General features: G+C 41.5%; 1 long non-coding RNA gene across 1 annotated transcript; it reads left to right on the top strand.

Annotated features, from left to right (window-relative positions):
* The first annotated feature begins 40565 nt into the window (after positions 1-40565).
* LOC122456049 lies at positions 40566-64298 on the top strand. Its single transcript, XR_006274672.1, has 5 exons — positions 40566-40785; positions 41118-41368; positions 60419-60494; positions 63815-63963; positions 64179-64298. It is a non-coding gene; the product is annotated as an uncharacterized LOC122456049 (long non-coding RNA).
* The last annotated feature ends 7791 nt before the right edge of the window (positions 64299-72089 follow it).

The raw sequence follows: 72089 nt of genomic DNA, 5'->3' as shown, positions 1-72089 counted from the left end.
AAGGGAAGGATTTTATAGTATTGGTCTATAAGGCAACCATCACAGGGAGGGATACAGATGCCAATTATTTAACTGCTGTGTCTTTTAATTTTTAAAAGAAAATTAACTCTTTCATGGAAGAGTATGAGCTAGGTACTGCTTGTCCAAGAAACCAGGAAGGCACCTTCTGCTGCTTTCATCTGATAGGTTCGTGCCTGTAGTTTTTAACCACTTGAGGTTACAGCTGAATTTCTGTAGTGACTAAAACACTGACAGCAATTTAAAAGACCACATTCTTGAGAGATGCTTGTAGGGCCGCGCTGATCATTGTGTGGCAGGCGCACCATGGTAGGGCACGTCTAAACTCTCCTGTGTTTACCTGCAGCTCAGAGGGCCTATACGCCTGGTGCAGAGTCAGCTCACCCAGCTTTGTGCTGTCTCTGCAGGAGACCCCATGCCTGTGGCCAGGGTAGGCATGTACCCTGGCAATTCCTCACTGGCACTATGAGTCCCATAGGAGCTATAGCAAAAAGGAGCACAGGTTGGGCTGCTGCAGCCTGCACCAGGGGCTAAATCAGCCCCCACAGCTAGGGATCAGAGAGGAACAAAGCTGCTTATCCTCAGTCCCTATGTCAGCCCTATAGTGCCTGATTCTTCTCTTGCCTACACCAGTGTAGATCAGGAGTGACTCCTCAGCTGAAATCAGTGGAGTTACACTAGTGTAAAAGCAGTGTAAGGAGAGGAATGCAGCCCATTCTGTGTTATTAAGTGGGCAGAGCAGAATGGCATGCCTATAGAGCAGGCACAGAGCCAAGCTGTACCGGAAACCAGCCCAGATCTCGCACATGTCAGTGCTGAACACAACCGGGCACATCCAAGAAAGAAGAAAAACTGAAATTAACTACACCCATTAGAGAAACAGGCACACTGAGTGAGGCGTGTAAAATAAAGGCTTTGTACTTCTCCCATTAAAGTCGATGGGAAAGACTCCCTTTGACTGCAGTATGGCCCCAAATTGTCTTCTACTTCAGTAAAGTCATTGATGAAAGTTAGTCTAATCCATAATTTAAAAACCAACCAACCAACCTCCCTCCCCATAACACTGAGGATACAGTTCTCCACAGTTCCGAGCCCAGCTGGACTAAGTATAGTTTTAGTTTGGTAATTTAATGATATGTGGGGCCAGATATGTTGGAGCCTCTGGAACAGCTGAACACTTTCACGTGTGTTGTACAGAGTGCAAAGCAAAATGCATTGGAATTTTAGGCTTTTGCCATGGGATTCAAAGTAAAGGTGGAAAGAAAAACATCAGCATCTTCATCCCCCCATTGGGAATGAGCTAGCTGTGGTACAAGCTCTAATATAGTCCAAGCACAGGAGTTTACACAACAGTCCCTAGCTCTGCTAGGCAGCCACACCAACGTTGAAGAAATGGATTGCAATTGTCCTGAATAGGTGAGACTTATTAGACCATTGAACAGTTTCCAAGGGAAGCGGTGAAATCATCACTGCTTTACTTGTTTTCAACTGGACTGGACCAGAGAAGAGTCTATGGAACAATCCTGCATTAACATCAAGATGAATGGAAAAAGGTTTTCTAGCTCTGATCTCTAGGAGCCTAGGAAAATCATTTGAAAGGAATGGGCACAGGAGCTGCAAAGTTCAGATCTGGACCTAGATTTGATTATTAATCATGTTTGTTACATTAGTACCTAGGAACTAACCAAGATTTGGGCCCCATTGTGCTAGGACTGTATGAACACAGAGTAGCAGATGGTCTCTGCACTGAAGAATTTGAAATAGTCACGACAGACAGAGGGCATGGGAAAGGGATAAAACACTCAAGGGGAGTGAACAAAGTGAAGGTGGCAAATGTCATGCCAATTCCACTTTTTTTGGGGGGCTGGGGGAGGAGGGAGGGGAGAGCGGTTGGGGTTTGGATCCTGGATCCAATCTTCCCCAGAGGCTTTAGGCTGTTCTGATCTGGGGTTTTGCATCAGGCCTGTCTCTGATTGACCTATTGCAAAATGATGGTGCATTTGTGGAACCAGATGATCATTATATGGGTTTACAATCCCTAAACACAATGAGGCTCAAATCCCTGATATGGTAGCGTGCAGAGTCCCCTAATACAAATATTACATAATAATGACAAATATTCATGAAATGATTCATCAGGGACAAGAAAATTGGAAACTTCACCCAACCCTGCTCTCTTCCCTCGCCATCAGAAGCCCTCTCGAACCAGAACAAAGCAAGCGTTTTCTTTGCTTCTGCCAGCTGAAATGTGGATGAATAGGCTGGCAGGTGAAGAATCAGGCTCTACAGATTTGTTCTGGTTTCCATGTGCCTTGGGTCTAGCCTGAGCATACAAGAAACCTACTGCTGATACAATCTCATCTCTTGCCAATTACAATGCGGAGAAAATGCTTTTAGGCAAAGACCAGCAACAACCCTTTCTAGTTCTGAGCTTCTCTTTGGAGTGGGGATTTCCCCCCCCCCCCTTGTAGATTTTTATTGTCCCTGAAGTTTTTAAAAAAATCCTGTTTTGTGGAGCAATTGCTCCTGATTGGAATATGACATTCTGCACCATACTCCTCCAGTGTGGAAATCTGTCAGGTAAATAGAAATCACCTCATAAAAGCCCCTAAACAGCTCTGTTTTATATTTTAATTGAGGAACAGAACATTTTAAGTACTTTTATTGGGTGGCGCCTACTGAATGACAGATGTCTGCTGTGGAATAATGCTGTGCACACTTCCATAAAACAGGGCAATTCCTTGCTTAAACCATTTACAATTAAAGGCTTGATTGAATAACAATGAGTTCTATGCATGCATCTCATTTCTGCACTTGTTTGTGCACCTGAATCGGGCTGTAGCCTTTCAAAGGACTGCATGCATGGGTTGCTTTGTTCAAGAACCGAATGATGCCTGGGACACAGCTGGAAATTTCCCTTTGATTTTTCACTAATCAGAGATAAGCTTTTGGATTTGCTAACACCATCAGGAGGCTGGGTTTTTAAAATTTCATTAGTAAGTCTCCTAATTTGAAGAGAGCCAGAGATTTTAACATGAACACTAGTGCTTAGCATCTGAGAAAGTTTCTCACCAGCTTCCAGGCTATTTATCGATCTACTGCTAGGGCCCTTGTTACTGTAATATCTGAGTACTTCACATACTTTGATGCATTTATCCTCATAACAGCCCCATGAAGCTGGGAAGCACTATTATTTCCATTTTACACAAGGGGAACTGAGGCACGGAAAGAACAACGGAATTCTGGGACAGACCTGGGAAGAGAATCCAGATCTGCTGTGTCCCAGTCCAGTGATCCAAATGGGCACACAGACACCAGACTATATCAGCAGGTGGGACGTATCAATGGAAAGATCTCAGCATTTCCCTAAACCAGTGGCTCATCCGGCTGCTGTGAGTAAGGCACATCAGTTTCATAGCCAATGGTAAAGGAGGGTGTGATGTGGCCAGCATCAGATCTGATTGCCCTAACCCAATGGATCAGGTACCCATGTTGCAAGTGGGTGAACTGGAGGCAGCCGTTCGATGTGAAATCAAGCAAGGCTCAAGCCCAAGACCTTCAGGATCACCGTCAAGTACCTTAATCATCCAGCCATTGCACCTCACAATGAGAGACCTGCTTATTTTAAAACAAAAACAAAACACAAAAAAAACCCGAAACCCCCCAAACAAAAATCCTGATGGCACCACATGGGCCTAACTTTTTATTCTGCGATTGATTGGGCAAAACTCTCAGTGAAGTCAATGGGAGTTCTGCCTGAGTAAGGGCCTTCAGAACTTGGCCCTACAGAATTAAACAAGAGCTAATCTAAAACAATGCTCAGATATACAATTATGAAAACTAAACAAACACAGCAGAGAGAACCGGAGGTGTGGAAAAATAAACCCTTTTCACTCAGAGGAGTTTAAACCATAGCAGAGAAACATACAAACATAGGATAGCAGAGGACAAAATGTGCCACAGGAAAATCTCCAAGGATTCACCCCAGCATGCAAGAAGTGTAAATCAATGCAAGATTAAATGAGACTGAACAAGACAACACACGTCCCAGCCAAGAAGAAATGCACCAAATATTCACAAACAAGATGGAGTCTAATTCCAGTGTGTTACATGGAATCTAATAAATCCCCAATGACTGAATCTTGTTAGGAGTAGCAAGAATTCCTGAGAGAGGAAGTGATGAACAGATACAGAAATGAAACAAGAGGCAAATGAAAAGTAAAGGTCAGTTAAAGAACTAAATCAAGTGAAAAGAATAAGCAAAAGGCAATTAAATGGAAAATGTGTACATTCCTCACCCCTCCACAGAAAGGAATCTGGTACTAACTGATAATCAGAATATCTACTACCAAAAACTATCACTGCAGTTACAACAGGATACAGTATTCGTTGCCTCCTTTCATAATCTGTTGTTCAGTGTGTTAAACAGCTGCCATGTTCCATCCCAGAAGTGGCTGCATTTCAGCACTGAGAGGAGTGATTCAAAAATAGCTCATTTGTACAGCAAGTGGGGAAGAGAAGCTGTAAGGAAAGTAAATGTCAGGAGCGGTTACCAAAGTGTAAGGGACTATTATTATTTAAGGCAGTCTTTGTATCCAGGGTGTTTTTCATGGGTCTTAAGTGGTTCATGCTAAAAAGGTAATATTGTATTTCATTAAGTTAAAACAGCTAAGGGGCAGAACACTTCCTGCCATAGAAAAAGCAGTGGGATGGGAAGCAAACTTCCCAGTATTCTCCAATTTGTTCCACGGAGGGGGCAGGGATTCCCTCTTGCAGAACAGGCAGAAGAACAATTAGTGCTAACCATCAGAGTGTAATTTAATTACTGTAGGCTCTTCAGAATTCTTTTAGTCTTCAGAGCAAACTCTGAGCATCTTTCTTTGTTGAAGTAGCCAAGAGAGATGAGACCCCACCCAAAGTCTAGTGTTCATATCCAGCAGAAGTCAGAGAAGGAAGGGAGATCCCTTTGAGTAATAACATAGATTGACTACAACCACAGTAATTGCATACATGTCAAGACAGCCAACCATCCTCCTAGATGCAGCTTGAGTCCCACTGCTAACACCCACTGTGGTCTCATTCACAGCTACTTCAATTTTGTCAAAGCAATTTATAGCAGCTGGGAGGATAACCCCCTCCCTCCATACCAGGTACAACTAGACTGGTTAATCTATGCTTATTATTAATTACTTGTATGTTGTCATAGCCCAATAGCAGCCCCATGGCACTCTCAGACACCTGGAATAAAGTCAACAGTATGCCCATAGACATTCAGTGCTACGGACCTCCATTGCTTAAGCATATTTGTTGTTGTCATAGATGCGCATGGTCATTTGCAAATAAATGAAACTGAGTCCCAAAACAAAAAAGCTTGCAGGTCAAATTCATCTGTGGTGACACTCTATTGACTTTATAGTCTTACACCAGGAACATATTTGGCCCCGATTTGAGTCCCTGCCCTAGAAAATTTACAGTCAAAGGGCCATGCAAACACTTGCACTTAGGAGTAACTGAAAATATGTTTGCAGGATTGAACCCTAAGTTAGGACTAGAACAGAGGGAGGAGATGACAAAATAGGGAGCCCCCAAAATCTTTGTGAAGAATTGAGATTTGAGGAGGGCTCTGAAGGCATAGTAGACAGGATCAAGAAGGACGGTGAAGACAGAATGGCCCCGATTCAGGAAAGTCCTTAAACGCACACTTTAACTTTAAGAATGTGTGCAAGTCCCATTGGCCTCTCATAGAAACTGCTTCCATAAGAAAGCAGAAAGAAAAAATGTCAGGGTGCAAACCCTTTCCGTGAGGTACTGACATCAATAGGACTGCTGTGGTAGTCAGCGCTCTGCCTGGCAGAATGCGGTTTACAGGATCTGGCCCTTAAGCTAGATGGCCACTGACTTGCTTCATGAGAGAGGCAGAGCATCATAGACGTGCAGAGGCAGCTCACAAGGCACGCAATGGTTGGCTGCATTAGTCAGCCTGCTGCTGACAAAAGAACAGTTTGGGATAAAAAACTTTCTACTTGTACCGTGACAAATCAAAGAGTCCCAACACATATCTCTGGAGTGCCAGGAAACCCTCCTGCATTGTTCCCAGGCAGCTGGGGTGAGGCAACCTGCTCATTTCTCCATCTGGCAAGAAAGCGACCCTCCCCTTCCCCTACCACCCCTGCTCCCAAAAGAAAAAAGAATTTTTTTTCCCAGCTGGTTGCAAAAGATTTTTGAAAAATAGCAGGGTGGGGAGGGGGGGAGAAGAGGAGGGAGTTTGGGTGTTGCTATTTTCTAAAGGAAACAGCTGAAACACACTGGGTCCGATCCTGATCCTGTAACTCCATGGGCTGCGGTGGATTTACTCCTGATGTGCACTGGTATGAGCGAAATGAGAATCAGGCTCCCAGCATTGCTTTTCCAAAGGGTTAAGACAATCTCCGGGAGGCCACAACTTGGTTAGTGTTGTTCTGTCTTTTTTTTTTTTTTTTTAAAAAGACATTTGCTCTTTTCTGAAAATGGCATTTTCCAATGTGTAAAAAATGAGAATGGAATTGCCTGTGTGAAAACAAGAGAGCCCAGAGTGTGAACAAATCTCAGTGTTTGCAAAATGCTTTGTCCAACTCTGACTTCACCTACATGGAGCCAATCCTGTTGAGTGGGAGTATTTTTTAATACACCTCTTATTCTCATTGCCAAGTATTCTTGATTTAATTCCTTCTACATGTTTAATAATAATGATGGCACCTTAGAGACTAACAAATTTATTAGAGCATAATTTTTTTTTCCCGCTCACCAAATGCATCCGAGGAAGTGAGCTGTAGCTCACGAAAGCTTATGCTCTAATAAATTTGTTAGTCTCCAAAATGCCACAAGTACTCCTTTTCTTTTTGCGAATACAGACTAACAGAGCTGCTACTTTGAAACCTAATAATAATGATGACGTCAGTATATATGGCACCATAAATCTACACGGTCCTTTACAATCATTAGCCAAGATCCTGCACATGCTTAACTTTATGCAGTATGAGTAGTGCTGTCAAAGGGCCCTAGATTGACATGTGGAGAGATAGGGGTCTGATTCCCCATATAGTCATGAATATGAGCATTTGTGCTGTCTCCTGTGGGACTATTCAAGTGTGTTTGCAACAATAGGTGTCCAGGGGCTGATTCAAAGCCCACAGAAGTCAACAAGAGTCTTTCACCTGAGTTTGGATTCTGCTATACCTACATTTCAATAATACAATGAACCTTTAGTGGCATCACAATTACTCTAGTCTTTCTCCCCCTCCTCCCCCTATTCTATTCAAGTTCTTATACAATTATCATCATTGGGATACCTGAGCAGCTGAACGAAAGGATTAGAACCAGCTGAATCCCTTGGTGGGCTCAGACCAACCAACACACTGGCACATTATGCTACAGACATACCTTGGCAAAACTTGTCTCTGGACCAAATCCATGCTTGTGTAATTCCAGTGGAATTAATGGAAGTACCTAGGGATGCATTTGGTCCTATATGTTTCACACAAGGTAACTGGAGCTGGATAAATGTCTGCAATTTTTGGGGGAAGCGAGAGGGAAGAGATGGGAGTGTGTGACCAATGACCTTAATTAGAAGAGAAAAATGTTGAAACATGATGCCTAAGAAAACCAGGACAGGTCTCTATTGTTGAGTGTTTCCACATGGATGGCATTGCGAAGAGGTCAAGTGTTTTCTATATACTTTAAGTAAAGAGCAGACTGCGAGTTCAGAGTCTGGGCTGGATTTGAGCAGCCTCTATGTCCTGCAGGATCATTAATGACTCTTATGTACTTAAGATTTTATACCTGGCCACATAATTATTTGAGATTTGCCAGGAAATAGAGGGGAGATTAAAAGTTAAAAAGTCTGCTCATCCAGCCTAGCTTCTTGTCATATACAGTTGACCTTAACCTGTAATTGTTTTTGATTCACCCTCTAATGTGCCAGCAATAGGACACTCAGTAAAGATTCAGCACGGCTGGTGGTTTTGTAACTTAAGACAGCCCTCCCTCAAGGTAATGGCTGATGAACATTTCCTGCAGAAATTAAATTTGCTAAATGAAGGGAATAGAACATTTGTCAGTTCTAGATACCAGTAAATAGAATGGCTTATTTACATGCTAGTTCGAAGCATATCAAGGCAAGATAAAATATTAGATGTAAAAATGGCTCTTATTCTCATTTGCAACTAAATATTGGGGGACAGGGATACAAGTGACTATGTCTAGGCACTTAGCCTTGTAGCTTTTCTTCCTTGGGATTTAAGAGAGCTTTCAGACATTCCCTGAATTACCCAATTAAAGATCCTCCAGTTCTGCCCTCATTGGAGTCAGGAGCAAAACTGTCATTTCATGGCTTCAGGCTCATTTCCTAAGTAACGATTCTCATAATAAATATTACTGTATTGTACTTAGATCATGTACTCCACTGGAGATGCTCCAATTAATTAATCTTTGCAATGCCCTTCAGAGGCCGGGTCAATCCCTCTTTTACAGATAGGGAAACTGAGGCACAGCAAGATTGTCCATGTTCACACAGGCAGAGTTAGTACCAGAACTCCATCTTCTTATTGAAGCTTTATGGGCATGAGAAGAGAGATGGTTCCTAAGGGCTTAATTGGAAGTTCATTGCAGACACTGGAAAGCATCTCATTGATGTCAATGGGTTTTATATCAGGACCCAACGATTTAGCCTGAGATCTTCAAAGGAGCCTAAGGGAATGATGTATGGGAACTAAGGCAATGTCTACACCATGGGAGCTGCAGCTATGCCATTGTAGTGCTGTAATGTAGACACTTCCTACATTGATGGAAGGGTTTTTTCTGTCACTATAGTTAATCCACTCCCCGAATGGCAGTAGCTAGGTTGACAGAAGCATTCTTCCATTGAGGCAGCTGTATCTACACTGCAGCTTATGTCCCCATAGCTACAGTGCTCAGGAGTATGAATTTTTCCACACCCCTGAATGCCATAGCTATGTTGATCTAAAACTGAAGTGTAGACCAGGCCTTAGACTCCTTTCAAAACCCAGCCTTTGAGCTTTCTTTATAGACCTTACATTATAGTCTGCCTTTCCCAGTCTGCAGCCGACAGCAAAAAGGAAAAAAAAAAAAAAAAAGTCAGCTGATCCCAAACTACTCTGTTGCTATAACTGTGGATTTGAAATCTCTCCTTGATAGAAGGGGAATGCAATTGCACATGCCATTAAATATTACTGTTAAGCCAAAATAGCTATGGATTAAAACAACAAATCTGCTGTGACTACGATAGTACCCTGGAAAAAGAAAGACTTGGAGACTATTTTATTAGGTTAGGGTTTTGTAAAGAACTTGTCTGTATTGTTAGATCTCAAAAATGTGTGTTCTCTCACACACACCTATATTGTGCCATATCAATATATATGGCAAAAGAAGGTTGCAGTTCTCTAACTTATGATCTAGTCCCAATTATGGCTCCTTCTGGATGAGATCAGTATGCAATGGAGGCTCTCACTTTTTTTTTTGCGCTCGAGGCAAATGAATACATTATCTAGCAACCAGGCATGGGGCAAAATGGATCTGTAACTCTGGAGTGATTTGGATTCCACGCTCGCGCAGGGGTGCGAGCCAGCCTCAGAAGTCATTTTCACTGACGCTGACACGAGGTATCCCTCAGAGACCTGTCTATCAAACTGCAACATGCTCTGCAAAAAAAATTAGATTACTCATGCTACAATAAAGGGAGAAGGCGACAAGAAAAAAATAGCACTTTAGAAATCACTGATATTTACAAAACAAATTAAAATCCAAACAATGGGAAAGTGTCCTCTTAGCTTTATATATAAATATTTCCCTCTTAACCTCATTTCAGATGGGAACTCTTGGAAACATCATATTGATACAGATGTGCTAGATAAAGGCACTGTTTCATCATTACTGTACTCATAAGATAAACTCCTAAATATACATTATGGGTCTTATCCTGCTCCCATTGCAGTGAACGGCAAAACTCATTGGCTTTAGCAGGGACAGGATGGAATGCTGTATCTCTGCGAATTGCAAATGGATCGTTCATGTGTCAGACTGGTAGCTAGGCAAAGTTCAGCATGCTCAGTTCAAAGAATGCTGCATGAGGCTAAGGGTATTTCTCTTGCAGTGTTTGCAGAGTTACTCGGGTCTACAAAAAGTGTTAATGTTTGTCTTATGGATTTTGTACAAGATCACTTTATGCAGCTATGCGAGAGCCCTGTCCAATAAAATCTATTTCTTTGAAAAGAAAAAAAAAGATACAAAGTAATAAAACATACTTCGTAAAGAAAAGAAAAGGCTATACAAGGCTTAGCAAAATCCCATAAATCAGAATATAGAATAGCTTTGGGAAGGGAGATTTAAAAGAAATCTGTAGAATCAAAAAACTCCTTGGTTGGAAATAGAGCTGGACAACTACTGGGGTTAGAACATTTCAGATAACACTGCAGGGCTGGTTTTATAAAATCAGATAATGGAAAGGTTTGGATGAGTTCAGATTTTTCTTCTACTAACATGCTTCTATCTGGGCTTCTGCTGGATTCACTCCTTGAGTTACTCCTCAGAAATATTCTGGAATGCTAATTTAGATTTTTAATTTACCTCTACCAGAGTTACTTTATAGCTACATGAATCTCAGTTGCAATTTTTATCTGACCCATTGTTATAATTAATTCATAAAAAAAGTATGAAGGTTACAGTATATTGGCTTTGTTCATGAATGCTTACTATGCAAAAGTTGCAAAAATTTTCCATTGGGTTTACTTTCCCTCCTTAATTCTTGAGTTTCTCTATTCATAATCTTCCTTTTGCCCATGGGACATCTTTTTGGCTTGGATCAGGACCAAAAGTAAGTCCTGAAGACTTTTCTGCAGTTCTGCAAATGTACACGGTCGTACTGAAGTCAGTGCAACTACTGACATGAGCACAGAATATTCATTTAAGAAGAGGTTTGTAAGATTGAGTCCTGTCACAGATTATTCAGAAGTACATTTGGAGTGAGTCCAGGCATATTTTGCCATCAAAAATACATCCTTTAAACCTGTTTATAAATGTGGGTCCAGATTTTCAAAACTGGCTTGTAATTTTGAGTCTGTCAACTTCTGGATGCTTAAATTAAACACCCAAATGTTTAAAAATGCCCTCCTCCCACCAATTGGAGGTACTGACAATTGGCAGCAATTTTTAAAATTTTTCCACCAGGAGTAACAGACCAGAATCCAGTCCTTTATCTCAATAGGGTCTAAAAGATTCAGTCAGTGTTTAGCACATCCCTTTAAATACTAAGATTCTTTATTCAGCTCTCTGTTGTACCAGGGTAACAAAGAGTAGCTCCATTGAAACCACTGGATAATAGGCATTTCTTAGGAGTCTGATTGGAGAATATTTATTACTGCTTGTCTATGAGAGAAAATTAATGCGACTTAAGACGACTTGTTTTAAACTAAGGTTACAGAATGGGAATCAGCAAGAATAACTGCCCAACTACAGAAAATATTTTAAAAGCCCTGTCAGGGTTCCATTTCCTGAAGCCACCTGTCACTTAAATACATCTAATCGATCACAGATGCTGAATACCAACCTGCTAACCTTGTGGCTTTAAGAGAAAATATTTCACTTCTAAATGCATTCTTATGTATTTCCTTAATTTTTCCTAAACTAAAAACTTTCACCACTTATTTTCCACTTAAACTCTATGAGTTAAATCAACTCTAACATTTCTCTTTGCTGACCCAACATTTCTGTTTAGCTGCCTCTCCACCTGCTCCTTAAGCAGTTAGAAGACCTCTGCTTTTTTTTTTAAAGCCATAAGCGCATTTTTGTTCCATGTGTTATGGCTTGTAATTCCCAGCATGAGCAGCTTTCAGGGCTCACTGTTAAATGTGAGATTGAAAATATTTATATTGTTCACTCTAGAGCACTCAAGAGCAAATATTTGGTTTTCTTTTCTTAAAAAATGGGTCCCCCCAAAAAAAGAAAGATTCTGAATATCCAGCTTTTCTAAAAGATTATCTAATCATTTTAAGCTGTCCTTGTTTTGGAATGCATTCTGTTCCAAATTCTCTGGGGTAGAACTACACTGAAGCCAGTGGAGGAGTGAAATATGTGTGTGTGTGTGTGTGAGCTGTTCACATGACACCACTTTGAATTTTTAAAAATGCCATGAAAGTTACTCTATAGAGCCAGTTTATCCAAAGGGCTCAGGACCAGATGCTCAAATGCTCAGCACTAACAACTGGGCCCAAATTGTCAGAAGTGCTCAGTGGGCACCAGTTCCCACAGTGACACAGATTTTCAAAGGCGCTCAAGACCCACTGTGCTAGAATCTCTTGAAAATCTGGCCACTTGTTTCAGTGCTGAAATGGGAGCTGAAGAATCTGGCTCCTATTATGCATGCTGAGAACTTAAATATCTGGCCCATCATGGCTTAAAAAAAAAAAATCTCACTCAATGCTGCTTTTACTCTGGAATATTTTAAGTTTCAGTTGAATCATTATGATCAGTTCTGATGAGATGCATGCAACTCCCATTGCTACCAAAGGCACTTCCATGCAAAGACAATTTGTGACCCTAAGTACTGAAAGGGACAAATGCCAGAAATCTGACCAGCTAAAAAGCTTAGAATTTGGCAGGGAATTACTAGATATAATCAAAATCTCCATTCGTTTTAAATGGACAATCCCAGAGAAATAAAAGGCACTTTTAGGGCCTGATCCACTACCCACTAATGTCAATGAAAAAGAATCACACTTACTTCAATGGATGCTGGATTAGGGTCTTTATGCACAACTCCAAGGACTGTTAAGGTGCGTTTGTGGGCAGGGCAGAAAACTCTGTACAGCTTATTATACAATATAGAAGCTCATGGATTCAATTAGCATTTGTCGGAGGCATCATTCTACTTTACTTTGTGGGGGCTGACTGGGAGCAGGAATTAGTGGAGGTAGGGAGCAGACTGGATTTTATTAGTCTTCCATCATCTTTAAGAGATCCCTAAACAGATAAGGTTTCAGTTTCTCCCTCCACTTCTGTGTCAACCTTTGGTACTGTTTTTGCAGGAGGATAAGTTTTGTTACATTATTAAGCAGCACAAGTGGTTCCAATTGTGGAAGAGCCAGTATGAACTGCCATGAGTGATTGGACCCAAGTTTCCAAGCTTTCTATGATCACAACCTCTTTCAATACCTCAATTCAGCACTTTTGTGGTGCACTTCACATTTTACCAGCGACAACCATAATGATGTTTTGGAGAGTACAGGCTACTTTATTCTCTGATTGCCATGATATTTAAAGGCTCTGCTTGTCCATCAATACCCAGGAAACTGACACAAATGGGAAAGAAGTGGGACAACATCCGATCCACTAGTTGGGAGACTAGACCCAATAATGTACTTCTATTAGGGTGACCAGACAGCAAGTGTGAAAAATTGGGACGGGGTGGGGGGCAATAGGAGCCTACATAAGAAAAATACCCCAAAATCAGGACTGTCCCTGTAAAATCAGGACATCTGGTCACTAACTTATATGAAGCTATCTATCTGCAGATTAATATGTGAAGGCTCAAATTTCAAACACGGACACCTTAAGATGGGTGCCTAAACCTTTTCCCTGGTGTTCCATTAATAAAGAGGAGTCTGAACCAACAATTTCCATGCAGCACCCTCATATTGTGAAAATATTTGGATCTGGATTCAAAGTAATCCAATAATAAGTAAATTAGTAATAAGGCTTTGCATCTCGACAGTCCCACAGAAGACAGCTGGGCTCCATATGGGTGCAGCCATCTACTACCCAGGGAATTGTAGGATCTTTCATATGAGGAATAGAACTTTCTATAGACTGATTAATAAAATCTTACCCACCTCAGAGGGGATGTTGTGGGGAGTATGGATCAGCATTTACGTTGCACTCCCCATCAATGCCTGGCCTGAGGCAGGGAAGCTAACGATCCAACTAGTGGACCAAATTCGGTGATAAATTTGGGTCATGTGCCACCTGAGACACGTTGCACATATGCTAAGAAGGGGATGTTGTAAGTATTACAATATTGGTTTTTACAGAATGGCACACTGAGGCACAGAAATTTAACTCACCTCAGTCCCAAAATAAGCAAGCAGAGGCGTGAGAATAATGATTTTTCAGTGCGGTGGCTGAACTGAAAAAACCCTACATTTGTGTCAAATTAAGAGTTTTGTTTAGTTTGAGGGCTTCCCCCCCACACTTTTTTTTTTTTTTAAAGTAAAACTCCAAATGAAAAGTTTCAAATAAAAAAGTCAAAATGTTTCATTTCTAAAAGGCTGAACTAAAACTGACTGGGGGGGGGGGGGGTTTCCCTCTTGGTTTTGCTGGAAAAAGTTGGGCAAGCTTGAGGCAAATTTGTGAAACATTTCTGTTGACCTGAGTCTGCATTTTTCAGCTAAAAAAGTTTCTTCCAAAACTCTCACCAAGCTCCACTAGTTAGTAGCAGAGTGGACTTCCATGCCTGTTGCTAGCCACAAAATTCTTTTCAGGCAAAGAGAAATGCCGTGAAAGGGATAGAGTAGGGCGTTCGCTTGTCTGTGGCAGCGACCAGCTTGCCATTGGGCCATATGCAGGGCCTTGCACCTCCACTGACTTCTTTGGGGTTTCACTTGTGTAGGGCAGAATTTGTCCCATAGGCCCTGATCCTGCAACTTCTTGGCCACAGCCAGACTGCTGTGCTTATGAAGAGCCTCACCTGGGCTCCAGACGGGTGCAGCCCCCCCCCCCCCCCCCCACACACACACCCCGCAAGTTTCTGGATCAGCCTGCAGAGTGGAGACTTTTAGTAGTCCTAGTGCAACTGGTGGCAGCAGCAGCAGGATATGAGCAATCAAACTGGACCCAACCCCATTGCCCTTCAGATTTATAAGTTTACCATGAAGTCTACTGAAAATCCAGACTTTTCACTGACAGATCTCCCACTATCCTGGGAGGAACTGAGCAGAGTTTAGTTTATAAATGAGATTCACCTGAGACTAGTCAGTGAAATGTCATCCCTAAGACAGAATGAAGAAAAAAGGGGAAGGGGGGGAAGAAACGTAAAAAGAAATCTTTGTAGCTAGAACTACCTGACTCTCCCACAGTGGGAGACACACGAATATCGTTTCATGTCATGGAGATGTAGTTAAAATGCAGACTGCATGTCCTTGTTCTCAGAATTTGAGAGGTGTGGTTTGTGCATGTGGACAAGCCATCATCTCTGTCTTTGATCTCTCACTTGATAGAGAAAGGCTTTTATGTATTATTCCTATATAAAGGATAATTTAGTCTGTGCTATTACAAAAAAAGTATTTCACTTTTGGGATATATGCTTCAATTCTTGAAATTACATGGAAACATTTTGTCATTCATGTACACTTCAAGTTAAAAAAATACAGGATTTTTGTTTACCATACAGTACCCTGGTTCTTTTTAGGCCAGTTTAAAATGTATTTTAAAAGGAAGACTCTCAGGTTAAAGACATGTATTCAAAAAAAAAAAAGTGTTACCAATACTCATGTTAACATTTGAAAGAACTGCTGGAAGAGTGGATTTACTAGCATTATCAGTAGTGTTTATTTCCCTTTAGCTGCATGCTCAATTTGGACTTCAGCCTGCACTCCATTTATTAAAAAAAACTTTAAAATAATCAGGAAGAAAGGGTTATAAATACATGGGTTAGATTTTCCTAGATGAAATATATTTATAGACAAATTTTCAAGTGAGGATGCCTTTGACAAATTAAATGCATCTTTGTCAGGCAGGAAAGGGTTAAGAGATGTGTTACAATCCTGAGACTGGTGTGTTACAAGGAAAAGCAATCATATGTATGTTTCTGCTATTGCCGAAGGAACAATGAGGCAGAAAAGAAAGGCAGGCCCCAGAGACCTAAGAGGATAAGGAGTCATTGCACACAGGTTCCTGGCCTAACTGAGGCAACGGAAGAGAGAGATGAGAGTCAAAGCTAAGGAACTCTGACGCTTTATACCCAACGATCGATTGTATCATAAAAATATCTTAGGCATTGTGTTCAAAGGAGAATCAGAGCTTACTCTTTATGGGACAGAGATGATTACAGTACTGTAAGGGTCTGAGTGGGTTTGTGAGCAGGCCAGAGAGCAAAATGATGTGAAGGAAAATTGAGTGGTGGTGAGAAGTGTATGGAATGTGTTCCTGCGATAGTAGAGGCTTAGACACTGGAAGGGCAGGGACATAGAAGCAAGACAGCAGGCCCAGCATTAACTTTAGGATTAGCAGTGAAAGGGGGATCCTTTACTGATGCCCCAAATCTTGCTCCTTTTGGTTTACAAATGTATCATTTTCTGGGTAGGTAGTTGTGGGTGTGTGTGTAACCCTATGTCCTTTGCTCTTTGCGGTGGGTAGCAGTATATTACCCTCTGACATTGGCATGGCTACAACACTACATCATAAAAACACAAGGTCTCAACCCCAACAATTCAACATGCTTATATTATCCTAAGCAAAGCAATTGTTTTTTTCTCCAAAATATTGTTGTAAGCAATTTGGAGCCAGGAGCACTGGACTGCTAATCTGAGTGCAGACGGTGAATTTTGCTGTTTCAGTTTTAGAAATTGAATTATCCCCATCAGAGGAATCTTGATGACATAATATTTGCAAAATGCTTTGAACACAACAATCATTTAATCATTTCATTTGATATTTCTCTCCCCCAGCATCAGGGCCGCAGTAATGCATTTCAGACAGCAATTCTGTTCGCTTGCATCATTGAGTAATTACATCGGATTGGTTTTATTTGAGGCATCTCTTTAAAATCACTTTGGTCATAAATGGGACACCCTGTACAATATGACGATGTTATGTTTTGCCCCAGTAACAAGAAATATGTACTTTGTTTAAAAAAATCCCTCAATATTCATAAGGTACCAGACATCTGTTTCTCTGGCCAAAATACTGAAGACAGCAGTAACAGATGTCCAACTGGTCATTTACATACACAGTTCTCATGATAGTGTAATCCACGCTAGCCCAGCGAGTATTGTATTCACCTCTAACGATTGGTCCACAGCAGAGTATGAAAGCCTGCTACAACTCTCAGCTAATGGAATTATTCCTTTAGCTCAAATAGGAGTGACCCATGATTTCAGTGCTGCAGATTCAGATTCAAACCTAATTTATGACTCATTAGCAGAGGGTTGGTACGATTGCACATGCAAAATATGTTCAAACTATACATGCACATTTGTGTGTATGTGCATTTCTAACAATGAGACGTGCTTGGACATCTAGTGCAGTTACTAGCAGGATATCATACAGAGTTGGAAGATACATGCTTTTTTCAACATATTACACAACTAATTGCTTTTCCACACAATGCATGTATTAAGCTCTCTCCTTCACCAGTACCAGGATCGGGCCCACCAGAGTAGTAATGATATTTGACCAAGACTTTACTGTAACCATCCACAGAACTCAAAAAAAAGAGATAAAAGGCAAAAAGACACTATGCACTAGGCTGTGAGCTAGCTGCCAGGATTCCTTCTGCACACATCTGGCTGGTTATATTTAAGGTCGACAGCCTCTAAGTGGCACCTTGCTGAGTGATTGAACACTTGCTAGAATCTGTTCTACCTTTTATTTTAATGAGTTCTTACAGAGCTCCCAGTTTCCAAACTCTTAGCTTTCAATAGTTCTACTTGGATGTCAGACAGCCTTCATCAGAAACATGACAGCATTCTAGATTGATGGCCCAAGTACTGTAGAATCTCCTTTGAAAGCTGCAGTGGTTTGGATTGTCACTGTAGAGAACTGCAGTGTTTATTTAGAAAAAATATATAGAGTTGCCACTTTCTCAGGGATCAAAATGAGCAGAGGGAAAAATGAATTCAATGAGCCCAATCCTCCACTGGTGTAAATCAGCATGGCTTCATTGACTTCAATAGAGCTACAGTGAATTATACCATCTGGTCCATAATATTTTATTTGTCCCAAACATTTAGGGCCAGATCATCCTATATGTAAGTTACTTCTGTTTAGGGAATAGGAATCTGCTTGGGTAAAGTGCTGTCAAGTGGATGGGTATGCTTTGCACACAGACTAGTTACAGTATAAATCCTGAAATTGTCCATGTAAATTAGGTCATTTAAAGTAGCCACCCAATTTAAGAACTATGGCCTTTTCTATGAACAGAAGGAAATAATCCTTCTCAGTGGCTGCTGCATGCAATGCTCACCATCAGGAAATATTCACATATTTGATATCAGATAGTTGATCTATGAAGACTGACTTTGTTTTACCACTTGGTTTTAAGATCCTTACATATTTTTGCAGTGCTCACGACCATTTGTTCTACTTTATAATATATTAACATTGGATTAAAAAAGCCAAACAAAACCCAAGCAAGTTGTTGCCAACATGGAAATTTAAGAGGGCTAAAGAAAAGTCATAACGGGGGAGAGTTCTTCTATTCTTGAAAGTTATTCCTTCACCATGTGACTTGGCTGAAGGTTCATCAGGGTAAGAATACAGATTACCAAGTGGATATTCCAGTGAAGACTGGGAGATTTATGTACTAATTCTGGATACGATTTATTTTGATGAATTGTTCTGTATCAATATGTAAAAATCCAATAAATATAGCTCTCTATACAAAGGGCTTCTGCAGTCTCAGGGTCTGAATGGACAGCTTTGGCAAAAAGTCAGGACGTGCATTAAAAACACTTTTTGAGAAGTCTAATAAATAAAAGCTCTGAAATATGGTTTTCTATGAGAGAGGCATTTTAAATCATGTTGATAAAGAACCTAAATTAGCCCTTAAAAAGAGGGGGAGGGGTCAAAAGCAAGGTTCCTGTAACTAATTATTTATAGGTATTTTGAATATAAAAGTCCAGGTGAGACGACTCCCATCCCCACTGTGCTGCTAAAATAAAGGGGTGGGGTGTGGGGGAGGACCCAAAACATTTGAAAGTTTTAGAAACAGGTGTGGTTAGGAGGAGAATAGGATTAAAGATGGTAGCAGTTGCCTGAAGTAAAAAAAAACCAAGCAGCTTCTGAACCTGGTAATGAATTGTTCAAAGCAAAATATGTATCTACTACCAAAAATAAGTTAAACGGACTTGGGGGGGGGCAGAGAGCACATATTTGAATTCGCCGATTTGTTGTTTAGAAAAGCAGGCTGTATCATGCCTGTCTGTAGCTAGATTACTGCTAGCCCCAGGAAGTGGGAAAACACTGTTGTTGAAGCACCAAGGGAGAAACTGTCACAAGTGCCTAAATCCCTTGAAGTCAATGGGATTTAGGAGCATAAACCCCTTTGCAGATCTAGGCACTTTTAAAAATTTTACCCACCGGGGATTTGAGCTCCTAAATCACTTCTGAAAATATTACTCCAGGAGTATGGCCGACACTATGCATTTGTTGAGCAATACACAGTGCCGGCTTCTAAGAAATTAGAATCTCAGAGCTGAAATCAAGGGGATCAGAAGCAGGTCCCATGGACGTGATCCTGTGAGGTGCAGGGCACCTCCAGCTCACACTAAAATCACTGGGCATTGTAGATGCTCAGCATATCTCAGTACTGGGCCCTAAACCAGGTGCAGATAATGCAATTCAAACTCAATGCACTAGATGAGAGTCCAGTCTCAGAGGTGTGAATTTTTTTTTTTTTTTTTTAACTCCTACCTTCAGGAATGGAGAGAGTGTGTGAGACTAATGCTTAGAAGCCTGGCTGAAGAAATGCATATTAAGTAGAGATTTCAGCTATTTGAGTCATACCTACCAGGCTTCCTGTCAAGCTATTCACCTTTGATTGCCACTCAGAATTTCCCTCCTGGTTTTGAACATCCTCAGTGGGCTTACTTCACTTTGTATTGGAGGAGTAGGGAAATATGGGCTCAGAGAGACAGTTTCCTCTCAAGTTTCTAAAGAGGGAGTCACTTCTTCCCTTGTACTGCACCATCAGGAATGCTTCCCTCTGAGCTGGAGTTACGCCTCCTCTTTCAACCTCACCTTGAGACCTTCCTTTTCATTTTAGCTCCACCCACATACTGGCAGCTACACAAGTCAGGAAGTTCTCATTGTACAACCTTTAGTATGAAGGAAAGAAGATACAGATTTCAGAATATTCAGAGGCATGCATTTTGTTTAATGTGATGACAGAAGAACCTGTACCCCACCTCCATGAAGTTGTCTGAGAACTTATGCTGATGCTGTCTGTGCCATAAGCAGGAGGCTGCAGTATCCTATAAAACCAGAATTAGCAAAGAGAACTCATCACCTGCCCTTGAGGCAGGATTTTCAATAGAGCTCAGCTCCCATTTTAGGCACAGAAGTAAAGTGGCAGCTGTCTATCAGCTCTTTTGAAAATCTGACCATAAGCATCACAATGAGAGACACTGGTTGCCTGCCCAGAAATGCTAATCTGGCCCCACGTGCGAATGCTGAATACTTGCAAACATGGTCCTGAGGGCTTTTGACAATTTTGCCCTAAATGACCAAATGAGAGAGAAACTGGTAGTTAGCGCAAAGAGATCCACTTAGCAGAGGAATTCCTAACCCCATTGAAGTCAATGCAAGTTTCACCATTGACTTCAATAGGACCAGCATTTCATATGGTGCCCCAGAAGCAGGGATAGACAGCCTGACAGATTAAGAGATAGAGGAGATTTGATTGTACATAGTGTGCAAAGATAAGGATTAAAAAATTACAAAAACATTAAGCTGGTGTTACTAAAACTCCAACATCTTAAATTTAATAAGGAAAAACCATCAGCCATAATGATTTCTCCATCAGATTCAGCATTAATATTCAGACAGATGCCAGGGGCTGTCACTTTCCATATTTAGGTAATCCACATTCGTTTGCACCTGTAACATCTAAGGAAAAGGATATTGTGTCTGATGAACAAACTGTATTTTTTAAATATATAAAATAAGGTGCCTGAATTTTCACAAAAAACATAAAATTACTTTTAAATAAGTAAAAAGGATCTGATTATTTAGGGATATGTTCCCCTTAACTTCATCATCATTAAATCATCTGTGCTTGGGTCATCTAATTACTCTGCTCTGTACTGGAAACTTCATTTTCATGCATTAAGGAGTGAGATGACTAGCTTGTCTGGCTGAGTAGTTTGTAGTTAAGGAACAGCTGCAAAGAACCAAGTCAGGAAGATTGCAGCAGAAGAGGGAATCCTCAGTAGAATTCAAAGGCTTTTCTTCTATCATAAACACTCTTCCAGATTAAATTAAAAGGAATTTCTTCAAACTCGGTTCAATCTTCAAATGCTCTTCACAATAAACTAACTGAGATCTTAGTCATTCTAAGAAATAAGAAAAGGAGTACTTGTGGCACCTTAGAGACTAACAAATTTATTAGAGCATAAGCTTTCGTGAGCTACAGCTCACTTCATCGGATGCATCCGATGAAGTGAGCTGTAGCTCACGAAAGCTTATGCTCTAATAAATTTGTTAGTCTCTAAGGTGCCACAAGTACTCCTTTTCTTATTGCGAATACAGACTAACACAGCTGCTACTATGAAACCTGTCATTCTAAGAAATGAATCATATTTCCCATGTCATATAGCTGATCTCTGTTGACTGCTAATTCATTGTGTATTGATTTTAAGGCTCAGTTATGTTTGTGTGTTAATCAGTGAAAGAATCTCTTACTGCAAAAGCATGTTCCCTCACTGTTCCTCTCATTCTTCAACATTATTTCTCTCCCCTTAATTTAGATTGATTGATTTGCTACTGTAAATAGTAAGCTTTATCCTATTATTTTAGATTGTGGACTAGTGCCTGTTAGATGATATGCCATATTTCTAGTAGCAATGATCTATTTTCCAAAGGCTTTAAAAGATCAGTTTTTAAAGATTCATTGTATTATTTTACAATACAGCATCACCTATACATTTTCTTCCCTGTATTTAATGCCACACATAAAACCTACCTAACCCACCTGTATATTTTGCACAAAAATAGCTCTATGAAACTTAAAAGGTCAAATCCATCCCTGGTGTAACTCCAGAGGGTTTAGTGGTTTGGAATCAAACAATTTAAAACAATTACTTGGGTTTCAGGGTGGAATAATTTTAAAGAGACAATTTAAATTGCTTATATTTTAAAAACAGCAGCAACATGTTGATTTATATCAGGCCAAAGCTATATACTGAAAGTTCAATATATATTAAAGTGGTTATTGGTTGCAAATATAACGTGGTACTGTGTTTTACTTGTGTAATTGTCATAATAAAAATGTCATGAGGCCCTTGACCTGTCTGTTTCAGGATAGATGATCATTTTAAGTGTGAAACTTCTTAATAGAGAAAATCTCAATGTAAAATCTGAAATTCTAAGAATTAGGAAACTAAGTAAAGCAACAAGTATAAAATGTCCACTGTAGCAATTCAAAACTATCAAATGGGAAGAAAGTAAAGAAAGCGACATGTAAATTAAAAAAAATCAGATTTAAGTTTAAAAAATATAGATTTACATTAATAAATCATAATTTAAATTAAAAAAATACCCCCCCCATGACTTTTATCCACCCTGTTTGGTTAGGAAAAGATATAAAAATGTAAGTGTCTTGCTCTTTTACTGATGCTTTGAAACTAAAGACTGAAAAGGAAAGATCAACTCTGGATATGTTTATATATTCCAATAGCTCTCAGAGCATTGGAGGTGACATTAGGGAACTTGGACAAAGAGTTGTGCAAGATTTGTAATGAAACTTGCAAGCACTCTGCCTAGTTTGGTCTGAGGTGTTGGGTGAAGTGGTTTGTGACAAACCTTTAGGTGGTTAAAGGGGCAAGTTTCAAGCAAGTCCGGGAAGAGTTTTAAATGAGCCTTGGTCAATTTATGGTTTTGGGTAGAATCCATGTAAAATTCAGTGGGTTTTGAATGGCTTTGCTTAACCTCAAACCAGTCAAAATTTGGCAGTTTTATCTGAGTTTCAAATTAACTTTCAGTAAGGCTCAGGAGGTGGGGAATTGATTCAAACCCAAACTATCAAGTAAACATTGATCTACTCAGGCTTAAATAGAGAGGGGCACTTTCCTTACACTGGCTAAAGAGGGGAAAATATATACAATAAAAAAACCCCAAGGGACTTCATGTGCTCTGTAACAAAGCAATGACTCACCAACATGACACCTCCTGCTGGTCATCTTGGGAATTAGCTCTCCAGTATATAGCTCTCCTCCTGGCCAACATCTCACCTGTCACTAGCCCCCCATGTCCCTCCCAGACCCCAGTGCTTTTTACCCTGGGGTTCTGCCCCAGCAGTACCCCCACACTCTGGTCTCCCCTCCCAGGGGAACCCCCCCAACCCTCTAAACCCACCTTGCTTCAGTGGCTACTGCCAGTCATCATCTAACCTCCACTCACTAGGGTAGACTGCAGTCTGCAATGGCCACTCATCATTGGCAAGGGGACAGGACCTGCTGCCTTTGCCTATCCTCAGCTCTATCTCTATAGCCCCAGTACCTTTGATAGGCCTTCAACAAGGCCTGCAGCCTGGGGGGTTACCAGGTTGGAGCACCCCAGATCCTCTTGCCTTTCCCCAGCACTACTCTACCTCAGGTACCTTGCTCTCAGGCAGCTAACCCTTCCTACTCCAGGGCTAGAGTGAGACTCCCTCAGCTTCTGGAGCACAGCCCTCTTATAAGGGCCAGCTGGGCCCTGATTGAGCTGACCAAAGCTGTGGCTGCTTCCCCACTCAGCCTAGCCTTTCCCAGCCGCAGCCCTCTCCAGGGCTGCTTTAACCCCTTCCGGGCTGGAGCAGGGTGACCACCCCGCTACATGCTCGATGTTGAAGAATGAGATATTTGTGTCTGACACAGAAGAGAAACTATTAAAGGATGGCTCAAGCTTTGAAAGATATATTACCCCTGTTATGATGAAAGTAAACCCTTACATTTACATCATCCTTCCATCCTGTGGGATCCCAAACGCTGAATGAAAAATGAAGTCTGTATTGCTTCTGTCATACATGTGAAACAGAGATTAACATTCATGATTTAAAATAATAGGCAAAATCAATCAGTAAACAATATGTAAGTGGGTGTTAATTCAGCTTACGTAGTGAAACCAATTTATTCCTTGATCTGTTAATGTAAATGTGAACCCAGATCTAATATTCACAGTAGTTGACACAACTCTATTGGCTGAGGAAGAAATGTTGCTGGGCAAATCACTTTTACCCTTAAACTGAGATTTGGAAAACGTTTCACATCCAAGACAGTTATGTAAATTAGAGAATTATATCACTTTATCAGTAGTTCAAACACTTAGATGAACACTTAATAGTATGAGCATTCAAAAAGCCATAGTGACAGTGGACCAAATTCTGCTTTCAGAATTCCCATAGAAGTCAATAGGAGTTACATCAGGGTAACTGCAAGCACGATTTGGCACAGTATAAATGGCTGATAGAAGATTTTCTGTGAAAACTCATTTCTGAAGGAAAATTGGTTTGGGACCAAGATTATTATTATTATTATTATTATGATTTGGAAAAGTGTGCTTTTCACAGAAAATTTTGAGTTTTCATCAAAAACTTTTCAGATAAAAACTGAAAATGTTAGGTTTTCATTTTTGATGAAAAGTCTGAATTTTCTGTGGAAAAAAACACCCTGTTTCCCAAGCAGTTCTAACCATTTTACCCATCACTGAAACAGAAACACCTATGCGGTGAAAACACAACAGCCATTCCATGCCAGCAAATAGAGTACTAAAGAGGGGAAGGAGTGTGTGTGTGTGTGTGTGTGTGTGTGTGTGGTGGTGTGTGGGAGGGGGAAGGGGAGAGGGGGGGATGTTTTCTGCATTCCTCAGAAAGTAAATACACATTTTCAACTCAAAATTAAAGCCTAAGTTATACAGCCTTTCACGATAGATAGAGAAAGCATTGAGGTAATTGCCTCTGCCTGTCTAGGTATGTACATGGCCTCTATCATGGTAATATCTCAATGCCTCACAAACATACACACTGAAATATGTACCAGTCAGTCATTGAAGCTCACACAGTCACCAACTAGACAGTGCCTCCTGACATCACACTGTTGCATTGCTTCAATTCTGCTCCATTGGACCAAGATGAATGGAGGTACACAAAGGATGTAAATGAAGCCCACATAATTTAATGATTTCCAAGGATTCAATGGGCAAAATGTGTGAAATAAGGATGGGTGTATGCCACTGTCACAGAGGGGGGCAGTCCAATGATGAAATGACAGGCTAGAGGGGATGCCCAACTGAGCTTGTAGGGGCCAAGAAGAAAGCTGCTCATTGCCACAACAGAGAGCGCCAGGCCTAGGCAGGCAACTAAACTGGGAGGAAACAATAGGAAAAAACCCCACAACCCCGCCCCAACTCCTGCAACTAAACAGGTCGCTGTACAAAGGAATCCCAAAAAAGATCGCAATCGCACAGATATATGAGGCTTCTAAGGATACATCTACATAGGGATAAAAGAGTGAGTAGGTGAGATTCTGTGGCCTGTGTTGTGCTGGAGGTCAGACTAGATGATCAGAATGGTCCCTTCTGACCTTAGTATCTATGAATCCTCAGCCAGGCTGCGTCTGGCCTGGGTCACCTGACTTGGGGTCACAGGGCTTGGGCTCCAGGGCTGAAAAATTCCTGTGTGGATGTTCAGGTTCAGGCTGGAGCCCGAGCTTTGGGACTTTGCGAGGGTGGAAGACATAAACTAAAGAAGAAAACGAAGTCTGACTGCAAGCTTTACTTTCACAAATACTCCTCAATCACATAAGACCTACTCACACCAATGCAAGTATTAAGGTGATTAAGAGTCACTTGCATGAGTAAAGCTTGCAGGACTGGACCACAATAATTGTAAAACATACTGTATCATAAAATATATTTCAACTATATGATCAACAATGCAATGATATGGAGGTTGCTTGTTTATGTTGGCCATTTGCTTCTAAAACAAATCTGATCTTCCAGTCTTGGGTATGATTACGGAAAAGTTTGTGAAGAGGCAAGTCTCATAGTATTTAAGTGTCACTGATCTCCTTGACCCTCGTCAGTCTGGGTACAGTTATGGAGATTGCATAAGTTGCACTGAAGGATGATCTCCTTCTAGCAATGGATGAAGATCAGGTGCCCATGCAGATATTAGGGCTAACAGCCACTTTCAATATCATTGATTATGACGTGTTATTGACTGCTTGGGCCCTCTAATGAGAAATGACAGAGCTTATCTTGAGTTGCTCAATTGCTTTCTGTCTGAGAGATCCTAGAGAGTAGGTTCGGGTAATTGCTCTTCTTTCTGGAGTGCACTCTCATGTGGGGTTCCACAGGACTCCATCTTGTTTCACCTCTTCATCAAAGTTCATATGAGACTGTTAGGAAGGTGAGTGATGAGGCATGGACGGTGGTACTTTTCATTATGATAACGACACTCTATGCCTTTGTCATCTTGAACTCTTGATTTGTCAAGAAGTTTTTAGGTGCTTGACTCCAATTAATTTCAATGGGAGTTAAGTGCCTAAGTACTTTTGAGGATCTAGGCCCTAGTGCCTAAATCCCATTGTCAAAAATGACCTAGGTTCCTAAGTCACTTCTGTGCTTCCCCCCTTCCAAATCTTACCTTTAATCTCTTTGTGCCTTAGCTCCCCAACTGTAGAATTGTAATTCTATTATAGATAATATTAGTTTCTTTCACTTTCCTTTTCTCTGCCTAGTCCTATTAGACTGTAAGATCTTCAGGGCAAGGACTGTCTTCGACAGAGTACATGAGTTGCACCCAGCATAATAGGGCTCTGATCTCATTTGAAGACTGTATGTGCTATGGTAATCCAAATAATAATAATGAATACATGATTTGGACACGCAATCCCTGCAAGCCTTACTCCCATTTCAGTCCCATATGGCTCCCAATGACGTCAACCAGAGTTTTGCCAATGTAAAAAATTATGGCCCAATTCTGCACACGTTAAAGCCATAGTAAAACTCACTCCACCTCAAATCCCAGTTATTAGCTCTTTGCTGCTCCTGCTCTCACTAAAGTCAATGGAAGTTTTGGGCTATACTTGAATGGTTCACTCTCTCCCCATGCCAGATTGTCACAGCTGAGATCAGATGAGGTGCCAGAGCTGGAACACTCCTTATATAAACAGGAGGAAGCTGTTGGCAGGGCAGTCTCGGGGGGTGGGTGGGAAGGGTGCCTTTGAATGTGGAACTCACTCCCAGCCTTGGTCCACTAACACCAAAATTTGTTACTCTTCCAGGGATGTGGCAAACCCTGTGTTTTTCCTCTTTTCTCCTAGGCTGAGGTAGGTGTCCTTAATAGGCAAGTTTTGATTGTGTTGTGATGTCTAACTGATGGGAGAGGCAGCCAGAACACTGGATGGCCAGTTGTTTTTTAAATTTTCAAATAAATAAATACTTGCATCACCAGCAAAATGTCTTAATGGAACTTTCCTCTTGATATGCGTCTGGAATAAACTCTTTCTAACTTACTACTTCTTATTTTTTTCTAGAAACACCTTGTTTCTAGGCCCCTGAGTGACTAAGTCTGATTAGAGCCCTCTGAATCTAAAATTGGCATGGAAAACCATTTTCTGACTTACATGCAATGTATACTTGGCCTCACTGATGAGCAGATTTCATTGGGTTCAATAATAGCATGTGAGCATCTCAGGGCAGAATTTTGCCCCATTGCCATTGTGAAGGGCATCGATGGTAACTTTTTCAATAAGGCTCAGCACCCAGCAGCTCTGAGCCTGGCCCACATACTTTTATGTGCCAAGGAGGTGAAATTCACGTTCGTGCAATGCTGTAGTGGTGCATATGATCTTTTGCTGTCACTCTGCCCTAGGAATTCCATAGCATTCAGAGCTGGTATCTTTCCTTGCTTGGGATCAGTCTATTTTACTGCAAGATATTCTGTGCTTGCAAAGCTAAGAAAAGGGGGGCATTTTTTGAGTGAATGTCTGTGTGTGTTACGATTGCCTCGCTCTGGGACTAGATTCTTACCATGTTCTTGTCTCTTTATGCCATTACCTTTCTTTTTCTTTTTCTTTTTTACTTTTGCCATATGCTGCCCTATAACACTGCCTTCAGGAGAAAGTGTTTGGGCAATTTCCTTGACAGTGTTGAAAAGTCCTCTTGAATCCACCTCTCTGATTCTGCTGCTCCAACCTCTGCACCACTTGCTGTGGATGAATTCCATCAACGGTTCTTCTAATCACCTCTCATATCCCTTGTCCGAGGCTCATGTGCTCAGCTTACTCAGAGCCTCATCAGGATGTCGTTTTGATTTAAGCCCTCATCTTCTCTCCATTAGGTCTAAGACCTCATCTGTTAGCCCTGCAGGCTTTTGCACTGTTTCTTTCCTCCAGTCATATTGTGTGCTGACATCTTCTCCCTCACACCAGGGATCATTTGGTCCCCTTCAATCCTGGCATGCAAATAGCACCTCAAACTGGTTGTAAACTTTCACTCTGGAGTTGTCACTGATATGTCTCGAGAGAAATCCAGCGCATGGAAATTGCTTTCTCTTTGTTTCTGTCTTGCATAGGAAGCAACATGTGGCTCTTAGAAGCCAAGAGATAAACAGAGGTGAGGAGGGTGGGTAGGGAGAATGTTATCAATAATTCATTGGCAATAGCAGCAGCAAACTGGTCATCAGAGATGTGAGCTCCCGTGGATGAGCTCTGCCAAAGTGCACAGGCAGTCAGGCTTATTCTTCATTACATGCTGGAATGGGCCCACTAGCTTAGGTCCCTAAGAAACACTGTAAGGAATAAAGTTCCCCTCTTGCTCCCTTTACCGGCAATGACAAGATCACTTTACATCTGGATCCTAACTGCTGAATAGAGACGGAGAACTTGTTTGTACAGTGGAGGCCTTAATCCTGCAAAGACTTACACATTAAAGTCAGGTTTCAGAGTAGCAGCCATGTTAGTCTGTATCCGCAAAAAGAAAAGGAGTACTTGTGGCACCTTAGAGACTAACAAATTTATTTGAGCATAAGCTTCTGTGAGCTACAGCTCACTTCATCGGATGCATGTAATGGAAAATACAGTGGGGAGATTTTATATACACAGAGAACATGAAACAATGGGTGTTACCATACACACTGTAACAAGAGTGATCAGGTAAGGTAAGCTATTACCAGCAGGAGAGCAGGGGTGGGGGGGAACCTTTTGTAGTGATAATCAAGGTGAATTCAGAATGCGTAACATTAAAGTATGCAAGGGCACCGATGTTAACGTACATAAGTCTTTGCAGTATCGAGGTCCGAGAGCCCACACTGAAATCACGACTAGACACAGACATGAACTTGACACTTTTGAGGTGCCATTTAGTTCTGGCAAGTGTGACTTGCAAGCTGCTGCTTTGTTTTTCTTTAAAAAATCCCCTTTTTAATCTTAAAAGTGGAGCAAGAATTAGCCATCAAACAATAATCTCTATTATTGCTGAGAGTAAGTTTCTAGTTAGCTTGGCATATATGTATTTTTATGAAATTTCCCTGGAAAAATAATGGTTTAAATTACAGGAGAAAATGTTTCATGAAATTGGAAATGTTTTGCAGAACCCAAAATGTATACATATATATAATTATAAAACCCTAGAAGGCATATGCCCCAGGCTGCCCTACTACACCTCTGTCCTAAGCCTTTTGGACACAAGGATAGAACTCATCCTAAAAAAGATTGAGAAAGGAAGAAAGAAGAGAAGAAAGTTCCCAAACCAACACTTTAAGATTCTGAAGTGTTTCCCCCACTTAAAAATGCATTAAGAGGAGAAGGGGATCAGGAACCATCAACACTTTCTAAGCTGAATCTCGTAGATATGACTGCTGCCTGGGTCAGGAAGAAAACTCTCTCCAGCCTGCTTGATACATGACTGCACATTTAGATATTACCCTGAACATCCATTATTTGTCACTGCTGGAGATGGGATACTTGGCTAGATAGAGCATTGCTATGCTGTGGCCTGGCTATCTTTAGGGTATATTCACTTTTATTCTTTAACCAAAACTAATACCCGGGAGAGAGAGCCATTGTCTATATGCAGTTGTGATAGATGGCTTATTTATAATGGGGTCAAATCCAGGTGCTGGATCCAGAAAAATAGGGCATAGTTTTGTCTGAGTGAAGGATCCATTGCAAGCTTATTCTGCAGAAAGACCCCAAATTTTTTACTCACATTTCAGCACAAAGTCTAAAATCCTGAATATTAAGAAGAGCTGAACAATGACTGCAAAGTATTTCCCACAAATGTGTTCCCACCCCTTTTATATTTGCTTTCCACAAATATTCTAGTGAATGAGTTTCGTGGCAGGAGTGTCTGCAGAAACAGCTCTACATATTTGTGAGCAAATATAGGGAATATTTCCAGAAAGTAAATCTTCATATATGTGCATAGTTCATGCTTGGAACCTGAGTCTATGAAATATACTCATCCAATCAGAAAGGAGAGTCAGAACATGTGATCCATGGGTCCAATCAAAACAAAACAGTTCAAATTTTCTAACCTTTCCAAAGAACTTCTCATAAACTGACTTACTTATGGCCAAGGAAGTATTTGAAGGAATAATTCTCAACAGCTAATAAATCAGAGAAAGTTGTGATTGGCTTGTTGATACTTCACTAATAAAAAGAGGCAGAATTCACTGAATACATTTTTCAGTTTGGTTTATTCGTCTAACTCTAGCATTAAGTGAAAGAGGACATATGAATGCACTATAGTATGGTAGTCTTCAGTTAAATCGAATTTGCCCTACCTTGCCTATGTTCAGTTTGTCTGCAGTTTTTGAGCAGTTGTTACTGTCATTGGGGTATATACAGAAGTGATCTTCTGGACATGCCTGGGGACAGCAGCCAAAAATGGTATTGGGCCAAACCTTTGAGAAGGATATATAAAAGCCAGGGGGTAAAATATCAGTGTATGCACTATATTCATTTGAACATCTTTTGCCCCATGGATTCCAGTCAGTCAGAACTCTTGCTTGGAGCCTGACTGAAAGGAGCTGCTGACTGGATGCATAAGAGGTTGTCTTAGACAAGTGGAGGTGGTGGTGAGACCCATGGTTTGTTCCTTTGCTATTCATTGGGCCTAATCCTGTCCTTAGTTAAGATAATGGGAAGTTTGTCCTCATTTCCCTGGACATGGATTCGGTCTCTGATATTTGGAAACATTTGAGTAAGGGTGGCCAGAAAACAGCAATTCTGTTTGTGAAAAAATTTGCAGTTTTGACATTTGTTTTTGTTCTGCATCGGAACAAAAATGAGACCTTTTGAATTTTTTTGTGTAAAAAGGGGGGCGGGGGAACGAGAGAGAGAGAGAGAGAGAGAGAGAGAGTGAGAGAGTGAGAGAGCGAGACTGAGACCCAGCCCTACCCCAGAATAGCCAAGAGCTTGGTGGTTAGTGTACTCACCATGGATATAGGAGATCCATGTTCAAGTCCTTTCACAGCCTGCTTTTGGCTATTCTGGGGTGGTTTTTCTCTTTCTCTCTTGTTCCCAGTAATTCCATCCTGGATCCGAGAAGTCTTTCAGATGAAAATTTTTCACCCAAACGAATAAATTTCCATGAAACATTTCAGTTTCAATGAAACGGCATTTTGTCGATTTTTTTTGACCAGCTCCACTAATAAGCTAATTGCATCCTTTTATTTTCTATACTCCTTATGATATAAACTGTCCAGTCTTAAACATGCTTATGATGTTATCTGTTGATGTAGGTAAACACATTAAAAAGACTGTAATGAACAGCAGCAGCTACATACCAGTGGCTCCCACTAAGGGCTTAACCATCCTGCCCATCTAGCTACACAGTCCTGCATTGATTCCTGATAAATCAGATACATGCCCCACAGCAAGATGCATGCTCCTCCCATTCAAGTGGCTAAGCTGATGAAGCAGTGCAGGTGGCACTTACCTTTATGCTTTAGACACATTTATGTTTCCCGCAACCTAGAAGTAAGTAGCCCAGCCCTCCCCTCTGCATCATTGTCTTGGACAAAGCATCTTTGTTTCTGCTGCAGCTTTCCATTCTAAGATGAAAATTGTTTGAGCCTTAAGTGTGTGTCTTCAGAACCGAAAGACATGTCAAAAGAACAATTGGAACGGGAACCCTTAAATGCCAGGTCTTAAATCATTCTGGCAAATTTTCAGTCTGCTTGCATTTCCTCCCAGTCCCAAAAGTTCGGTGACGGATGACCATTGATTGGAACAAGCTGGAATTTATCATCTGGCACTCGATCTCAGATAACTGACCTCTGTTGCCATAATAAAGGGCACCATTCTAAGCATGTTTAATAACTTACTGTAACCACATCACAGAAACACTTACAGGACTAATGGGGTTGAGGTTGTTATTTCATCAGTCTAGGAACACATTACAAAATCCCAGACACTGTTTTTCCAGTTGCAGAAGAACAGCTGGCCTATCCTACACTCTAAGAGCCAACCACACTTACCATTAAAGAACCAGTATTTGCCACGCCAAGTATAGTGAAAACCTGTGGTATCTCTGATGCCTCTTTGGGTTCACTGATGGCACATTCTGATTTGTAATAGCAACACTTTTCAGGGTTACCCGAGGTGTCTGGGGTGAATCATGACTACCTGCTTACAGGGTAAGAGAGCCTCATCTGTGCCTACTGCGGGAAACCCTCCCAACTCTGCTGTCTGCTTGCAACAGGAGCCCTGCTTTCTCCCTTTCCAGGCTAGCAATGTACATACCCCACTTTGTTATACTGGAGTGCACATCTGCAGTGTACAGTGATCCGCTGCCTCTGTGGAAGCAGTACACCCCAGTTTGCCAACTTCAGTTCAACACTGTGCTTAGCACAAGGCACATAGACTTGTCTATAGTGAAACCAAATTGAACTTTCTGTAATGGAGCTTAAGCTACAGATTCAAATAAAAGCCAGGAAAAGGATTTGGAAATGTAAGGTTAGAGATAAAAGGAAAACAGGAAACACAATCTATAGCTTATACTTATTAACAAGTTACTTTCCTGTCTAATAAGATATTTCTCACACAATGGTCAGTCCTTTCAGTGCTTGTCCACTCCAGAGAGCTGGGAACTGCTTTTCCAGAGACACTCCTGCTGGTAGAATGTCGCATCCCTAATGGATTAAATTTTTGCCCTCTTTCCTTCCCTTCCCTTATACATTTCTGGACCTTTGTCAAATCAAGTCTATATCTGTTCCAGATTGTAAACACAGGTTTGGGCAAGGCTGATGGATGTCATCTGTTCTCAGTGTTGATTGGAGTGAGCTCTGAGACCCACCCTACCTCAGATGACAAGTTTCACCTCCACCAGTTTTGGAAACCAACAGTCTATATGTTACATAACTACAAAATGTCTCCTGTAGAAACATCCTGCAATAACCATGACAACCAACTTGTTTTTAGCTTCTGGTAGAGACCACACATAACCCCCTTTTGGTGAAATATTGAGAAGGCTGTTGGACACAGATGTAATATATCTGCCAGGGCCTGCCTGGGCATATCTGTGTCACACCATTACAGAACACGACTGTTTCTCAGTGAGAAATGCAATAATAATGTAATAATCCTGCACTCTCCTGTAGTTTCTTTCATCCAAAGATCTCAAAGCACTTTGCTATCTCTCATTAATTAAGGCTCACAACTCTCATGGGAATTCAGGCATGTGTTTCATTTACAGATTAGAAAATTAATAATTGTAGAGGTTATGTGCCTTGGTCACATGGCAAGCTGGTGGCAGAACTGGGACTACAACCCAGGAGTGCCACCCAGTCCCCCACTTTAGGGCCAGATTGCAGCTGACCCTTGCATGAATGTCCAAGGGGTGGGAAGGGAGCTTGGAACCTCTCCCTTTCTTTTGCACACCTAAGACATGTTCATCCATATTGTTGCTTAGGGAACACAGGCGTTGCTATATCCTAGCATCAAGACAGGTGCTAGCTGCCTCAAAGAGGGCAGGGAGGGAAAGAAAAAGGTGGAGATAAGACCTCTCTGCTTCCCACTCTTATTGGCTAGAGGAGCTGTCAGGCATGAAGTAGAAGGCACATTGTACCTTCTCCCAGGATGGTGTATAACTTATGCAGTGTGTGCTGCCTAAAACCCTCCAGTAAGATTTCGGTCTAATTCAGTCATACGATTTCTTGGGGATTCTGCCTGCTGTTTCTTCTACCTGCACAGCTGAGGGCAACAAGGGTGCCCTCAACCACCACATCATGTTTCCCTCCGACCCCAACAGACCGTAGATCAGTGTAGTCACTCTGGGACTAACGTGATAAGCCAGATCCCTCAGCTGCTGGAACTCAGCATAGTCCCATTGACATCAATTTACATCAGCTGAGGAGCCAGTCTGGTATATTGACTGTCACATACCGAGCAGGAGCAATGCTGTTCTTTTCTATTTTCGCCACGACCAATACGATTTTGTTTAGGACTGTGGTTTACAAAGATCTTATTATAGAAAAATGAAAAGAAAACTCATCTAAAATCTGGTTACATTGAAGAATTCCAGCTGCCTTGCAATTCAATGCAGCTGTGCTATCTGCTATCTTCCCCCCCGCTTTTGCATCCCTTTATAGAACATTAGTTTCTATAGAGAAATGCATTTATTTTAAACATGGTGATTTTTTTTCTTTAGTATTTGCTAGCTATTATTTTCACCAATGAAACCTATAGAGTCTGATGGGGGAAAATGCTAAGATATTTTGAGACAGAAGAGCAGTGGGAAGGAAAAAAAAGAAGCAGTTGTGAAGAATTTCTACTGGCAGTCTCTTGTCCATGAATTTTTCTTAAGGAAACTCTAATATGATGATATTATGCAACTGCCTTCACATATTAGAATCATTATGAGCCATAGCGGTGTGATATCATACAGCAGGTGCAAAGAACAGTTTTCTTTTTTCCCCAAAGCAGCTACAAAATTACTTATGATTTCATTATAGAACAATCAATGCTTTGCGGGAGGAGGTTTTTATTATATTGTGATTGTGATAAAGAAAAAAAAATCTTTCTTGGGAGTTTGCAGGATTCTCAGGGTGAAAACTAAACTGAATTTAGCAGGAGCCAAATGCTCAAGTCTGTATTCAAGCGAAACTCTACTAGATCTGAAGTGCATGAACTCCTAACTCCACACTTAACCCGGACCTCCTCCCCAAGTCAATAGAAGTTTTGCTTATGGTCATTTGGCCATAATGGGGCTGCATGAGGGAATGGTGAGCAGTATTTAGTCCCTGAGTAAGGACTTTAGGAATTTGACGCAAAATCTTTAAAATGATCATTTGATACCTTGCATATCTGTCAAAGCACTGAACAGACATCCTTTTATTAATCCTTTCAACACCACTGCAAGCTAGGTAGATATCCTCTCCATTTTATAGATGGAGACATGGAACCCATAAGTGATCTGAATATCACTGTAATGGGGACCTTATCACTCTGGCACAGGGATGTAGCTGCAGCCTCATTTCCCCCTCACACTCTGGGTATTTTAGCTCTTTAGCTAAACCAGGAACTCCACCCTATCCAGGGTAAGGAATGTTCAAAAATAAACAGAACACAAAGTCCAATGAGGACCAGATCCTTCTGTCAGCCACTGACCACTCCCAAGATTTCATACATCTTTTGGCCCCTCACTACAGAGCAGCTCTGAGAAAAGGAAGCAAATCATAGAATCATAGAATATCAGGGTTGGAAGGACCTCAGGAGGGCATCTAGTCCAACCCCCTGCTCAAAGCAGGACCAATCCCCAACTAAATCATCCTAGACAGGGTTTTATCAAGCCTGACCTTAAAAACCTCAAAGGAAGGAGATTCCACCACGTCCCTAGGTATCCCATTCCAGTACTTCACCACCCTCCTAGTGAAAAAGATTTTCCTAATATCCAACCTAAACCTCCCTCACTGCAACTTGAGATCATTACTCTTTGTTCCGTCATCTGTTACCACTGAGAACAATCTAGATCCATCCTCTTTGGAACCCCCTTTCAGGTAGTTGAAAGCAGCTATCAAATCCCCCCTCACTCTTTTCTTCTGCAGACTAAACAATCCCAGTTCCCTCAGCCTCTCCTCATAAGTCATGTGTTCCAGTCCCCTAATCATTTTTGTTGCCCTCCGCTGGACGCTTTCCAGTTTTTCCACATCCTTCTTGTAGTGTGGGGCCCAAAACTGGACACAGCACTCCAGATGAGGCCTCATCAATGTTGAATAGAGGGGAACAATCTTGCCCCTCGATCTGCTGGCAATGCCCCTATTTATAGTGCCCAAAATGCCATTAGCCTTCTTGGCAACAAGTGCACACTGTTGACTCATATCCAACTTCTTGTCCACTGTAACCCCTAGGTCCTTTTCTGCAGAACTGCTGCCTAGCCATTAGGTCCCTAGTCTGTAGCAGTGCATGGGATTCTTCCATCCTAAGTGTAGGACTCTGCACTTGTCTTTGTTGAACCTCATCAGATTTCTTTTTGCCCAATCCCCTAATTTGTCTAGGTCCCTCCGTATCCTATCCCTACCCTTCAGCATATCTACCATTCCTCCCAGTTTAGTGTCATCTGCAACTTGCTGAGGGTGCAGTCCATGCCATCCTTCAGGTCATTAAAGAAGATATTGAACAAAACCAGCCCCAGGACCGACCTTGGGGCACTCCGCTTGATACCGGAGTTCCTGTTCTTGTTCTCTAAGCCGCTCCAAACCTCCATGCCAAATGCCTCTTCTTGCCCTTGGTCTGAGGGTCCACCCACCCCAGATTTTCCCACCAGCAGTTTTCAAAATTCAAAAAAACCTTTTTGAGCTTTTTTGCTACATTTAGACAATGCTCTGTGTTTCTGCCAACAGCCTGCACCAAGAGCAAGAGAGATCTGCGACCTGTTCCCTCACCACCTCACTCTGTGCTTGGAGGGAAGGGAGGCTTTATACAACTGCATCCTTTCCCGGCATTCCTAGCTAGGTTAGGCTCCAATTTCCATGGTCCCTCTAGACAAATAGTCCTAGGATTACCTTGCTCTGGGTGGAAACTAGGAACAGAGCCAACCTGGAGCTGAAACCCACCTTAAAGTGTCAGTATGCATTGCAACAATCACACAGAGTGATTTGCAGAGCTGGGAACAGAACGCAGAAGTCCTGGCTCCTAGCCCCTTCCTCTAAACACTAGACTGTAATCCTTACCAGAAAAGCCCAAAGTCCATTATCCCATCCCATTAAGAAAGGAACAAGAATATAATAAATGAATGATGAACACAAGTATTATATTTCCAACACAAAGAGTTTTGACCTAGATGGCCTAGATGCTTTGGCTTTGGCCTAGATGGCCTAGCTTTGTACTTTGGCCTAGATGTTCCGGTCCCAGCAGTTCCTGCTGTGACTCCTATTGCTGGATTTTCAAAAGGTTTCAGTTCTTTGGAAAATCTGGCCAGCAATGTTTAAAATAACTTTTATTTTATATTAACAAAAACAAAAAAGAACCATAGTAAAATTGGCCAGAGAGAGCACAGTGTGTGTGTGTGTTTGTCTCTCTCTCTCTCTCTAAGTTATGGACTGTAGCGACTAACAATAAAACGACCCAAGAACTTTTCACACAAGGAGTACTCTTACAAGTCCAAGGGTGCAGTCTGTGGAAATAAAAAGGCATCATAATCAGAGCTGATTGAAACTCAGAATGTCCATTTTGTGGGAAATGTCAACATTTCAAAATTGGTTTTCATTCTGAATCAGAATGAAAAAATAAATATTTTTGAAATTTTCCATGAAACAGAATTTTAAAAAAAAAATCTGTTATGGAAGTTTTTCATTTTGCAATTTCAAAATTCTGAAACAAAAAAAATTAGTTTCAACAATTTTTTCCTGCCATCAAAATTTATACACTTTTGTAAAAAGAAAAAAAAATCTGTTTGCTTGAAAAACCTTTTTCCAACAAAAAAACTGTTTTGATTTTTTTCCCAACCAGCTCTAATCACGGTATCATTGTGCCATACAACACAACATGGTATATGTGAAGTCTGAAAGCAGAGCTGGGCTGACAGAGACTGAGCCATCTCCGCTACTCACAGATGCCCTTTATGGACCACATTACATATTAGAGAAGCTACCTGGAAATGGTTATCCCTGGAAACAGACATCCTGGAGTGATATTGTGCAATCAATCATAATTGACCAGGGCTTCAACTATGCTCCAGGAAATATTGCTTCCCAATGTATAACCCATCTTAGCCAGACTGTACACAACAGTTTAGAAGGAACTCCCCAAAATCCAGTTTAGTCATTAGCCTCAAAACACACCTGGAGATGGCTACACTTTGGGTCTGATCCATCTCTGGATGCAAAGAAAGAGTGTGAAGTAAACAAGGCAGTTAAGTGCCAAAAGAGCCACATCCTCTTCTTTGTTCCACTGGAGCAAAGCTTCTCTAAAGCTGGTTTAACTGGACTCCACTTGTTTAGAGGAATTCCCTGTGGGATAAAGCTGTTTTAGCAGCTTCTATGCCCCCTCTTTCTGGATGGTTGCACAACGAGTGCATCCCTACTACCCTCTGATCCCTCACTATCAAAATGGCCCCTTGAGGCAACTGGCTACTGGGCATATACCAGAGCATCCTTAAGCATGCTCTAAATTAAGCCGGGGGTAGGACAGTCTTTAGCTGACCCCAAGATCATGGAAGCAACAAGGTGGCTTAAATCCACCTTTCCCACCCCCCACTCTAGTTCTGCAGCAAACATAACTCAGACCCGAGGCTCTCACCGAAAGTCATGGGGGTTACTCCAGATTTACCCTGGCAAAGCTGAGATCAGAATCTGGCCCAAAGCACTGGAGCATGTGTCCCACTTCATGTACAGGTTGAGAAGGCAACAAGGTATTTCACCGCCTTTTCCCACCACTCCTTGAAAAGTTTTGTCTCCCCCTCTGCAGCTTTTCATCCTCCGCTCTCTTTGCTCTTTGTTTGGAAAAATGTAACAAAGTTGTATTTGTATGTGTGCCATCCTGTTGCTATGGCAGTTCCTTGGCATTTGATCCTGAATAGTGGGATTAAACCCTAGGAACTTTGTGTGAAGCTGCTTTGACACTGTGGGTAAGGCTCTCCCTAGCCCAACGTGTGTTGCAAGAGGCTCTGTTCCAAACAACCTTCCCCTTTTCTCTTTCCTCCGACTCCATTAATAAATGTATGTGTGGCATGCTGGAGATAGGTTTGTCGCTTTTCAATCTGCCTCATTTTTCAAATTGGGCACTCCACAAACTCATAATTGAATAACCACAAACCTCTAAAGGGACCCAAGGTCTGGTCAAGCTGGACTCATAACAGCTGTCATCTGCTTATGCCCAATAAAAATGAAAACAGTTTGAGGCATTGGTGCCGTCAAATCTGAACCGAAATCTTAGCTCAAATTCACTGTCTAACTCATACCCTAGACTTTGGCCTAAAGCTAATCTGCATCCACGCCTGGTTCTTCATGCCATGTCTGATTGTCCTCTGACAATGTTCTTTTCATAACCAGTTGTGAAATTCTGGATGATCTCAAGTCCTGCTCTGCTCTTTCTAAAACCAGGTTTGTAGGATGAACTGGTGTGGCTGCTTTGAAAGTTGCTGAGCCTACTTTATTTTGTAAATGAAGGGCCTCGAAAGGGGGCTAAACATGGCTGATAGATAACGAACCAGGAGTTCATAAATCATGTTCCTTGAGTGGGAAACAATCAAGTTCCATTGTATGATAATCCAGGCTTCCTTGCATGAGGATTCAGAATCATGGGGAGGCTGGAGATCTGGATGTGGATCTGAACTTCACCATCATTTGGGAATGGGCATGGTATGGTTCTGGTCCATCTCCACTTGGTGTAAACTAAGTGGAGTCGCAGTGAGCCTATTTGATTGATTCACACACAGTTGCAGGGCATCAGCTTTTCCAAAAATTGCTTGGGGCCTGGCCCAGACTGTAGCTATTAGACTGACCCTATGCCCCCCAATCTATCAGTAGACTGGAGCGGGGGGAAAATTACCGCCAGATGCCCCCTTCCTAGAAGCCCGACCTTGTTCTATCAGATGAACAGGCCTTCCAGGCGCTTTGGAAAAAACCAAACTCACTGGTGTGTGAGTGTTAAATTGTGGTTAAAAGCTACAAAGAATTTTGCAGTAGATTTAGTGGGCCAGAAGCTGAGCTGGTGCAAATCAGCAAAGTCAGTGGGGTTTCTTACAATTGAGGAGAGCCAAACAAGGGTGGTAGTGATGGAGAGACAGACAGATGCTCATAGAATATTAAAGTGCACGATCTCAGTCCAAAAAAGCTGTATACGCACAAATAGTCTTTACCCACTCAAAGCAATGGATTAAGGATAAAGAGTAATGGTCTGTAGGATTGGGCCCCATCAATTTTATTGCTTAGCTATTCCTCTTTGCTGAGTTCAACTAGGATTTCAAGCTTGGAGAAGTGTTTTGGTTTGGTTTGGTTTTTTTGAGCGATCAAGAGAGCGTGAGTGCTTGACAGTCAGTCAATTTTTCCCAAGCCGTCAGAGCTCTAGAACTGAGCCTATAGATTACAGTTGTATGCTTTTGTGTTTATGGCATACTATAATTAAATTAAGCTTGTCCCTTTAAATGGAAGGATTTCAGCAATAGTCAGTAGATGGCACTAGGGTACTACATAAATTACCATTGAGCTAGTCGCTTTTTTCTGCGGTTTCCCTATTTGAAGAGGATGGAAGTAGCTGATTCCTTTCTAATTATTATTTGAAGGTGCAGTCTGGAATCCATTGTTGAGGGAATAGACCCTGATTAAAGAAAACGGGGAGAATATTTTCATGTTTAGCAAAGGTAATAAAATAATTCACTTTACAAATTGTACGATTGAATTACAGCTCTGCTTCTCTACTAGGTTTTTATTTTTTTAAAATTGTATCCCAGAGAGGAACATGAAAGAATCCGATTGCTAGAAAACCTCAGAAACTCAAGGGAATTCCTAACTGTGTAGATATGAATATGGATGAAAATCTATATTACCCCAGGCACCAGCTTAGCGCAGAATGTTTATGAAATATTCCTTAAATTTAATTTATTTACAAATCAAGTTATCCATTTATTTATGACACTTAAACATTTATGCATTTAGTGGACAGTTAATATTGTTGTTATTTACTATTTCTTAGGCATAATGTGCTCTGCGCTGTACAAAACAAATATAAAGATTGTCCCTCCTTCTAAGAGAGTACAAACTACAGCCCTGCTCCAAAGCCCGTTGAAATCCATGGGAGTCTTTTCATTGATGTCTGTGGACATAGGATTGGGCCCCAACTGAAGACAGGATAAAATGGCAAACCCAGGAAAGAACAAAAGCTTTGAGGCATTTTCTGTTGTTTGCTTGTTTGTTTTGTTTCTTCGAAATGCCCACTGGATCAAAGTAAGTTTCAAGAGCATTTCTATGGGATTTTTGTCAGAAAATATTTAGCTCAAGAGGGTTTTTTTTAATCTATATCAGATTCTTTTTCTCTCCCTTTCCTTTGGGAACTGGGCAGAAGAGATCATGCACCCTGTCCTAAAGAACAGAGTTACATTCCATTAAAAAGAGGAGGATAAACTGCAACACATGTGAAGGACTAGACAGGCTTAAAAAGAATATTTTTAGCCAATCTATGGGACTAAACAATAGGAAAAATTCCTGAGTACTCTATGCTACATACCATCCAGTATACGTGTGACTGTATTTATAGGTATATGTATTATACAGTATATAGGTATATAGCGATTTCTATTGTGTGTGTATATACATTTGTACAGATGCATACATGCATACAACAGGATATAACTATGGTAACTATATGATAGTGGTTGTGAAATATTATCAGTTTTTTCCCCCCACTTCACACACACACATACACACACACACAAATGTGTGACTATTTTATGCTTTCTGCAAATCTATTTTAATTGAACTTGATCTTAGAGTAAGATGAAACTTCAGCACTAGTAATACATGCTGTGCATGTCCTCTGCAGGCTAGAAAGCTGTGTCATGCAAGACATGTCACGGTTTATGCTGCAACTTTAGGGCAGAGGTCTAGCAATTCTTTTCAGGAAGAAGCAGCTCTGTAACTCATCAGAGAGAAGCAGATATTGCCCGTACAGAGTTTAAAACCACAGCAAGAACATATTACCTTTTTCCAGTCTCTCTGGACAGACTGTGTTTCTCCATTCGGTGAAGAGGGAACTGCTAGAGGCATACACAGATTCCCTTTAGTTTTTAGCCATCTAACTGTACCAGCCGAAAGGGTGAAATTGTGTGGTTTACGGGAGGTTTCTTTCTGAGTCTCCCCTCCCCCATTTTATTTTAACCTACTGTTTAAAATTAAAAAAAATCGATTGTATAGAAACGTCAGCTTGATAGAAGAGAATTGTTAAACATGAAAAATAATGTTGCAAGGGGCTATATTATTTATTCTATAGATACCTTTATTTACTAGTGTTAGTGATCTGGATGTACTCATATTCTGCATAGAAGGTCATATGGTATTTTTTGGTGGTGTGGAGGGTAAATTGTGCCTAAACACACTGTGTTGTACGCGTTTGTCATACAAAGGCATCCAACATTATTCCCCAACCCACTGAAGTGTATACATGCAGACTGATGCAAGTAATGTCTGCAGCTGAAAAAACCCCCTATCATATCTATATTACTGTATATTATTCAGCACTAAGTGTTTAAATTATTTTGCAGCATGTTGTTCATGAAGAGTTCAATACAGATTGTAGTTTTGAGTGCAGCAAGTACTCAGTTACAGCAGAGAGGTAATGGAGAAATTAGTTAATAATAACCCGATAGCTGTAATCACTTCTTTTGAGACAATCCAGAAGTATGTCCTAGTCTGTGGAGCTGTAGAGCTTTCTGGTGCATTATTTTTTTAAATGAATATGGATTATTTAGAAAAAATTGTTACTGAGCCAAAAAAAAAAAAAAGGAAAAGGAAAATGCTTTTCAGAGAGTCATACTGGGAAAGAAATTTCCTAGCAAACTGGGTTAAAATAATGTTGAAAGTTTCAACATGAACCAACAACAGACCAATTCAGAGGAAAATGCTAAACACTCCATACTTAGCTCATCCCATTGTAATCAGGTAGTAGAGGCCATTGCACACTGTTTAGGTCACACTCCTTGCAGACCCCTGCAATACGTAGGTGCAGAGAGGTGACTTTAGGATAGATGGGCCATCATCCTTAACTCAGAATACCCTAGACTTTGGACAATTTAAATCAGACTTTTAATGGGACTTGAAAAGTTCTTTGTGAGATCTCTCTTTCTTTCTTCTTTTCTTGCAGTTAAATCACAATTTGTGGGGTGGTTGGGAGAATGGGGGTGAGGAGATAAACCTACCTCCTTGTAGGTTTTAAAGAAATGTATTGATCTGATACTCCATAACGATACAGATATCATGTAAATATAGAAAATATATTTTTAAAACACATGCTCTAGCCGAACTAGAAGTTATGCAGGAATTAGTGGGTGAAATTTCTGGCCTGTATTATACAGAGGTTGGATAGCATAACCATAATAGTCCCTCCTGGCTTTAAAATTTATGAATACAGGAACTGCTCCAACTTTTTATGAAGTCATTGGGAATTTTGCCATTGAGTTCAATGGGTGCAGGATTGGACCCAAATGTAGGTTAAAAAAAGACACCATTATTTGCAGTTACTGTGAAGAAGCTGTTGTAGGTTCTTTTGTAAATACCCATAATAGGATTTTGTAAACTGGAGCCCTCTAATAATTATTTATTTATTTTATATAGACTTGGTCTATGATGTCATTGATCTCTTGGGGACCCCTTTTCCATGAAGATAGCGACATGTCACACAGCTGATGCTCATGCATGCTACATCTCTGTACTGACATGTTAGGTAGAAAACATATATATATATGTATAGGTCCTGTGCAAAACCAGCTACTATTTAAAATGAAATAAATCATTTGCCTTTAATGTTCAGTTTTCCAGTGCATCTAATTGAAAGGCTTTCATTCACATTCTGCACCTGCTAAAAATTAGATTGCCCCTTCATTCAAAAGAGCTGTTTTCAAAAGTTGGAGAGTAGGGAGTTTCATGCAGAACACTGAAATCAGTTAGACTTTTTGTGACTTAAAATGGGAAAGGTAGGATTTTGTCTTTAATTTCGTTTGCAAAATAAATAACTAAAATAACAACCAAATAATCAGCAACAGCAACAAAAACCAAGTGAAAAAGGTCTTCCCTGGCTAAGACTTTAGATGGTCTATTTCAATGTATAAAGTTTTGAGGCCAAATTACAACCCCCCTACAACTAACAACCATTAGCTACAGTGGTGCTGGTGTAGTTTGAAAAGAATAGATCTCAGATTGGGTTTTATTAATCTCCCAGAATTAAAATGTGTGACCCTCGTTGACATGAAAAAATATTTTTAAAATGTCATTAGTAAAATGATGAATTGTAGTGTTTATTAGCTTGCTGGTTTTGTACATAATGCTTGAATATTATGCAACGATTGCCAAGTTTTGAGTGAATTTCTGCTGATGGAACGATAGAAATGAAGAGGAACAGAACTTTAAGGGAGAGAATGTTTGCTTCTGTAATTTTTAACAAAGCCAGCTGTGATATTCCTAAAAAGGGTAGATCAGATATCATTTCTGCTTTAAATATTTGTGGTCATTTCAGGTCTTTGTGCAAAACTGTTTGATGCTGTCTTTTGTCATGCAGCACCAGTGTATGCTGTGATACAGGAGTGCTGACCGTTCAAAGGAGACGGCCCTATGTAGCGTCTTTTTTTCATGTTGTGGCTTTTGCTAGAGGCTTTTGTTTAAAACATGCATCCAGCACGCTCAGTCTCTGTCTCTCTCGTTCTCTCATGTGCTGGAGACGATGAGTCATTTGCAATAATAATTATAAAATCAACTGTTGAATTTAGAAATTGAATATGCATGGAAATATTGCATAATATTGCTACCTTCCCCAGCTTAATTTAGGTAAATAAGTCTGAAATGTGTGTTGGTGGAATAGTGGATATTTATATACTGGAGATATTAATTACATTGGGCTAATTTAAAGTTTCTGTTATTAATTCCCTTCTAGTTTTACTGCCTTCAGGATTAATTGCAACCACTGACATGCACACCCATTTGGTAATATTCTTAATTACAGTTAAAATGGTGCTTTAACAAGCACCTAGTCTTGCACTCTCTCTTTCTGTGTTTCTTTTGTTTATTCAAAACCAATATTAGCCAAGAAAAAGAAGAGGCCAATATTCTGAAAGTAAAGACTGGCCTTAGGGAATTGGGCTAGCAATGATTTTGGTGAATGTTTAATTTCTTGTTTGGTTGAAAAAGGGCTGGATTGGTTATTGACAAGTCCCTATCAATAGGCAGCCCCTGGAGGTCTGGCTATTTGAACATGGACTGATTGACTTGTCCTTAATAGACATATAATTGTTGACAAATACCTTTGAATAGATGATGGCAGGCATGGCGAGGTGGACAAAGGAGGTTGCTCTGTGACAGAGACCAGAGCTGAGCTAGGCAAGAGAGACAGTACCTTAAAGAGGAAATAGTTGCCTCCATAAAGAAGCCTCACAAGTAAAACCCATAAAAACAACCCAGCTTTCTCCCCACATTGAGTGTCAACCAGCTCAGATGGTAAAAGCATCATTGCCCTTCAAGCGTGCAGGATCCATCCAGGATGAATTTCACATCTCTTGTTCTGCTGGGCAACGTAAGAAATGCAACTTAATCACAATCTCAATAATACGAGGCACTTCTGTAGCACCCCTTCCCTATGAGGTGGATGCACTTTAAAACGTGAATGGGTTTCACCTCAAAAAACTCTTCCCTGTGGTAGGTTAAATAAGACCGTCATTTTCCTTTTTACAAATAGGGGAACTGAGACACAGGTAGGTTGGTGCCAACATTTTCACACCTGGGTATGTGATCTTCAATTGAAACAGGCACCCGATTTTCAAAGGTGCTGAGCCTTGCAGCCAGAGGTGCTGAAACTAGGATGTTGGGGGTCCTGCCGCACACCCTGGTTTGAAGTGGTTTCTATCAGAAACAGGGTTTACAGTTTGATTCAATGGCTCTCAGCATCCCCCGCTATACAGATTGATCCAGTACCCCGGCTTGCAGCTCCCATTGTGAGTGCTTTAGCATCTCTGGAAATGAGGTGCATCGACAGACATATTTAAGTGCCTAACTTGGATCACCCAAGCTTGAAAATTTTGGCCTAGCTGACTTGTCCATGGTCACACAGGAAGTCTGTGACCCAGCCCAGCCTAGTCCTGTGCCTTAACCTCATCCTCCCTTTTGAACAATGTCCTCCCCACCACAGACATGAGAGGGTTAAACAATGCACTGATTAACAGCAGAGGGAAAGAGAACTGAAGAGGTGCAGGCCAGGGAGAAAAGATAATAAACTCTGTTTATCTGCTACATGATCATCATTCTATATTTGTTATGTTGGGGAATTAATTACATGGATTTTTAGCATGTTTAGTACATTATAGGCATTGCAATACTTGTCACAAGACAAAAGGCCATTGAAACGATGCTGCACAGACTTAGGCAGCCATAAAAGAACAAACTGTTCAAGTTTGTACATGAGAGTGAGAGCAGAGAAGCCCTGGCTCCAAGTAAAATATCAGAGGAACTTACAGCTTTACCTACATAATAAATCTCTCCAGAAGTGGACCCAAAACCTGGATTCTGGCCCTTTGGTCCATGGCCTGTCTTTCCAAATCAACAGCCAGCTGAGAAATCACTCTTGAAAATTTGCCTTGCAGGACGTGCTCCCCTGGTCAGTTTGGGTTTCAGTAATTTCTTTACCCTTGGGACGCTGCTCTTGTGAGTTAGCAGTATCATGGTTATCTCTCTGCGTAAGGAACCCCCTATGGGGTGGGGGTGGGGTGTCAGAAAGGACTTATTTAATATTTACATCTCTAACCTAGGGTTGTCCTCTTCTGCACCCCCCTCCAAAATCCTAAGCCCAATAAAAACAAAGACAAAACTGCTCCCGATGATGACCACAAAGCCTAAGAAAATAGGTTACTCATTAATGTGACACCATTAAGATGACACTGCAGACAACCTCTGACACCCAACACGAGGTTGAATGCCTCGTGCCAAAAAGACCTTGAGCCTTGTCTTTGATTTTTATTGATCAAATACGTAGATTAAATACAGTATCAGATGGCAAGACTAAAGCCTAGAATTCTATACAACATCTTTATATGCAACTCCTTTGGGCCTTATACAGCAAAGCCCCTTCTGAGTCATGAAAGAACATACAGACATACAGCAAGTAGATAGATAGATAGAATAACTGTACAGTGAACAAACAGATATAGGTTGAGACAGATACAAATTTACCTGGTGAGAGACAAGCTTTCGCGCTTACAAAGAGCTCTGTGTAAGCTCGAAGCTCATCTCTGTTACCAAACAGAAGTTGGTCCAATAAAATATTACCTCACCCACCTAGTCTGCCTAATGTCCTGGGAGTAACATAGCTCCAACAGCACTGCATACAACAAATTTATCTGACAGACCGGCAGGATTTTGGGTTACTAAACTTCTTACATGTCATGAAATTCAAATCTCATCTTGATAGTTTGTTAGATATAAAGGACAATTTTTTAAATGGTGTCTTTGCAATCCCTAAGCATTCCTAAACATGCAGCATTCTGCAGCCAGCTGCTTCAAAATGTTTGTATGTGTATGTATCCATTAATTCAGAATTACTCCAATTACGAGCTTTTGATGCTCCAAAATCTCCTCTCTAACCCAAAAGAGATGGAGAGCCCTTGGACTGTCCAATCAGATCATTTTCCCTCCTGCCTGCAGCAGATGTAAGCAATTTAGTTTTTTATTTCTGCATATTCAGTGTGAGCGGAGCTGTTGGTGACCTTTCACCTTGGAGCCTGCAGGATTCTAACCCTATCAAATTAAAGCATTTTGCTCACTTATTCCCAAATGCTCGGCTGGTGCTAAACAGGCATCCCGCTGCATAGCAATGGCGGGTGTTCGTGTCCACTCATACCCCAAGCCTAATCAGAGATTATTAAGGAAAATATACAGTGCTTTAATTTGATGAGACTGGTTATAGGTACTGCAGTTAAAGGTCACACTCTTGCGTGTATCTCCCTCCGTCGCTATAATATTTCCCTCTCGCTTGACAATCCTCGGCTCCAAACAATAGGCCAAGAAGACACGTTTATTTTTGTCACGCTGTGATGAGCTCAATAGGGATAAAAATGAATTATTTAAAGTTCGCATAAGCAAACAACTCTGTGCAGGTTCTCCTACCTTTTTATTCCTCCCTCCCCTCTGCATTTTCTTTTTTCTGCTTTGTTTGGATCTTGCCTTAAAATAACATGCTAGAGAAGTGTGCATCAGTTGGAAAGAGAACCCATTTAGATGTTAAGTCCAGATAGGCTGATGCCGGATGGGCAGAGCCTGCTTCGTAACTCCTCTGGTTGGGTAGCCAGTAATGTCTGGCTATTAAAACCTTTCAGATGCTCCCGGGTGGGTCCCAACAATGGGTGCCTAGTAAGGAGGACCTTTTGGCTTCTTTGGCTCTTAAAGCTTTCCTCACCGCTAGGCAGTAATTGAGATATCCAGTGCTGAACAAACATACAGGGCCTGATTCTGCAAGGTGCCGAGCTCCACTGAAGCCAATGGGAATTGAAGGTGCTTTCAGTGGTTAGAAGATTTGGGATTGTGGGGAGAAGTGTGCTGACTCCGACGTATCTACCTGGGTATTGAACCGAAATGGACTCGCATCATATTCTAAATTCATCCAGCTTCATATCAAGGGCAAGAGGATGGGGGAAGATGCAACAATATAGCTTCCCCGCCGCCGTTCTTGTGGCTTTAACTCTTCTGACACTCATTAAAATACAGAGGTGGTTTAGTCTCTTGTAAAAGCTGTGTGTTGGGAGAGAGAGAGAGAGAAAGAGAGGGAGACAGGGAGAGAGAAAGTGAGGGTTAATTCTAATCTCCTGTCAAGCCTAATGGTTTGAGCATATGTGTCCATGCACCAGACCAACAGCAGGCTTATTTACTTCCAAAATTTACATGAGAATTGCTTTATGCAGCTGTATGTAAAAATTCAAACCACACAGTGTCACTGTATCCCGCAGGTCACTCCAAAGCCCAGTGGCATTATAGCTGGGGACAAAATCTTGCCACTTTACCGAGGTTTTCTTTAGGACTGAAACTTGTCCTGTTAAAAACAAAAATGTGAGCATTTCCTCCCCCTCCTCACTCCCTCCAGCTTCCATTTACATTCCTCAGAGGCTTCCAAACTTACAAGGAATTGGGGCCTGATCCTGCTGTCACTGATATCAACGGGAGTTTTACTGTTAACTTCAAAGGACGACAGGACTGGGCCCTGGATCATTCCTTTGTCTATGAATAATCCCGTTAGCTGAGCCAGGGCACTGACTTTTTACTATATACATGTTACAGACAGGCAAAGGCTGACGGGTTCACAGAAGTTCAGTTTCAGTGCTTACCCTAAACAGAGGCAGATTGGCTCAGGCTGCTTGGGATGCTGACAGCATCCTGGCCTGTCTGCTAAATGGCTTGTGAGAGCCTGTTTTTGTTTTTTGCCAGATTTGATGACCTCCTGTATATCTCAAGAGCAACCAGGGCTAGACATCCATTCTGTATCTCACTGGCAACCTGAGGATCCTAAGGGGGTTCAGGAGAGATCATATATTAATTGGATTATACTCTGGTGTATCCACTTATGCTTATAGAAAAGCATCCTGACATGCAAGTCAGCCAGCCGGCCTCACTGACGCTGATTCTGGGAGTATCCAGACTCATCTGGAAATTTTTGGTAAATTTTATGAGATCAGGTTTCAGATTCTACCATGGCTGAAAATGTTGAATTAGAAGGGTCTGCAGTGGAACTTTCCCCAAAAATGCAGCATTATGGGGTGGAGCGGGAGAAGATGGGAGTTACATTAACTTTTTCAAACTTTGGAAAAGGTATAGATGGAGGTTTGGGACAGTTCTTGATTATGTAAGTGGGGTAATAGTCCTGCTCTTGTGGGGAACTTTCCTGGCTTCTGCACTACCCTGGTGAAGTGGACTAGCGAAAGGATCTGAGTCCTCGCTCTCCCACTTCCTTTACCCAGTGGCCTCCCTGCCCTTGAGGACTCCCCTTCCACTCTCCTGTCTGGCAGAGTCCTCCTAACCCCAACAAGGCTGGGCCCAGGATTCCTGGGGGGCTCGACCCCCAACCCTGCTGTGGTCACCTAGGACAGGGGCTAGGGTGTCCCCACTCCAAGGTATTCTCTCTGCACTGGGCATTTCTCTGACCCACTGACCATTACATACAAGTTAAAGCAAATGCAAGTTATTTAATCAACAATTAATTTTAAAAAGAAAAAGGAAAAATGGGAAAGGTTAAAGGAAACATCAACCCGCTCTGTGGCAGGGAACATCACAAACAGTGTCTCTGGAACGTCAGGGCAGTTCACAGTCTGTTCCTTGTAAGTCCCAGGCCTTCTTCTCAGGCCCTGGCTGTGCTGCAGGGATGTTGTGGATTGGACACTTGCTCTGGTGGTGGCCACACGCTCTCAGGCTCTAAGTGGTAGGACTCTTCTTCCCAGTGTCGCCCCTGCCCTGTCGGGGTTATGATTCAAGCCTGGCCTGCAGAGCCTCTTTGCTGAGGCGTCTCCCTGTGCTGGGCCTGGTGCCCAGGGTCCCTCCCGCTCTCCCCAGCTGTTCACCACACCCAGCTCTGGATTGCTCCAGATTGTTCTCCTTCCCAAATTGCCCCATGCCCCTTGCTAAATGTTCTCGCCTTTAAACCCACAAAAAATATATATATATCTATCCATTGTGCACATAAGAAACAAAATGCAGGAAAAACACAATATCAAAGTATTTCAGGTGGCAGTGTCACCATTTTATTAGTAGGGTGGTGATCGCTCTTTTGAGGAGGGATCATTACCCCACTATATAAGGCAGCACACTGTGCAGCAAGGAACACCAGAGCACAGTTCCTCCCTTCACCATTCAGAACTGTATTTTGTCGATAAGAACTAAGAGAATAAAAAGAAGATGCTTTTTTAAAATTTTTTTTGCTCCTGGTGAATAAGAGCAATTTGACTTTAAATATCAGTGCTGTGGCCAATACCTTCAGTCGCTGCATCCTGCTGGGTCCTTTCACTGGGGATCGCAAAGACCTCTCTTTTCTGACTGGATCCTTAGGCACTTTCCTATCTTCTCCATCTCATTAATTTGCCCTTGTATGTGCCTTTTGGCAGGCCAAAGAGTGTCCTGGTAATTCAGGGAGAAAGGCAGGCACAGTCTTTATTGCCACAATCACTTAGCTGTGGTGTAGCAAAGGACCCGATTTACTTTGGAATTAGACATGAAGCTGTTTCAGAGGACCGATTCTGTCAGGCCATCCCCCAACCAGTCATCCCACTGATTTCAATGGGGCAACTGGTGTGAATAAAGGCTGCACGTATAAATAAACTTGTCTGGTTTGGGCCCCAGGTTTGCTTCCTGTCTAGTTTCCTCAGGACAATCCTGATTTTGACAGACTGTCTCATGTCACAATCAGGACATGCGAACAGCTGTCATGCCATTGCTGCATGAAGCTGTGCATGGCAATATAACAACACCTCAGCACAGTACGGGTCAATACTGTTAACAACGGCTGATGAGTAGGAGATAAGCTCCCACTCAACATTTCCTTCAGGAAACACATGTTCAAAGTACTGCAAAGTGTGTGTCAGTCTATTGGCACAAACCATGCCCCTGCAAGAGTTAGTTTGAAACCTGTCCAGACTGTCTTGAAAGTGAAGCTCATGTTTTTATTTTTACAGAACCAATGGTCACAGAGTGGTGGGAGCCCATGAAAGAAGTGTACACTTCCACAGTTTAGGGACTGATCTAAGGCTTTTTGAAGTCAGTGACAAAGGCCCAGTGATTTGGGGTCCGGCCTTTAATGAACAGTGAAAAAAGTTGGTTGCTTGGCCTCAAGTTTCTTCCTGTTTCCCATCAAAAATACGAGCAAAAAGTGGTTTTGCAGTGGAAATGCAGCTCTGTCACTTGCAGCAAATGCACGAAAAAGTGGGACTCTGCTCCCACAGTGACTTAATATATGTTTTTACTGCCACTGCCCTTTTCCCTGAAGGTGCTCTCTGGTGAAACAGGAAAAACCTTGCTGGAATGAGCCAATTTTCATGAAAACATGGCAAAATGTCTGGTTTTGCCTACAAAAATTGGAAATTGGAAAATGCTGATTTTCCAAAATTCTAGCAGAGACCCAGCTGATCCGTTGTGGTCTCCATCCTCACTTTCTAGTGGGGGATTCTTTTGTTCAAGGGTTAGAGCAAGGAATCAGGCATCTGACTCGCTGTGGGACCTCAGGCAAGTCATTCAACTTCACTGTGCCTCAGTTTCCCTATCTATAAAGAAGTGATGACAATTTGGGATGTGACTGATCATCTCTTTTGGAAACTGGTGGACCTCAAATACGTGCTGCCTTTTCCCATCAGAGAATGAGAGGAGCACTGGGTGCCCAAGGACATGGCAGTGGTGTGCAGCTTATCTGTAATGGAAATGTAATGTAATGTGATGGTGGTGCCTCACTGAATACACCTGGTCTGCTTCCACCAATCAAAAGCTACGGCAGAGATATATGGGGGAGGAGATAATGGGAAGGATGCATGTTTGGGTTCTGGCAGTTCTTTACAGACTGGATTTTTTCAATATGCTATTTTACAAGTCATTAGTTTGCCAGGATTTCTGTGATTTGTCAGGACACCATTGATAGCTGCTCTGTAAAAATGAAATCTTACATATTAACTATGCGAGGATCACACTGTTGGTGGAGGGGGGATGGGAGAAGAACATTCCATAGCATTCAAAGGGATAATCTCTAACATAGCAAGCATCCAAGGGATGCTGGCATATGCTACTCCCATGCCAGAACACACACTCCAACATGTCTTTGATTCAGAAGGATGCGACTGAGGTCAGCTGTACGCGATCCTTGAAAGGGAAGAGTTTGAGGCTAGGCTTTAGAAATTCTCATTTAGGAATAAAGTTTCCTTCACACTGGCTATCAATGGATGTTCTCCTGTTCCAGACTTTGGAGGGACCTGTTAAAAATGGATGATCCCATAGGCAAAGCAAAATCAAAACAAATGTAAAAATAGCATATTGATGCTGAGGAGAAATGGTGCCGCAGATCAAACCACTGGCAGAGCAAAAGACAGGGGAAGATGAACAGACACGGGAAAGAGAGTATATAGGAGAGAAACAGAACATGCTGGATGGAGCACTGGAGTCCGGCTCATGGAAAGCAAATAGTGGGTTCTTTTATTTACTTACAGAAAAAATTCTGGATTCTGCTAAGTTTGAGAAGGAGTACTTGTGGCACCTTAGAGACTAACAAATTTATTTGAGCATAAGCTTTCGTGAGCTACAGCTCACTTCATCGGATGCATCGGATGTAGCTCACGAAAGCTTATGCTCAAATAAATTGGTTAGTCTCTAAGGTGCCACAAGTACTTCTTTTCTTTTTTGCGAATACAGACTAATACAGCTGCTACTCTGAAACCTGCTAAGTTTGAGTGTTTGAGATGGACATGTTGAGAAATTCCACTCCTAGGTGCTCTTCCGATATTCAGTTCAAGACAGCACTGAGTATTGTAGCTTGCAGCTGTCAGCCAGGTTTACCTTCTAAGAAGTGAAATTAAACTTTAATCCAACTCATCCAGTTCATCTATCCAGCCTCCTTGAACTAGGCCAGCAGGGTGTTCAGCTTCTGTTGTTCTTCTTTCAATTTCTAACTGCCAAAACACAGGTGCTGTGACTGCTGCTCCCTAAGGTATCCTGCCTGAGAAACTCTTTGCTTAACTCTAGTTTCTTGCATGAATACAAGGAGAGCAGTGGGTAATGTTCATAATGAACCTTGCAACAGTTTGAATTCGGCTTGGGTTAGAGGTTCATTACTGTGAACTTGGGAGGCATTAATATGTGCAGCAGGGAAATTCTCTTCCTCATTCACAGATTCTCCCTTCTCCCCATTTTCAGTGAAGACTCAGGACTCCTTACTTTTCAGAGTTCTCTCCAGAGGGAATGCCTGTCTGAGAGCTCCCTTAGTTTTCAAGGATGAGGCAATAACATTTGGGTGATACCTCGTTGTCTATAATTGGGAGGAAATTTTTGGAGTGATGGAATGGCCTCATGCCAGGAATAGAGACCTCTTTATAGACCTGATGTGGCACCTAAAGAGCCTCAAAAGCTCTCTAGTATCTGTGAGCTCAGAAGTGAAGCCCCATGATTCCTAATGTAGTTGCTTGAAAATTCATGAAGGTTCCCTAAGTCTTTCAGGGTGCTAATTGCTCATGTGGGTCACTGAAGAGCCTGCTGTAGTAAGAGCAAGTGAGCCATTCCTATGGGGCCACGGAGAAGCCTTCTCTCACTGCCCTGACAGCTTCAAATGGTGCTTCTTGGTCCCACAGAAAAACTCTTGGAATTCAGGGGGCAGTGGCCTTGCCTTGTGGATCTTCCTCAAAGAGAGGAGATGAGCTAATAGCCTGCTGGTATCCCTTAAAGCCCCAGGTTGGGGAGAAGAGGCCAACCTTCCATCGCTTAGGATGATAGAAGCAAGCAGTGACTCCAGGACTTGATGGGATGTCCCTTGGAGGTCTTAGTTTGTCAAACAGTATCTTGATTCTGAAAGGCTTGGTTTATGGGTAATCCCTGTGAACCAAAGAGCACTGTTCAGTTTTGGAAGGAAAGGAGGGATTTAAAGAGATTAGATTTGGAGATAGAAATTTCATAATCCCTAATTCTAACAGACCAATTGCCAAAGGCAACACATCCGGTGTGGTGTTTCCCTAGAATAGTGGTTTTCAACCAGGGGTACGTGTACCCCTGGGGGTATGCAGAAGTCTTCCAGGCAGTACATCAACTCATCAAGATGGTAACCGAGTGCTACAACAGGCTACATAAAAAGCACTAGCAAAATCAGTACAAACTAAAATTTCATATAGACAATGACTTGTTTGTACTGCTCTATATACGATACGCTGAAATGTAAGTACAATATTTATATTCCAATTGATTTATTTTATAATCATATGGTAAAAAATGAGAAAGTCAGCAAATTTTCAGTAATAGTGTGCTGTGACACTTTTGAATTTTGAATCAACATGTCTGATTTTGGAAACAAGTAGTTTTAAAGTGAGGTGAAACTTGGTGGTATGCAAGACAAATCAGCCTTCTGAGAGAGATTCAGTAGTCTGGAAAGGTTGAGAGCCACTGCCCTAGAACACATCTGGGCATTATTAATTTATTAATGAAAGTCTTTTGCTGCACGTGAGATAAATCAGCCACCATTACCGCGTCAGCCCACTGATAACAGTGTTTCTCTTGGGAATCTGCATGTTTATTTCATGTAGAAGATTTAAGGGAGAGGTGAATAAAGTTTTAAAATAATTCAGCAAGGTCTGCGGCTTCAATCAGAAAGGGATGCCCCTATATCCATGGTTGTGTTACCTGAATCTCCCAGCCCCGGATGACAGACATGGAGTTCTGGTGACACACAGACATTTACTCTCTTTAACCTTTGCTTCATGAACTTCACCCTCTTATGTAGACCCAGGCACGTCCAAAACAAAGCCAATATTTGTAAAAGGTCAGTCAAGAAAATAGGGAGGAAAATATACGAAGAGAAATAGCATGAGGAAATAAACAAGCAAACATCCATCTACATGTTTACCCAGGTCAACCATTTTGGTAACAGACCGTGGGAATTACAGACAGTGGTACTGGGAAAGTGCTGTTGGCAGCCATTGAGAGCAGGATACCAAGGACAGTTTGCTGTAGTGGAAGGGCTACAGTTGCACCTGATGTTTTGTTTATTTTGATTTCTAGCTTCAACTTACAATCTTATCAACTTTAAAAGGAACAAGCTTCAACAACATGAACCACGGCGGAATAGGATAAGCCCTGTAACTGGCTTGATTTCCTTCCTGCCACTCTATCATGTAATTGAGTTGGGGAGCAATGTCTTTTCATGTATTCAGGGGGTGACATCACAAGCCCATAAATAAGTGAGTTACTAATAACGATCAAACGACCAAGTCCATCCTCGTCTCTGGATTTCCCAATGTGTTCGTCTCCAATGTGTTATGTTTTAAAATGTAACTGCAAGGAAGCAGAGATTGCCTTTATTTCTATGTACTATACAGCACCGAGCACACTAATGGTGCTAAGCAAATAACAGGACAAAAATACCTATTAATTCTGGATAGAGAAGCAGTTGGACTTGAACCCCATAGACAATTAAGAGTTGAACACTTTCATTCTATGCTATTGGAAAGGTTATTTTCCATAGACTTGCAATAAGATTGCAGGACTTTCATCTTTACTCTTGAAATCACAAGACGCTCATGTGCGTTTAGCTGATGATAATCAGTGGTGACCCTATCAAAACGTGCCTTTTTAACCTATCATAAATAGATATGGTTATTCCCTTTTATTTTCCTGAATACCTCGAGCACTGAGGCTATTTAACTGCAAAATTTTATTTAGTTGTCTAAAATAACTGGTACATTTGGAAAGGCTGTCCAGCCATAGACAAACTGTGGGGGGAAGGGGGGCAGTGTCATGTAGCTTTGCTAAATCTTATTAGTATACAAAGATAAATTCCGTTTGCCCAGTTTACATGGGTCTGTCTTGGGTTGGACCTGCCCCGCATAATCAGCCCAGTCTAGCTCCCACAACAAAAACACAACAAAATCAAACAAACTGTAAGTTAGAATTATTGCTCTTAAATAAAGCTGATTTGAGTGTCTGGCTTTTAAGAAAAACTCCTTTACCGTATACTAAGCACCTTGGCTTGACTGGCAGTGAATTTCCTGGCCTAGTCTGCTGGGAACTTTCAATGAACACAAGCAATTATAAACCCAAAGTCTGTAGCAATTTGTAGGCATTATCTCAGGATAATTACCCTGAAATGTTCATGTTGCAAAGCAAAGGTAGATAATTTAAAAATCCATTTTTCTCTGTCTGCATTACTGTTTGGGCATAAGACCCTTCCCTTTTGCGGGCATTGTAGTGAGATAATAAAGCCTGAAATTGGTCCTTTGAAGATACCTATTGCAGTTTGTTAGAAAGCAATGAAGACAATCTTGTTTGACCTTTCTTAGCTGTATTATACTTAAATACCTAGACAAGTTTAATTTCTCAGCACAAACTGACAAAAGCCAGAGGACTGAAAGTCAAAGTAAAAAAACCTGCCCTTAATGAGCTAAGGACAATAGTACCACCTACAGGGCCTCAAAGCAAATGGCTGCTTCCCTGCTTTGTGGGTAGGGTAAGTACTCCATGGGTGTGTTGAGCCCTGGACTAGTTGTGACACCCACTCTGGCAGTGTGAGCAACACCCTAACATTTTCTTGGGATTCCCTTTTGTGGAGCCAATGAAGTCTTGAGAATATACTCAGTTCCCACTTACATAACCAGGGAAAACAACCTGAGAAGCTGCTGAATGCAGCTCATAGTAAAGCAAAGGTCCCTGGTTTTGGTGGCTTCCCCATTCCCCCACCCCAAGCTTACAGGGAAAGGAACTGAAGAACCTGGTAAACCCTGCCCAGCTGAAAGTAAAGATTGCTCTGTCCCGGTCACGAGTGATGGAGAAGATGATGACAAATCTCCCACTGTGAAGGACCAGCAGCAGGAGAGATGCTAGTGGTGTGATACTTGGATGAACCAAGAACAGTCCACATTTTTTTTGGCGGGGGCGGTGGAGGGATTGTGCTATTAAAATATGGGATTGATACATATTTCATGCTCTGATGTAATCAAGCCAAGCACAAATCTACCCATGCCACATATACATATGTAAATCTATGTATACATACAGCCCCCATCAGCACACCTACCCACCTACGCAATACACACACACAAACACATTTAATAGGGTAGATTTTTGGTTGGCTTGGCGATATCAAACCATGTGTATTATATAATATTCTTAAAGAGTGATGATGGATTTTTGCATCACAGCATCATTTACTCTAGTGAAGAACCAGGTCCTTCTCACGTTGACTTTAGTGGGGACAGGATGAAGTCCCGCAGGTGGGAAATGGAAGGCTTAAAGTATTGACAGTGGAGAAAGGCAAATAAATTTGATTTGGGCCTTTGGTTGGGGTGGGGATGTCACTTCTTTCCTGGACTCCACCTCAATGGACCCACTCCACATCACTTCATTTCCCCCCCTTAGCCATTGTGCAGTCATGTCAAAACTAAGACAGTGAAGCTACATGTTTTCTTCTAATGGGATGGCACCAATATGTGGATGTAATGCAATGTTTTATACAATCTGTGAGGAATGTTATAACAGGGGTTGGCTGTACCTTTTACTTGAGATTCTTGGGTGAAATGCACTATAGAAGTGCAAGACCTCATTGTTCATTATCATCAGGTAAACAGAACTGGGGAGCCAATAAAGCAGCTATACCCATTTATCACAGAGTATTTACCAGTGGATTTTTCTTTTTAAAACAGAACCTTTAGTCAAAGTGAGCTCAAGTTTGCGAGGTGCTGAGTGCCTACAACATTCAGTCAGCTTCAGTGGGAGCTCAGGCCTCTCAGAGCTCACAGGTGGTGCTGACCACCTGGCAGGATCAGGCCCAGAATTAGCAGAAGTCTACGGGTTATTACTTATTCCAGCTCTAAGGGTACTGCTCAGTGTGTCTGTTGCAATTGCAGTTTCTCTTTTTGGCTCCAGAGAGTATGGCTCTCTCTTTTTTTTTTTTTAATAGTTGAGGTATAGAGTGAAAGGTGGGCAGGAGAAGAGGGACAAAGAGAGATATCAATAAGGGGGCCAGCTGTGTGAGGTTACTGACCTGATTTCAAGCGTACCAGGAGTACTCCATGACCCCTGTAATTTTACTGCCTCCTGAGTTATCGTTTGTGATTTTCACTGGAGTGAAATGATACATCAGGGAACAGTAAGGATTCCAGGAGCCCAAAGATAGACAGAATACAAAGTACCTACCAAAACAGCTGCCATACCTCTGGCAAATATATTTTTTTAATCTTTTACAATGGAGACTTCAACTGCCTATCCAGATCCCCTGAGGTGTGGTTAATTGAAAACACTAGAGAAGGGAACGTTTTTTTACAATCATGGGCCCAGTTCACAGTGCAGACGCTATACAGGCACCTGCAACTCAGCTGTCAAGGAGCTTAATCCAGATTCAAACGTCCCCTCTTCGCAGCTGTGGAATGTAGCCTTGGAGCTCCTGCTGCTTCCCCATGAAGACCTGCTCCCCTCAATGACCACAGAAAGAACACTGCTGACTCTGCCAATGTTGTGCTCACTGGAGTTCACACCAAATGGGGATGGAACAAATTCTAAGGCTGCTTAGCAACATACCAGAGGCCAATCAGAGCCACAGAGAGTCTTAAAAGATAACATCAGGAAAAATATTAATCAAAAACAAGCTGATGTCAATCAAAGGAGAAGGATCATCATTGGCAGAAGAATGAAGAAGGTATTTTGTTAGAAACAGTATAGCTTATCCAGCTTCTGGCTGGAAACACAGCTGGCTTGCAAACACAGCTTCCATATGTAGTTATGGCCAATCTTTAAAGTCACGATGACTGCCCTAACTCTTTCAGATACTACGTGTTTACTAGAACTGGTTTAAAAAAACAACAACAAAGCTTGCAAGATATTAAAATGTTTGAATTGGTTCTAATTTTTCTGTGAAATAGCGATCTCACTTTTCTATGAAAAAAATCACTACCCCAAAAATGTAGAATTGTTTTCTATTTGTGTGTGTGTGTGTGGGGGGGAGAACCCTCTCTATTACCTTTTTAATTTGTTCTCCCTTATAAAAAGAAAAAAAAAGTAGCTTTTTTCCTCATTGAAACAAAATGCAGTTTTAAAAAGCTTTCACTGGAAAATGAAAAACATGGCCAAAACAATAATTATTTTTTGTTTAGGTTGAAAAGACATTTTCCACTGAAAGAAGTTCAGGAGGAACATTTTTGACCAGCTTTAACATTTACGACCAGCTGTAACATTTACACAGTTTTTTAAACCACTTTAACTTGGATAAATGATTCCAGACCCTTTATAGGAAAAGTCTGATAACATTTAATTAGCATCAAATGACTAGGATGCTATATAAATGACTCCCAAACAACTAGATCATTGTTTCCCTGCTAAAGAATTCAAAAAGTGGGTTTAAAAATTAGATAGAAAGTTATCACCATTTATTACATTTTACAGAACTTCCCCATAAAGGCTAAACCATTACATCCATTTTATATGAAACATGCATATTTTTAATGGTCTGTGAAAGATTTTTTTTCTTTTTCGTGGATTAGGACTGTTAAGAGTTGCTTGATTGGGAGCCCTGTACTGAAATCTTTTTTTGTTCAATAGAAGAAATGCAACACAAGATGTGTTAGAGTCAGTATCTATCTTGACCTGGAGTCAGAAAGGATAGTTGAGACTGCTGGTAAGATTACTATTTAATGCCGTTTGTGGTGATTTTGTGACATGGACGCCTTTGAACTAAACAGACCCTTTTTGCCAAAAACTAGTTCATTTTGCTCAGGCCAGTGAACAGCCACAATTTGGTAACAAAATCAAGTCACCAATTGCTTGGCCCAGACTTGAACTGGTGGCCTACAAGTAAAAGGCTGCGTGTCCCAAACAAATAAAACACATTTAAAATTCTGCTGTTCAAGGCAAAATGCACTGCTGGGGCAAACTACCAACAATTCACTCCATTTGGGGCCAACCCCTCCTCCAAGACTCAGCCAACAGAATGTTTCCCCTACCAGCTTGTGGGAATGTTCCTCTTTCTTTCCCCTTTAAGGCAGGAGTTCACAACAGATCATCAGCTTTAATCTTGACATTCCTATCCATTTCATGTCAAGCCTTAGGGTTTAATTATGACTATGACAGCTAGAGCCGCCGTAGCGGGGGTGTAGAGGTGAAGTGGGAGTGCAAAGTTGAAGTGACTAAAGACATCATGCCTCAATAGGACAAAGGCAGGGAAAATACGTTCCTGGATTCTGGGTGGACTATGCTCAGCAGTGCTAGTGGCTATCGGTTTATAAAAGGCGCAGCATGACCCTCCAGTTGCTAGGAGGGGCACAGGTGGCCATGTGCTCAACCACCCAGTTTGGCCCATTTGAGGGCTGGAGCGCTGCTGCCAGTGCAAGCCAGCTCCTCCTTGTGCTCAGGGAGTGTGAGCAGTAGCTTTCCTCCTGCCTGCTATACAAGAATGTGGGTATGGGGGGAAATTCAACGTACCCTTTTGCCCTTCTAGTGCACTTGTGCAGTATGGACCTTGTGAGTTTGAAGGCTGACCGGACTTTTGTTTTACGCCTGGCAAAAGACAACGAACAATATCCCCGACACACATGAACCGGTATTTCCCACCCCCCCACCTTACATTCCCCAAGTGATTTTGCAGAGCAGGACACTGTATCTCTCGATTTTAAAACCTCATTTCAATGCATTGGCTGGGAAAAATGTTTTCAGCTTCCCCATGCTCCCTTGCCTGCTTTGTGGCTTGATTTAATTTTACCAGGCTAGAGCCAGAACAATTATCTGATTCTTCATGTATGGCATGCTTTCCATGGTCATTTCTGAAGTTTTACTGGTTCGTAACCTCTGTAATCAGAAGACCCAGTTGAAAAAAAAAAAGAAACTAAGTGAACAGGCAGGAATTTGTTCATATTATTCCTTCCTAGCTGTCCAGGCTTTCATCCTCTTCTCTCCCACACATGCCCTTATTGCTCTGCGACTCACCCACCAATGAGGGTCTGTCAGTGGCAGTGAGGGGTCAACATCAAAGCACTTTTACAGCTAGCAGCTTGCAGCTAATGCTGACATTATGGAGCGAAATAGACCAAGAGAGTCAGAGAGAGAGAAGCATAGGGATTGAATGAATGGCTCTCTCATATAAAAAGAGACCAAAGAATAGAACAAAACCTTCTATTCTCCCACTCTTTATAATACTCCTGAGCTGAGTGTGCTTATGTGGTACACAGCTGAGTTTGAACTGCATTAGCACTCTTTCAGTTTACAAACAAGAGGCCTAATTTAGAAGAAAAATCTCCTATCTGATTATTTCTTTGTGCTCACCCATGTGGCAAAAAATGTCTGTACAGAGAAGTGGGGGTGGGGGGGAGAAGGGGGACTACTGAGGTGGCTTATTAACTTCTCAGGCTATATCAGATTGTGAAGGGCAATTGGGAGATCATTATTCATCCATAATTTCCAGACTCAGAAAAACAAAAGTACAAAATATGTGCAGTGAAGTCTGGTGGGATTGCTGTTTGTCTATACACCAGCATGATGACAATATGCTGAGCACACCTGATACTGGCAGCAAGTCTGATGTTAAATCTCCCAGCCCCCCAAATACTAATGAATTATTTTGTCCGATGCAACAGATATCTAGATTGGATGTCTTTCTAAAAGATGTGCTCTAGCTCAGCCAGAATTTGCGGACTTGATTCAAGAATCACTTGGTAAAAATCTATGGCCTGTGCTATTCAGGAGGTCAGGCTAGATGGTCAGAATGATATCTCCTGGCCTTAAAAATCTACTAATCTATATTTTGAGCACTGGAAATCAAAGCTACTGAGTCAATGAGAGGTGTTCTGCAGAGATTCTGGATTTTTTGCTGATATGAAAGCCACAGGTTTTCTACTGACTGCATCTGGAGAATCTTACTCTTTTGTATTAGGTTTAGCTGGATGATAGCTACAATATCATTGGCTGACTGAGCCTGGCCCTGCTTTGAGGCAGTCAAATCGGGAGCAATGGGCATGAAGGAGTGAGCAGCTGGCAGTTTGGAAGAAATAGTGAGAGAAGTTCAGTTTGGTTCTCAAATAGACATCAGAGGGGAAGGTAGGGAATGCAGCAATAGTGCAACATGGCCGTAAGAACATAAGTGGCCAATGCCAGGTGCCCCGGGGGAATGAACAGAACAGGTGATCATCAAGTGATCCATCCCCTGTTGCCCATTCCCAACTTCTGGCAAACAGAGGCTAGGGACACAATCCCTGCCCATCCTGGCTAATAGTCATTAATGGACCTATCTTCCAGACCTAAGGATAAGCCTGATCCTCAAGGCTTTAATCCAGATCCAAATTTCCCCAAGAATCAGGGACATCTGGACACAAGGATTTGGTTCAGGCCCATGTCTAGGTGAAACCCACACCTACTCTTGGATAATATCCCATTTTGTAAGGGGCATGTAGTAGATGAAGGGGACTTAACCTGCATGGAAAGGGCCATATTCTGCATTGAATTACACCATATGTAGCCACATTGACTTGAGGGGTGTAAGATGCATACATTTAACTCAGTAAGCTTGGTGATCTTGCCATGTTTTTCTCTTTGAAGCCATGAATGGAGACATCATAGCATGGATGAGATAGTTCACAGATGATGGAAACAGAAATAAACTAATCTCCAAGATTAGGGATAGCTCAGTGGTTTGAGCATTGGCCAGCTACACCCAGGGTTGTGAGCTCAATCCTTGAGGGGGCCATTTAGGAATCTGGGGCAAAAATTGGGAATTGGTTCTGCTTTGAGCAGGGGGTTGGACTAGATGACCTTCTGAGGTCGCTTCGAACCCTGATATTCTATGAACCTGAGGAAAATAGCACTGAGCTTGAAAAACTGCTAGCTTAGTTTGGGGGAGTCTGTGTTGACCTAAGCATTTATACTCCACACATTTGCACTGTTTTTAGAGACAAACCTGGGAGTCTGAGACATAATGAACACTAGTACTTGCTTCTTTTGTACAAATAGGACAAGAATCTTAATGTAGCTGATCCTCAGTTTATACTGCAAAAAGAGGAACCCACAAGCTCTCAGACCAAAAGAGAAGGGATAAATAAAATTGTCACATAACCCCAAGATGTCTTCTTGCCCTGAGTGTTGCTTTAATGGCTTATTTGGTAAGATCTTGACATGACAATATGTTAACATGACAATATGTTTCAGATTCCGTCATAGTATTATATGTATAAGACTTAAGCCTAAGCTTCAAGTCATTATCACACATTACAGTTTCCCTTGTTGATAGGATAAGTCATGTCCTTTTGTACTCATATGCTCTCTTTAGGTGCTTAGAAATCATAATGAACTCAAACCTACAGTCTTTTCTTCTAAGCAACATTTTGAACTTTTCCTCCTTTGATATCCCTTCCATACCATGGAGAAATAGAGATCTGGTTGAAATGGAACATCCCACAAGAGGGTTTTAACAGCTAATATCTTACCTCTTTACCTTTCTAATTTCAACATAAGACTAAAATTCCATTTAAAAATTCATAGTATAAGAATGTTAAAATTTTAACACGTTAGCACTCAAAAGGAAACAAACACCAAAGTTAATTTATACATATCCTTAGCTCTGCCCCACTGAACATATTTATTTAAATTTAAATAACTATAAAGAGGCCTATCCAAGGCTCTAGGCATTTTAACATACCACTAACAATATCATTACATTTCAGCAACATTAAAATAATCAATTCAAGAGGAACTTGGCCAGCCAGTCCCTACCATGATTCCTTTCTGTCCCTTCCTTGATGTGGGGAGTAGACTCTCATCCTTCTTCAAAAACCCTATCAAATGTGTCTTTTGCAGTGTATCTGGAAGATTACCAAATCTGGGCTATTTTGAACCAAGGGAAGGTGGGCATGGGTGGATGGAATGAGTTCCAGAGTCCTGGAGCCTTCACAGAGATCACAGAGAATGTCCTGCCAGCTGCCTTTTCTATTACAATAGAGTCTTTAATTACTTGATCACATACTATTTTGGGGCATTTTTTTCCGACAATTTATTATCACTCTCCTCCAGTTACATATTAACACACTCCTAATGTCCAGTAGAACTACTGACTTGCTTAGGTGTCATTCTGGTGCTGTGCAACAAACTAAAGTGAACAATAGATGTCTTATATATGCTGACAAATATTTGTTATGACCCTGATCCAAAACCCATCAAAGTCAATGGGAATCTTTCCACTGGTGTTTGGATCTGGCCTTGTTACTCTATGTTGTTCTAATACTTAAACTATGGTAAGAATAGTTTTCTCTGTGTTTTTCATATCAGTGGTATCCAGGGACGTTGTATACAATGAACACTACATTCTCCTAGAACAGTGGTGGGCAACCTGCGGCCTGTGGGCTGCACGCTGCCCATCAGGATAATCCGCTGGCAGGCCGCGAGACAGTTTGTTTACATTGACTGTCTACAGGTACGGCCGCCCGCAACTCCCAGTGGCTGCAGTTTGCTGTTGCTGGCCAATGGGACCTGGGGAAGCGTCATGGGGCTGCAGGGACATGCTAGCCACCTCTTCCCGCAGCTCCCATTGGCCAGGAACTATGAACTGTGGCCACTGGGAGCTGCGGGCGGCCATGCCTGCGGATGGTCAATGTAAACAAACTGTCACACGGCCTGCCAGTGGATTACTCTGACAGGCCGTGTGCTCTAGAAGGTGATTCACATAGGTATTTGATTCTGTGGGGAGAAAAAAAACACTGCATGGTATTTTGGACATGGGGTGGAAATGACTGAAAAAAGGACCTAGAATAGAAACTTTAACTATAGAGGTCACTAGCTACCATTGTTTCTACAAATATTAAAATTTGGAGTGTCAGCTATATCACTCAGAAATGTGTGTTGGCACCGAAAGGTTTCAATGAGAAAATGTAAGCAAGTACTAAGAGCCAGACCCTCAGCTGGTGTAAACTGCTGCAGCTCCATTGTGGAGCTATGTCCATTTACACCAGCTAAGGATCTGGCCCTGTATTGGGTTCTACACACTCAGTGCTGTCTAGTGGTAAATATATAAAAATTCTCTAATGATTTAAAGTATGGCATAAAAAATGAGCCACCATGAAAATCAACACGATCGTAAGGGGAAGTGTGTTGCCTGGGGAGAAACGTCAGTCATTGCCTCTAAGACTTGCTAGGTTAACTCCAAATTCTTATTTATATTATGATACTTTCCACCATTGTTCATTAGTTAATATGTGTTCATAACTGCAGACTGTTACAGACAGAAAATAAGGACATAAATATTTAACCTTTGAAGAGGGAACTTATTTACTGGAATTCCAACTTTATGAACTAAGGTTATAAATATATCTCAGATGTACTGCAACCAACATAATATAATGAGACCACATGAATGGCTGTCATCGTCTTTAACCTTTGATTGTTTAAAAGCTCAGATCTTCATTTGTATTAAGGGTTAGCAATGATGAACAATGAACTGAGCTGTCCAATCATCAGGCATATGCTATTATGGCATATGTTACTGAAAGAAGCCATCCCACCGCCTTCTTCCCCAGTCACTGTAACTCAGCTGTAGCCTGTCGAGAGGTCGAAAAGGATGAATATTTAAAGTTGCCTGTGGGGGCCTCTGTTATGCGAGAAAAATCTTTTCACTTGCCTGAGAATGGCCGGTTTATATTATAGATGTTTTTAAATATTCAAATTCAAAGACTAGAAACAAAGTGCATTTAAAAAAAGTATGTTGTCCCTGGCAAAGGTCTGCTTTTAGGTGTGTATATATAGGACTGGATGTCAGGATCTCCTTATATGCTAATCCTGGTCTTAATGTCTCTTAGTGTGTGACTTTGGATTAGTGTCTTAATTTCTCTGCCACAGTTTACCTTTCTGGTCAAGGAAGAAGGGTGTCTACACTGCTAGGTTTAGCCCCATAGAGTGAGCTCTGTGAGCCTGAGGCAGTTGACCTGGCTCTGAGACTTGCTGCCACAGAGTTTGTTTTTTGCTGTGTAGCTGTGCCCATAAGTGACTTGTTCCAAGTCACACAGGAAGTCTGTGGTCAGGCAGAGAGTACAACGTACATCTCTGGTCTCCCAGTATTGTGCGCCAGCCATAAGACCAGCCTTCCTAAATGCTAAAGTATCGTTATTCTAATCAGACTTATGAACTCATAAAACCCTCTCTGTTATAAAAAGCTTTGTTACAATGTAGACTAATACAATATGCTCAATTAACAAATTTAGTGTCAAGGAAGTAAATACAAACCAATTGATAAATTAAACAGTAAAAAGTCACCAGGACCAGATGGGATTCATCCAAGAGTTCTGAAGGAACTCAGACACGAAACTGCAGAACTACTACCTGTGGTATATAATCTATCACTTATATCAGTTTCTGTACCAGATGATTGGAGGATAGCTAATGTGACACCTATTTTTTAAAAAGGCTCCAGAGGCAATCCTGGCAATTACAGGCCAATACGCCTAACATCAGTACCAGGCAAACCGGTTGAAACTGTAGCAAAGAACAGAATTATCAGACACAGATGAACACAATTTGTTGGGGAAGAGTCAGCACGGCTTTTGTAAAGGGAAATCATCCCTCACCAATCTGTTAGAATTCTTTGAGGGGATCAACATGTGGACAAGTGTGATGCAGTGGATATAGTGTTCTTGAATTTTCAGAAAGCCTTTGAAAAGGTCCCTTACCAAGGCTCTAAAGCAAAGTAAGTTGTCATGGGATAAGAGGGAAGGTCCTCTCACATATCAGTACTGGTAAAAAGACAGGAAACAAAGGGGTTGGAATAAATGGTCTGTTTTCAGAATGGACAGAGGTAAATAGCGGTGTCCCCCAGAGATCTGTGCGGGGATCAGTCCTATTCAACATGCTCATAAATCATCTGGAAAAAGGGGAATACAATGAGGTGGCAAAGGTTTACATACTATATATACAAAATGATAGGATCTAAATAGCTATTACCACTCAAAAAGAGATCTTGGAGTCACTGTGGATAGTTTCCCTGAAACCATCCACTCAATGTGCAGCAGCAGTCAAAAAAGCGAACAGAATGTTAGAAACCATTAGGAAAGGGATAGATAATAAGGTAAAAAATATTATAATGCCCCTGTATAAATCCATGGTACCCCCTACACTTTTAATACTGCTTGGAGTTCTGGTCACTCCATCTCAAAAAAGATATATTAGAAATAGAAAAGACAGAGAGAAGGGAAACAAAAATTATAAGGGTATGGAACAGTTTCCATATGAGGAGAGATTAAAAAGACTTGGACTATTTAGTTTGGAAAAGAGACGACTAAGGGGGGGATATGATAGATGTCTATTCAATAATGAATGGGGATTTGAATGGAGAAGTGAATAAGGAAGTGTTATTTACCCCTTCACATAACACAAGAACTGGGGTCACCCAATGAAATTAATAAGGCAGCAGGTTTAAAACAAACACAATGAAGTACTTCTTCACAAAACCTGTGAACTCATTGCCAGGAGATGTTGTGAAAGCCAAAATTATAACTGGATTCTAAACAGAATTAGATAAATTCATGGATAGGCCCATCAGTGGCTATTAGTAAAGATGGTCAGGGATGTAACCCTATGCTCTGGATGGCCCTAGGCCTCGGACTGACAGATGCTGGGGCTGGACAACAGGAGATCGATCGCTTGATGATTTCCCTGTTCTGTTCATTTCCTTTGAAGCATCTGGCAATGGCTTCTGTCGGAAGACAGGACACTGGTCTAGCTGGACCATTGTGTCTGACCCAGTGTGGCCATTATTATGTTCTTATATATAAGCCAAAAATTGAAAAAAAAATTGTTCTTTATTTTTCAACTAAAATACTAAAAATTTCAAGAAAAACAAAACTTTTTCACGAAAACCCATTTTTCTTAAAAAACCAAAACACTCTTCAGCCAGCTCTGCTCATCAAAAGGCCAATGGCATTTTGGGATGTATAAGTAGGGGCATTGCCAGCAGATCGAGGGTCATGATCATTCCCCTCTATTCGACATTGGTGAGGCCTCATCTGGAGTACTGTGTCCAGTTTTGGGCCCCACACTACAAGAAGGACGTGGAAAAATTGGAAAACATCCAGCGGATGGTAACAAAAATGATTAGGGGACTGGAACACATGACTTATGAGGAGAGGCTGAGGGAACTGGGATTGTTTAGTCTGCGGAAGAGAAGAATGAGGGGGGATGTGATAGCTGCTTTCAACTACCTGAAAGGGGGTTCCAAAGAGGATGGATCGAGACTGTTCTCAGTGGTAGCAGATGACAGAACAAGAAGTAATGGACTCAAGTTGCAGTGGGGGAGGTTTAGGTTGGATATTAGGAAAAACTTTTTCGCTAGGAGGGTGGTGAAGCACTGGAATGCGTTACCTAGGGAGGTGGTGGAATCTCCTTCCTTAGAAGTTTTTAAGGTCGGGCTTGACAAAGCCCTGGCTGGGATGATTTAGTTTTGGATTGGTCCTGCTTTGAGCAGGGGGTTGGACTAGATGCCCTCCTGAGGTCCCTTCCAACCCTGATATTCTATGATTCTATGATTTTCACAAATAATCTATGCTCAGGATTTGAACTCAAATCTTGAGCAGTGAAAGGCCAATGCACCTAGTCGCACATTCAATGGTATTAGAATAAAAAGTTAAACATCCAAATACAGTTTTACACCATAACAAGAATTGCCAGATCCAAAGTACAGATCAGAAAACATAGTAGGAACACAAATTAATTGAGTGACTTTCAAGAGTTCTATGGTAGTAAAAGAAAAAAAATCACAACAGTACATTCTATACAATAAATAATGAAGAGTTTGCCAAGACCAATATAACCTTTCACCATGTTACTGCAAAGCAGTCTATTCTGCAACATACTTTCAGTGTTACATCACAGAAGTGGTATCAGAAAATGGTTTATTGTAAATTGCAACCCAGATTGCCATATATCCACTACAAGTCCAGGAATCTGAACTCTAAGGTAATTTAGAGGTAGGGTTACATTAAGAAGAAAGATATCCTCCCTGGGAGATAAAACAATACACAGTGTCTATGTTTTACAGATGTAGTGAGAGACAAAGCCATTGGAAATGGACATCAAGCTGGGGAAAACTTTTCTGAGACTAGAAAGCTTTTTCCAGGAAAATCAATTAAGAAGGTTTGTTTCCTGAGCACAAATGCTTATCCTGTTTCTCCCCCTGCCTTTATATTGCAATACAGAGTCTGTCTGATTTTAATTAAGTTTGCTCCTATCACTTTGATTGAAATAAACAGCTGATCATGCTATCTATTTGACCACCAGGCTGTATATTATGCTTGTACAGCTCATGGTAGTGCTTATAGTGTCAATAACAATAGCTAAATCACAAAATTCTATTTGGAGCCACCTTTCATTTATGTAGACTTTTCCTATGTCTTTTCCTTCTATTATTGCATACAGAATTTTGGCCTCCTCTTTCTAATTAAATAGCAACTTTCTATGACCAGTAATTGAATTATCCCCTTATACATGCCTAACATAGCACAACTGACCAAATAAATGATCACCGTTATGTACAAATGATTTAACTCCATTGGGTTGGATTAGAGCGAGCTGAAAATTTTCAAAGTTAGACATTTTCATGTAACTTTCAGTAGAAATTTCAAATTTTCATCCAAAAAGAAGTAAGGAGGAAAAATTAAATGTAAATGTTTACGATTTTTCCCATCCAATTTTTTACAGAAAGGTAAATAGAGGCACAGAGATGGTAGGTGATTTCCTCAAGATTACACAGCAGGTTAGCAACAGGAGTAGTTCTGACCTATAGGGCCAGTCCTAAATTGCTTTTTTAAACTACGTCTCCTATTTTGGAAAACAGATGCTGTGCATCTCAGACATTGCAGTGAATAATTGTCCCTGGGGAAGTAAACTATAATTAAAGGAAAGTTGAATGAACAAGAGAAGCTCAGGCTAAACATTAAACTGTATGTGTTGTAAGAAAATTCAGCTTTTTGACTGATTCACAGTGCATCTATAAATTACAGCATAATGTAATGTATCATGTCTCAGATACAAGAACAGTACTGAAAAGAATAATTTAGTTTCCGATACATAGTTAATGATGAATTACCATTTACATGTTTCAGCATTCACCAGTACATATGGCTATAATTCAGGAATCATGACAGTACAAAATCTATTACTCTAACAAAAGACTTGTATCAGACAATTATCTTGATGGTTTCTGTCTTGTTCATGGAGTAGCAGTGCCTTCAAAGAGCTTTGTAAGTTATCTGCCAGCTCTGGAAGATTTTAGACACCAATGAGCCTTTCCCCTCAATCGTAAAACATGTAAAAGAAAAACTAATGTTATGTTTTAACGTTACTTAAGAATGCTAGCATTCTTTTTTTCTTTCTTGTCAGAAAGGCTGCAGTAAACCATCAGTGTATCCAGTTCTTTCAGTTCTATGGCCTAGGTTCTTTCCTATACTTTCCCCCAAGAGTTGTGGGCTATCTAGTTCATTCTTGAAGGAAGAGAGGGCGATTTTCTCTGGATGAAGAAACCAACCACTTTGGCCTAGAGTATACAACCCATAGTTAAGGCTAAGATTTTGTCCCAGATATTTTTAGTAAAAGTCATGGACCGGTCCCGGGCAATAAAGAAAAATTCACGGAAGCCCCTGACCTGTCCCTGACTTTTACTAAAAGTATCCATGACAAAATGGGGAGTGCTGGGCAGCTCAGGGGCCAGCAGGGAGCTCCGGGGCCCCCCACCACCCATGGGGGCTCGGAGCTCCAGATTCTTGCTTCGCTGCTGCTCCAAGCTGTGGGCTCCCCTGCCTCTTGCAGCAGCTGGAAGCTGCATGGGGCCAAGCCAGGAACTGCAGGGTCCCCCCCGCTGCCCACGGTGGCTCAGAGCCCTGTGCCACCCAAGGTGGCCAGCAGCCGTGGTGTACTGCTACCGCCCCTGGCAGCCGGGAGCTCTGGGGTACCCCCTGCCACCCATGGCAGCTGGAAGCTGTGGGGGTCCCCTGCCACCCACATGGGCAGGAAGCTGCAGGGGTCCCCTGCCACTCACGTGGACTGGAAGCTGTGGGGGCCGCTGCCACCCACGTGGGCTGGAAGCTGCGGGGTATCCCACTGCCTGTGGCAGCTCAGAACTCGGGGGCCCTCGTCTCCTCTGGCTGAGTTGTGGGATGCAGTGGGACCCTGCATCTCCCAGCTGCTGCAGGCTGAAGTCATGTAGGTCTTTGGAAGATACGGATTCCATGACTTCTGCGACCTCCGTGACAAA

The sequence above is a fragment of the Dermochelys coriacea genome, chromosome 10, assembly GCF_009764565.3.
Source record: "Dermochelys coriacea isolate rDerCor1 chromosome 10, rDerCor1.pri.v4, whole genome shotgun sequence".
NCBI classification, from domain to species: Eukaryota; Metazoa; Chordata; order Testudines; family Dermochelyidae; genus Dermochelys; species Dermochelys coriacea.
This window is presented reverse-complemented; position numbering and strand designations above follow the sequence as displayed.